A 72089-nucleotide genomic window follows, 5' to 3' on the forward strand; every position below is an offset into this window, starting at 1 on the left:
CTCGGATCTCAACCTTCTGCATAGCTAGGATTACAGGTGTAAGCCACCAGTGCTCGCTTCTCTCTCTCTTTTTGTTGGTCACGGGCCTAGGTGCTGTACCTGAGCTCTTTTGCTCAAAGCTCTACCTCTTTGAGCCACAGCTCCTCTTCCAGGGGCTTGAACACAGTGCCACTTCTGGCCTTTTCTGATTATGTGGTATGGAGGAATCTAACCCATGGCTTGGACATGCTAAGCAAGCACTCTACCACTTAGCCACCTTCCAAGCCCCCCAAGCATTTTTCTGTTTTCTTTTTTTTGGGGTCCGGTCGTGGGGCCTGAACTCTGGGCCTGGGCGCTGTCCCTCAGCTCTTCAGCTCAAGGCTAGCGCTCTACCTCTTGAGCCACAGCGCTACTTCCAGCTTTTTTTTTGCTTATGTGGTGCTGAGGAATCGAACCCAGGGCCTCAGGCATGCAAGACAAGCGCTCTACCACTGAGCCACCTTCCCAGCCCCCCAGGCATTTTTCTTAAGAGTTGTTTGTTCACAATTTACTGAAGGTAAAGGGATAAAGATAGGAGCTCTACTTAACTTGGGCTAGCCCTTTTCTCCCTCAAATTCCTTACATTCCTTTTTCTTCCTTGACCTTCAGAGAAATGTTGTTGTCAAAACAACTGGCCCAGTTTAGATTCCTCAAAGATGCTTTACTGTCTTTTCCTACAAAGCAACCATGTACTTGGCTTATTCACACTACCTTCTCTGTGCTTTCACAGACAGATGCTACTGCTTGGAATATTCTTTCTAGATCAGAGATTTGGCAGAAGTTTGGAAGCTTCAGTCTTCCCCTCCCTATATCCCACTTTATTCTCCATAAACAGAAGGGAACAGTGATCGATCTCCCAGCTAATATTAATTATGATATCAAAACCATCTCTATTTCTGAAATGATTTTGAACTCAGGTCCTCATGCTTGCAAGGCTGGCACTATATCATGGAGATCTGCATCTAGCCTGTTCCTTTTTCTTTTTTCAGTACTGGGGCTTGAACTCAGGGCCTGGGCACTGTCCCTGAGCTTCTTTTGCACTCTTCTAGCACTCTACCTCTTGAGCCACAGTGCCACGTCTGGATTTTTCTGTTTATGTGGTGCTGAGGAATAGAACCTAGGGCTTCATGCATGCTAGGCAAGCACTCTACCACTGAGCCACATTCCCAGCTCTAGCTCTGTTTTTTCTTTTATGGTTATTTTTAAAACAGGGTCGTGCTTTCCTGCTTTAGGCTTCCTGTCTTTGCTGAGATGACTACATCTAGCTTCCCTCTGCAGAGATGGAGTCTGGAGGACTTTTCTGCTCAGTCTGGCTTGGAATTGTGATCCTTTAGATCTCAGCCTTTCACATACATAGCTTGAGATAATGGGCACAGTTGCATCCAGCTGTTGGTTGAAAAGGAGGTCTGGTGAAATTTTCTTCCCAAGTTGGTCTCCATCTCAGGCTTTCAAATAGCTAGGATTATGGGCATGAGCCACCCAGAACCCAGCTCAGCTCATAGGTGTTTTCTAAGTAACATATGTTTACATTCTAAAATCTAGCAAATGCTTTCCTGAGTTTGCTAAGTCATATGAGTCTACCAGAAGAGGCAGCTCCTTCCTCTTTTCTTCCTCCTCCTCCCTATCACCCTCCTCCAACCCTCCCAGTCTCCCACCCTTCCTGATTTCTCAATGATGCAGAACAGCTTTACCGAGACCTCTCTTATAGGCTTGTTTTATGGACATTTATTTACAGATTTTATCTTTCTTATTGAAATGTAGGCCCAGCAAAGATGAGATCATTTCCTTCTCTGAAATTCCAGTCTAGCTCAGTGCCAGACACAAAATAGACTTTGAAAACATCCAATTTATAGCTGTGGACAAGGGAATGAATGTGAAGCAGCAGATGGCCCCTCCATGTTCTGGAGAGGCTGCTGGGAAGGAGCATAGAGCATCCCTTCCATATCTTGCTACCAATGATGAGCTCCTGCTAGAATCAGTAGGCAAATTTAACTTGGTGAAGCTTACTATGTGCAAGGCACAAGGAGAGTCCTTGGACTGAGCTCTTTTTTTTTTAATTCTTCTACCAGGGGCTGGGAAGGTGGCTCAGTGGTAGAGCACTTGCCTTGCATGCCTGAGGCCCTGGGTTCGATTCCTCAGCACCACATAAGCAAAAAGCCAGAAGTGGCGCTGTGGCTCAAGTGGTAGAGCACTAGTGTTGAGCTGAAGAGCTGAGGGACAGCGCCCAGGCCCAGAGTTCAGGCCCCACGAGTGGACCCCCCCCAAAGAAAATTCTTCTACCACTCTCTAGCTTCATGTCACCAAAAAAAAAATAGCTCCCAGACCAACCTCTGTGTATTTGCTTTTGTGAAAAAGCTGGAAATGAGAGGTAGGGAAGTGCAATCAGTGGGAATACTCAGGGCTGTCACATCTACATCTGGGGTTTTGCACTGCCAAGTCACATTTTCTGAATGAGTTATTTCTATGTACTTTCACAGCAGTCAGCACTGCAGTGCCTTGCATACATTATATGCTCAATGGGAACTTGTCAACTGATTTTATACAAGCATGTGACAGCACAAATACATTATGAAAAATGAGGAGGCTAGATGCAAAAAAGAAAACAACAACAAACACCAAAAAAACCCACAACTGTGGAGTTAGACTTAAAGTTCAAAAGCCCCAGTGCCCGGCCCTGCTAAATCTCTAATCAGGTCAGCCTGATAAGGTAGTTGAAAGATGATAAGACCTTTGCTCCTTCTCTGTAATCAAAAGCATTCTTAGCTTTTAAGCAGCCTCACTGGCTGATTTGCGGTGGAGTTTTCAAGAACAAAAGACTCATCCTTTTCACTAGCAAGAAAAAAAAAAGATGCTGTCTAATTTGAGGATCCTGTTGAACAATGCAGCTCCTAGACATGGTCACCATTTCATGGTTCGAAATTTTCGGTAAGTGGTAATGATTTGTTTCTGATTTAGGAAGCATGATGATAAATAAATTTACTTTCTGCAGAAGAGTGTAAGCCCTCAAGAACCTTGTTCTGCAGACTATAGTGTCACGATCACCTCTTACATGAGAAAACTGTCGGTAATTCCAGGTGAGCTTTCATTTCTCAGTCCTTCTGTAATCAGATTTTACCGTGTGCACTGTGGTGGGAGAAGGTAACTAACCATGGCAGGTACAACAGACTAAATGTTCTTGACATCTTCCATTTATGTACATTTGAAACAAGTAACTTGCTGTAGGAAATTAGAGGTAGTAATTTACACAGGGCCTTCAGATTGTATTTGAGCTTGCTAGAAAACAACCTAGGGTGTCAGAATGAATCAATTCCTTAAAAAAAGACTCCAACTAGCAAATAAATATTTACAAAGCTGCTAAAAAAAAGAGCTTTTAATGTGATGAGTGTAACAGTTCTTTTGATAAATATGAAATGCAAATTGGAAATTAATTTCTGAAATTGTTGATGGCCTATGCAAAGGAGTCTGTCTAAAATGGCTTCAATATAAAAGTTTAACTTCCTACTCTGAGGTTGAAATTGGCATGGAGTATGTCAGTGGGGAAGAGGACCAGAGGGGATGGGTGAACTGGATAAGTGAAGTATTTAGGTGCAGACATTATCACCTGAAAACTTCAAGAGTAGTTACATGTTAAAACTTAAACTAACTTCAGTCCCATTCCCCAACATCCTAAAGGAAGATTCTAGTCTGAAAATGTCTTCCACTATTAGAATATGGATATGTGACTGTAACCCTGGGCTTCTTTCCTCTGGATCATCTGAAGCCCTAGGTTCTCTTAAATCCACCATTAATACCACTTTGGTGAATGTAAGCTTCTCAGAAGCCAAATAACATTGTAAATGATATTTTAATTATGCTCATAGTATTAGCCTAGAGTGAGACTTCTGAGCCATGGAATAATACAGTAATAGGTTCTCTATTGTGTAGATAAGGGAACTCAAGCCCAGGGAGTTTATAGGGCTTACCAATTTGGACCCTATAATCTAAGAATCTAGAGAAAAAAAATCAGGTTTTGAAGTCTGAAGAAGTAGATTATAAGCCTGGTATTACTACTAACTGGCCATATGACTTTGAACAAGTCACTAAACTTTTCTGCAATGTTGCTTTACTTGTAAAGTGGGAAAACAGATAATATTTGCTCTACCTACATTACCAGCTGGTTCAAAATTCACCCAACATTTGTTGAGCACTTATTTTGTGCCAGCCCCTACACAAGATGTTGGAGATATAATAGTAAATAAGTTAAACGAATGCTTCATTCCAGCCACAGGAAGCTACAGTCTAGTGATAATGAATGAGATAATGTGATTAAAACCTGTAAAGTAACAGAATAAGGTTCATTGTTGATCTTATTTCATTCCACTGAGTTTCTACAGCTAAAAGGATGATTCCTTTGGGTGTGGGTGGCTCACGCCTATAATCCTAGCTACTCTGGAGGTGAGATCTGAGGATCATAGTTCAAAGCCAGCCTGGTCAGGAAAGTCTGAGTGATCTTATCTCTAATTAACCACCAGAAAACTGGAATTGGCATTGTGGCTCAAGTGTTAGAGCACTCACCTTGTCCTGAAGAGCTAGGGACAGTTCCCAGGCCCAGAGTTCAAGACCCACAACTGATAAAAAAAAAAAAAAGATGATACCATTTTATTTCATACTTTTTTTTTGGGGGGGGGGTCCTGTCATGGGGCCTGAACTCTGGGCTTGGGCGCTGTCCCTCAGCTCTTCAGCTCAAGGCTAGCGCTCTACCACTTGAGCCACAGCACCACTTCCGGCTCATTTCTTTTTGCTTATGTGATGCTGAAGAATTGAACCCAGGGCCTCATGCATGCAAGGCAAGCGCTCTACCACTGAGCCACCTTCCCAGCCCCTATTCCATACTTTTTTAGCAGAAAATTTGCTGAGTTGAAAAAGCTTGAACGAATACTAACTAATCAAAGCTTCAAATTTACAAAATTCTTAGAAAGTTATAGTGATGTGTGATTTTTTTTCAATTTTTGCATGTTAAAATTTGCAAGATGGGGCTGGGAAGGTGGCTCAGTGGTAGAGTGCTTGCTTTGCATGCATGAGGCCCTGGGTTTGATTCCTCAGCACCATATAAGCAGAAAAAGCCCGAATTGGTGTTGTGGCTCAAGCAGTAGATTACTACTAGCCTCAAGCTGAAGAGCTCAGGGACAGCGTCCAGGCCCAGAGTTTAGCTCCAAGACCGACAAAAAAAATTACAAGTAACACCTCTTCCAAACAGTTAGTGTATTAATATTTTCTGGTCTATATAGATAAAGAAATATAGCTAGATGATATCTAAAACTCCTGATTAGCTATTCCTCACAGTGAATGGAGATTGAAGCAAAATACAGTAAATTAGCGCAGACCTATGCTTACTATTTGAAAATATGAAAGCCTGTAGTCACTCCTATAATAAGAAAATTTAATAGTGTGTCTCTATAGAGGAATAAAGGAACATCTTCTTTGTGGACTTGATGGAATTGAAAAGGGCCTTGTTGATTAGTAAAACACACCTTTGACTGTATTTCTGAAGGTGTTTCCAGACTTTAACTAAGGGGGAAGACCCCTCTGAATATGAATTCGGAGCAGCACCATTGTATATGCTGGAGACAGAATAGAATCATTCGCCCCACCCCTCTCTCTCTTTCTAACCCCCTTTATTCCTACCCCTCCTGGTTCCCCTGGTGTACTTAAAACCTGGGAAATTGTGAGCCAAGACAAGCATTTCTTCCCTTAAGTTGTTTACGTCAGTGTTTTGTCAGTGACACAAAAGTAACTAACACACTGAAATACTTTTGTCATGATGTTCTCAGGTAGTATGTGTATTTTTCTTTCCTGCTGTGTTATTTAAACACATAACCTGCCAGGCAGGCAAACTCAAAATTGCTGATCTTTAATACTACTTCAAAGACAGGGAAAAAGTATCCTGTCAATTTGGTGTTGCATTTTTATTCTGATTTTTCAGCCTTCCCCTATGATTTCTCTTCCTTGTTTTCATCTTTTGAAGAACATGGAAGGTCCTCATACAACATACTATGTGAGTTTACCAATAGAAAATAAAATGAAATAAATAGGGCTTGGCAGTACCCCAAAACTGAGATTGCACAGTTTGCTAGGCATGCACTCTACCACTGAGCCACCTTCCCAGCCCGAGATTGCACAGTTTGGAACTGAGCAGTCATGCTGCAATGGACATGATGAAATAACAGCTAAAGTGAGACTGAAGTCATCCATTTAAGATTCCAGGATCAATCATTTTTAGTCAATTAATTTCTTTTTTTTCTTTTATTCTTTTTCTTTTTAACAAAATCAATAGGATCAGACACCACGACTGGTGCAAACACCCAATTTTTAGACATTCTATCTCACCAACAGGGCTCTGGAGCCCATCTGTTTGGATAACAGTGTCTTATGATTTGTTGTCTATTAGGGAAACCACTTAGAGCTTTTAAAGAAGCCACTAAAAAATCATTTTCTTTATCAGCGAAGACCAATTTGTAAGTGCAGTTCAATTTCATCTCACAAATAGGTATTTCTTCAGAGAGTATTGAGCTAAGCCACCCAATTCTATGGAGGTTATGGATTGGAGCCAGAGGTGACTGGTTTTCCGGTATTTCATTCCAGACTTCTATAAGGACTCATAGCTCATTATTTTTCCTTCCATCTTCGTTCCCCATAAGTCCATCCACACACATGGATACACAGATGAAGTGATTACAGGCCATCCATGCTTTTGCATAGAAGAAAGAAAACTGTGCTTTTTAAAACTTCTATTTTAATAATTTATTATTATTAAGGTGTTAACCAGAGGGGCTACTATTTCTTAAGCCAAGTAATGAGAGCATTTCTTTTTTTGGACAATGTTACCCCTTCCTTTACTTTCCCTCAGTTTTCCCCTCCCATTCCTGCCCACAAGTTATATAGGTCATTTTCCATGTAATGTATACATGAAATACACAGCTTGATTGCCTTTGTTCATCCTTTCTCCCTCCCTTTCTGCACCCTGCCCTAATGGTGCCTTTTGATTAGTCACATTTTATGTCAAAACTTAAAATGAATGCCTTTTAAAAGCATACATCTTTAACAATTTTAGAAAACCGTACTAGGCTTAGGACCAAGACTGGAATATGGACATGATGTTTCCTTGGGCTAACGAAATGTGTGTGTGTGTGTGTGTGTGTGTGTGTGTGTGTGCTTTAAAAGTAATTTAATGATTAACTAAAAAGAAACCACAGATTTTCAGTCTCAGGCTTTTAAGAATAGGTCTGTACAAATTTAGCTTTCATCTGAATTCTTTAGTTTTCAGAAGAGTAGTTTCATAATTTTAGAATATTGGCAATCTAAAATATCGTAGGAAAAAAATCACTCTTTCTCAGTACTAATTTATACTAAACATAGGCATGTGGCAATAGCAAGGAGGGTTACAAGAAAAAAATTGTGAGATGTTATTACAGCCTGGTGGTGGTGGCTCATGCCTGTCATACTAACTAGTGATGAGGCTAAGACCTAGAGGAACACAGTTTCAAGCCAACCGGGCAGAAAAGTCCATGACTCTATCTCTAAAATAACCAGCAATAACCTGGACTGGAAGTTTGGCTCAAGTGGTACAATACCAGCTGAGAGCTAGCAAAATACATGAGAGCCCAAGGCCCTAAGTTCAAGCCACAGTATTGTCCTGCTAATAAATAATAAAGCAAATGGAAAATACTTAAGAGTTTTTCAAATAAATGAAATCAGTTAAAAGTTTTTGTGAAAATAGAGCTCTCCCTTGCATGTTTTCTAATAATATACCTATCTGAGAAGGAAAGCCAAGGGATGGGATTAAAGTTGCCATTGAAAATTCAGAAATCTTGTGTTTCTGAACTTCCTGAGTGCTATGAAACACAAAAACCATGGTGAATCATGGATTTCATTTACTTTTTCAATTTTTCAGATGGGAAATTGAGGCCGGTAATGGCTAATGACTTTGGCAAAGTCACAGCTTTTTCCTGTAACTGGGCTAAACTAGAACAGTAGTTCAGCTACTTAAATCATCAGATCTTTTCATTGTGCTATTTTGATTGCTTTAATCCCTCCAAATTGATCAGGTTGTCCAATCTACCCTTGTCCAAAATCCATTTTAGGTATATTGAAAATGTCAATAAAGAAAGTAGGAAAATGTGCCCTCTCACATTAATACAAGGCTAAAAAACCCCCATCAAAGTCTAAGTCAAAAGGCCCATTGGGCCCTCCTGTGTACCTCCAGAAGCTAAAGTCTTAATATCAAATTCTCCACAGGAATCAGAATATCATTTAAAGCTGAATTTCTGATCACATTTTACTTGAATCAAGCCCTTTCTCACCCAACAAAATACAATTATACCAGAGAACACATCCAAATTTTCTCTGTCCCCCAATTTATCAGTTTTGGAAACAAAGACTGTAGCAATGGAAGACTTCATTCTGCAAATAGTTCATATACTTTTCTTTCTTTTTTTTTTGTCAGTCATAGGGCTTGAACTTGGCCTGGGCGCTGTCCCTGAGCTCTTCAGCTCAAGCTTTACCACCTGAGTCACAGCACCACTTCTGGTTTTCTGGTGGTTTATTGGAGATAAGAGTCTCATGAGGAACTGGCACTGTAGCTCAAGTAGTAGAGAGCTCCTCTGGAGCTGAAGAGCTCAGGGACAGTGCCCAGGCTCAGAGCTCAAGCCCCATTACTGACAAAAAAAAGTCTCATGGACTTTCCTGCCCAGGCTGGCTTTGAACCATGATCTTCAGATCTGAGCCTCCTGAGTAGCTAGGATTTCAGGTGTGAACCACCGGCATGCAGTACACTTTTATTTTCTAACTGCGAATATATTTGGGTAAGGCTAAGACAAGTATCTATTATTGCCTTGGCTTAGTTTCTTAGCATTTAGTTGATTTGGGGTTAAGAAACTTCTGTAGTTCTGTTTTGTTTTTAGGAATACAATTATTGTAAGGAACAAATTCTACCTTTTTCAAAGACTCTAATCAGACTGCAAATGACAGTTTTAATCTTTATTCTATTTTATTGATTGACACAATATTTGGATATATGAGGTAGGGCATGACGTTTTCATTCATGCATATATTGGTAGTGATCAACTCAGGGTAATTAGCATATCCATCACTTTGACATTCTTGATGGAAAATCTATAGGTGATTCCCATTGTGTCCCCAATATTATATCCTCTCTATTATGTGTGAACTCAAGAATGATAATGTGGTTTACAAGGTGAGTTGTTTACTTCTGGTTTATTTCTTGTATGCGAGAACACAAATACTTTGTGAAGGATAAAGTAGTGACTTAAGCTGGGGTCTAGTGTTTATAAGCCAGAGAGAGCCATCTGCCTCCTATTGATGCATGCTTTATAACTAGCTGCTATACCTGGCTGATTTGAGTATGGGTTTATCACCCAAAAGCAAAACAGTGCTTGTTGAAAATAGGAAAATACAAAGAAGCTTGTGTCAGAGGCATTTTAGCATGGTCCAGTTGTGGGTCTCTTTTACTTCTCTAATTTTTATGTAGCTTAGAAAAGAGATGTGGCAGCTTCATTTTGTAGCCAAGGGGAGGTCTAGGAGAAGCTAATAAACAGGATAGAAATTTAAACTAGGACCATTGTGTTTGCTTTCCTTCCAGTGATAAATTTCCTTAATTAGTTCTCGATATCTATGACAATCAACTCTCCCCCCACCCCCAGTTAACATTTCCTGCTCCACCTCCTGGACAGAAATCAGAAAGGTGGTGGCTGCTCTAATTATTTTTTTTGCGGTGTAAACAGCATGATCCCCATCATCAACAGAAGTCTATTTAAAAAATCTTTTCTAGTTAATTACTCCAGCCCTCGTATACTTGTATGTCATCATGTATGGTATCTCTCTCAACATGTTTTGTTTCCAAGAATCCTGGGGACTAATTTGTCCAAGAGACTAATGGATTATTATTCCTATAATTCAGAGTCATTCCTCATGGTTCTATAGTATCCCGATTTCTCAACGAGACACCCCAACACTCAGTCAATTAGGCTAGGAGATTTTATTGCTGCCCTTTACTATACCAAGACAGTGAAGAACAGCAATAAAGTCCAATAGAGCAGGGTATTTAAAGGCAAGATCTATGGGGGAGAGGGGTACCACTCTCAGGTAGCCAGTGGTAATTTCCAAAGAAGCAAGTTACAGAAGCACAACTAGCAGTTAGTGATTACAAAATGGCGATTATAATTCCAGTCATTCCAATAACCAAGGCCCATAAGTCACAAGGCAAAGTCCTTATCCCAAATCTTCCCATCAAAGAAGCAAGTTAGTGAAATAGCAATTACAGTCTCTAAATGCAAAGTAGTAATTACTCGAAGCAAAAACCACATTCCAAATTTCACAAAATCAAACCACTTTCCAGGTTTTTTTTGTGTGTGTGGAGGGGGGGGGGGCTCTTTCACTGTTATTTACTGATTTCCAGTAACCTGGGGTTTAACTCACCAATTTACTTCAAGCCTTTATCTTTGGAACTTTTCCTTTTAATGACTATCCTGGAGTTGTTCTCTGCAGAGAGATCCCGCCTTTCAAGTTTGGCCCTGTTCTTACTCACTTTGCAAATTTCAGTAAATGCCAGGCCTCAGTTTGTTCTATTCCTAAGGTCTGTACTTATGTTTCTCAGGTTACCTGGGACTTGTTTGTCCCAATTAAATTTCATTTTTCTTGGTCTAATTAATACTCTATTTAACTTGGTTCTAACAGTTCTGCAGTCACATACTGGTCTCACTTGATCGTTTTGCTGCTCTTCTAGGTTTTATTACTGAAGATATAATAGAGCTAGGGTCATTTTACTGTTATTTCCTGAATACATATAGAAGTAAGGAGGTCAGGTCTGGTAGGGGCCATATTGGCCGCATGGTTGATGATGATAGGGTGTGGCACCTTGTCTTCATTTTGGGGAAAGAAAACGCCCCCCCCAGGTGATGGGCGTGCCCAGAACCCTGGAGGTAGGGGTGGGCACTTGGCTGATAGGTTACTGAATCTATCAGTCCGGGAATTTCCTGCGGATCTGCCCCCTGCTCGGACCCTATTTAGGCCCAAACTAGACCAGCCGCCATTTCCCCAAGCCACGTGTGTGTCCGTGTTCATCTCTGGCCTCCTGTCTTCTGGCTCATCTCCGGACATCATGGAGTCCCAAGTCAGCTCTCCATCGGAGCTGAATTGGCTTTGTTGGTATTGTTTTTGTTCTTTCCTTCTCTCTAGCCTGTTTCCTAGCTGTAGTTATGTGTATTTGGGGGCCGCAAGCTTTTATAACAACTGGCTGCTTGCAGCCTGCTAACTGTATAATAAAGACTCCAATATTTCATATTCCAAAATACGGCTTCTGGGATGATTCACCTTACAACAACTCATTCTTTCCAGTAGAGCAAATGCTTTACCCGAGTGGTTGGGACCTACGAAGGTTTCAGATTTAGCAAAGTAAATCAATTTAGTTTATTATTATAATATGATGTACAGAGGAATTACAATCACATGAGTCGGGTAGTAAGTGCATTTCCTTCCATACAATGTCTTCTGTTCTCACTCTATCTGAGCTCCACTATCCTGTCTCCCCCCACAAATTCTATAGTTCACTTTTGCGGGGGAGATTTTAGATGCTGAGAGCTAGAGTTCTCTAGCTCTGGGCAAGCACTCTACCACTGAACCACCTTCCCAGTCCTTGTATAGTTCACTTTTATCAGCGTCCAGTGAGCTCCAGTGCTGCACGTTTTCACCCTTTTTCCCTTGAGTTCTGTACCCTTCCCCTAATCCTCCCAAGTCCATGATTCTTAAGCCTTGGGTTCAGTCTGGAGACTAAGCTTTTGTGGACCTCTCAACTCAAGTCTAAGCTTGAGTTCTAGACAAAAGATAGGTCTTAGGGCTGGGAAGTGGCTTAGTGGTAGAGTGCTTGCTTAGCATGCAGGAAGCCCTGGGTTTGATTCCTCAGCACCACATAAACAGAAAAAAAGCTGGAATTGGTCTTGTGGCTCAAGTGTTAGATGACTAGCCTTGAGCAAAAGAAGGTCAGGGACAGTGCCAGGCCCTGAGTTAAAGTCCCAGAGCTGGCAAAAAAAAGTCTTAAAATTAGTTCATGAATTCTTTTTCCTGTTGCAGATGGATAGATGTAAGCTCAGTGGCTGTAGTTGTGATTTCCAAATTCTTTGAAATGTAGTAAGTGGGTATTTGCAGCAAGTATTCGTCTTTTAAAGTAATTTTGTTGTGTTGTCAAAAGTTTATCTTCTACAATGATACATTGCTTAGATTTTATTCCAGAAGAAAAATTCTTTTCTAAATTATCCAAGATGTAAATTGATAGATTACTTGAACTCAGGGCCTGGGCACTGTCCCTGAGCTTCTTTTGCTCAAGGCTGGCACTCTACCACTTGAGCCACAGTGCCACTTTCTGCTTTCTTTGTTTATGTGGTACTGAAGAATTGAACTCAGGGCTTCATGCATGCTAGTCAAGCACTGTACCACTAAGCCACATTCTCAGTCTCAAGTGTTTACTTTTCAACCATACCATTACTTGTATATTCCAAGTGTTACACAATGTCATGAATTAATATTATCAGAAGCAAATACATCCCAAATTCTCATGTAAATTCAAATTTCCTACCTAAAATGTCATGTATACATTACCAAATGGGTGACTGCTATGAGTAAGATAGAGAAAATTTAAGTCTACGTAAAGAACTGCTGTAAGACATTCTCCATGATGATGGAATTTGTCAAAGGGCCCCAAGTGTTTGAATTTCAAACACTTACACTGATGTTAGATAGCTAGAAATGTTAGATAGCTAGAACAGAAGACTGTCTTGGCTCTTAACAACTCCATTTCCTCTGGCCTCATCTTAAGGAAACAGGAAATAGGTCATGGCTTCTTTATTTCCCATATAAGTAGCCAGCTTGAATTAAGTATGGGCTGGGAGAGTAAATGAGTCAACTTACAGTAAATATTCTTTTTCAAAAAAGAATCATTGTTTTTATTTCACATGATTTTACTGTGACTGTAAAATGAGCAAAGTCTTTTTTAAATTTTTCTGCAAGTTGGAGAAGCTATAGGGTTCATTGTATTTTTAACAAGGAACAACAAAAAGTTTGAAGGAGAGTAGAGGAAAAATGATTTTTTTCTGTTGTGCATTACGTGTTCTACTTGCATAGTCTAATGATTTCAATAATAGTTGCTACAGTTTATCAAAGTTATACTCCAGACACTGTCTACCTCATGTGTTTTAAATATTTCATCTTTACAATGATGCTATGATTATTCATTTTCTTGGTGAGAAATTTAGATGCAGAGAGAAAGAAGTAAAGTAACTTGTCTGAGGCTTTATGGCAACTAAGTGACATAGCCATTCATAGGGCTACTTCAAATGAATCAGAATTCAATTTAATTGCACAAATTGTATCTCAAACATTTCAAAATTCTGGCTATGTAAAAGGTAAATCATAGCCCAGTCTGTTTCAATGTATAAACAACATAGAGACATCTGAGGCTGCTAGTGATTTGCTATGTTTTCATTCAAGAATATTGCAAGAAACCAGCATACAGTATTTGTTTTCTTAAATTCCCATTTCTCTTTCACCTGTTTTGTAGGTGTGGGAAGGCACTACAAAATGAAGTCCAATTGAAGGGTCGTGACCTCCTCACTCTAAAGGACTTCACAGGAGAAGAAATTAAATATCTGCTATGGCTATCTGCCGATCTGAAATTTAGGATAAAACAGAAAGGAGAAGTATGTTACATTTTGTCTTTACCTTCTATTACTACCTGTCAGCCTTTTCCAGAGGCAGTATTTCCCAAGAAAAAGGAAATATATTAAAATTCCTACACAGTAGCTCTGTAATGAAACCTCACAGTCAAGATAATTGATTATCGTTGAATGGACAGGCATATAAAAAAGCATAAAAATCAGTCACTCTGTGACAAGTCATTGCACTTCCTTCATGTGGAATGTTAAAATTCATTATTAACGAGATCAAAACCGAAGGAATCATTTGTCTGGAAAGATTTTCTTTTTATATACCCCTTTGTATATTTTCTATCAAGCTAAAAAATAAGGATGATAAATTTTTTTCCCAGTAAATTTTAGTTCTGGGTGCATATCAGATATAGGATCATTAGAATAATACAACAATTCACAGTGATATGGTGCTTAAAAAAACATTCAGATTAGCAAAGGAACAATAAAATGGTTGCCAATGAGGGGAAGAAATGTGATATGGTGCTTAGCTGTAAGCATTATTCTACATTTTGAGCAATTTATGCTTGAAACAGGCTTAATTAATGCAGCAGCTTCATTTAGACCACTTAATTGTGAAAGCAGTTTTATCTTCCAAGTGTGATCAAATACTTTTCAAAGAGTGGATTCCAGTTTGAGAATATTTGACACAGCCTTGATTTCCTTATCTAGTTGGCTAGGTTCTCCAAGTTCCAAAGAACAGATGGACAGACACTGTAATCCTATTGAACAACTGAAATGAGAAAGAAGTCTCCCTAGATTACATTCTATAAGGTTAGCTGGCAGGAGAACAGAACACCTTCCATCAAGAAGTCCACCAAGGGGCTGGGAAGGTGGTCAGTGGTAGAGTACTTGCCTTGCATACATGAGGCCCTGGATTTGACTCCTCAGTACCTTGGAATTAGCGCTGTGGCTCAAGTGTGAGAGGACTAGCCTTGAGGAACAGACACTCAGGGAATTCAGGGAGAATGCCCAGGCCCAGAATTCAGGCCCCATGACCAACCAAAAAAAAATAAAGTCCACCAAGAGAAAGGAGGAAGAGCCTTACCCACTCAGACTCGCATGGTTTTTATATCATTTCCAGAAACCAAGCCTTTGTACTTTTCCCCATGAGAATGTACGAAGAATGTGAAGCTGTAATACTGAGACTTTATCACTGACTTAAGTAGGAATCTTGTCCCATGTCAACAAACTAGCTTGCTTCTAGCTGAGAAAACACCTCTGAGCCACACAACTTCAAACCATTGAAAATTGAATTAAGGACTTCAGTGCAGTTCAATGAGATAATGGTTCTAGTGTGAACTATTCTGCTTTAGAATAGAATAAGTGCCCAGATTGACCCTGGAATAATTAATATTACTTACTAATTACATGTCAATAAGCTGTGAGAATTACTGTTCCATTTCCGCATTTATATTGAGCATGAAAAAAAAACTTGGCAATTACTGGGGCTTGAACTCAGGAACTTGTGATTGCTAGGCAGTACTCTCCCATTTGAGCCATGCCCCTATCCCTTTTTGCTTCTAGTTGTTTTTCAAGTATTATCTTGTGTTTTTACTGGCCTGGACAAGATTTTCCTATTTATACCTTCTGCATAGCTGGTATGACAGATACACGTCATTGTGTGCACCATTTTTTGTTGAGCTGGAGGTCTCACTAATTTTTTGTCTGGCCTCAAACTGCAGTAGTCATGATATCCTCCTTACAAGATACCAGGATTAAATTTACTTTCTTTGGCAAAACTGGCATTTGAACTTAAGTCCTCATACTTGCTATGCAGATGCTGATCCTCCAGCCCTTTGTGTTCTGGTTATTTTTGAGATAGGGTCTCAGTTTCTTCCTGAATGAATGCCTGGACCATGATCCTTCTTTTTACTGTCAACTGAGATGACAGTGTCACACCTTACCCAGCTTCTTCCATTGAAATAGCATCTTGTAGACTTCCTGTGCTAGCCTTCAAGGGTGATCCTCTTGAGCCTCCCAAGTAGCTGGAATTATAGGCATGAGCCACCAGTACCCAGATTTAAATTAACTTTCAAAATAATATTGTAAGCCCTTAATTCAGAAACAGTGAAGCCAGTACCAGGGCTTTAACTCAGGGTCTGGGCACTATCTCTGAGTTTCTTTTGCTCAAAGCTAGCACTGTACCACTTGAGCTACATCACCACTTCTGGCTTTTTCTGTTAATTAGTACTGAGGAATCAAACCCAGGACTTCATGCATCTAAGGCATCAAGCACACTATCACTAAGCCATATTCCCAGCCCCAGAAGCAGTGATTTATTAGTGTACATTTTCTATAAAGAATGTTTTTTGAAACAGATGTTGCTATTGGATATATAGTATATTTTTCATTTTAACTTAGTTTTGTGCTTAATTTTCAGTATTTGCCTTTGTTGCAAGGGAAGTCCTTAGGCATGATTTTTGAGAAAAGAAGCACTCGAACAAGACTATCCACAGAAACAGGTGAGTAGTTTGAAGAAAGTAATAAGAAATAAAAGAGGGAGAATTGTGAGAAAAACTTTTCTGTTTTTTTTTTTTTTTTTTGGGTCCAGTCGTGGGGCCTGAACTCTGGGCCTGGGCGCTGTCCCTCAGCTCTTCAGCTCAAGGCTAGCGCTCTACCACTTGAGCCACAGAGCCACTTCCGGCTTTTTTTCTTTTTTGCTTATGTGGTGCTGAGGAATCGAACCCAGGGCCTCATGTATGCAAGGCAAGCGCTCTACCACTGAGCCTCCTTCCCAGCACCGAGAGAAACTTTTCTATTAAAGTATGTTTCTCAGAGTTCAGGCCCCACAACTGACAAAAACAACAAAAATCAAAACAAAGTATGTTGCGTAGCCGGGTGCCAGCTCATGCTTGTTTTCTTTTCTTTTTTTTTTTTTTTTTGGGTCGGTCGTGGGTCTTGAACTCTTGGCCTGGGTGCTGTCCCTGCACTCTTCAGCTCAAGGTGAGCTCTACTGCTTGAGCCACAGTGCTACTTCCGGTTTTCTGGTGGTTTATTGGAGATAGGAGTCTCACAGTCTCTCCTGCCCGGGCTGGCTTTGAACCGCGATCCTCAAATCTCAGCCTCCTGAGTAGCTAGGATTACAGGCGTGAGCCACCAATGCCCTGCTATTTATTTATTTTTTATTTTTATTTTTGGTCAGTTGTGGGACCTGAACTCTGGGCGTGGGCGCTGTCCCTCAGCTCTTTCAAGGCTAGCACTCTACCACTTAAGCCACAGCGCCATTTCCAGGTTTTTTCTGCTTATGTGGTGCTGAGGAATCGAAGCCAGGGCCTCATGCATGCAAGGCAAGCAGTCTACCACTGAGCCACCTTTCCAGCCCAACACACAACAGGTTTAGTGTCAAACAAAGCTCCTTCAGTTTTATTTCTTTGGTTTCTTCCCGCTCTCCTTGCTTCCCTTCTATCTAGATCATAGTATTAGAATGCAGGTGATAAAATAGGAGAAAAATGGACTCATGTTCTTCCAAACCTATTGTTTAGTCTAGAATCCTAGACAGCTGAAACTCAAATTTTCTTACTTTTCTCAAGCTATTATCACTGAAATGAGTTTCAAAAAGTCTATTTTGACACTTATAAGCCACAAATTGCCTTTCTTCTTTCTATGTTTCTGCTCTATCAGATCCCCCTTGAATCAATAATATAACTTCCCTAAAGGATAAATCATACAAACCTGTGAAGGAAGTACCACAAACAAAAATATATTGGATTATTCAAATTGTCCTGCCTTCCAACCCTCAATTTTCTAGGTCTTAGAAGCAAACTAGTACTGTATTGCAAGCAATTATTGCCCTGTAATAATCAATAGTGAAATTGATCAAGTAGATAACAAAAATGAAGTTACTGATTTCACTCAATTGACACAAATGGCACTGAGATTCAGATCTCAAGTTCACTATTCATATTAATGCATTCCCTTTACTCCTTGAAAGGAGGCAGGAATAGTGGAAATAGTGTTGCCTAATCATAAAAGTCTTAGGAAGACGACAAATAAGTACATTTGTTCTTTGAAGTGATCATTTTTGTCATCTGACCTACAGAAAAATAAAAAATAAATAAAGCATTCAGAAATCCTTAAATTTTGCTCCTTTGAAACACTGCATGTATATGAGCTGGGTTATATATATATATATATATATATATATATATATATATATATATATATATATATATATATATATATATATATATATATATATATATATATATATATATATACCTGTGCCAAATGCTCTTCATTAATTTTATGCATTTTCTCCCTTAAAGCTCATGGCCACTGAGAAAAAGAGATCTAAGTAGATTCAAGAAATGGCCCCCAAACACATAGTTAGTATATGGCAGTCTCAGGATTACAATCTATTATTAAGTGTATTCTTAATATCTAATTTAAAGCATGTAATGGTCACATTTTATTTGAGTGAAATTGCTTCTACTCATGGTATTAAGCATTTTGTCAAATGCTGATTTTTCTCTAAATAAGTGTTCTGAAACCTGCACAAAATTGCAAACCATAACAAGTCATGAAGAAAGGAATCTTTGGCTCTTAAATCTTACTGTTTGCAGAGTATTTGGTATTATCCTGTGTGAGTACCTGTGTATCTAATGGCATAAGGCATGCTAATAAAGTCAGTAGCTGGAGAATTAGAGCAAGAAGCTGCCTTAAATGCTTACATAAGGTCCACCCTCATCAGAATCATGGCAGAACATTTCTTTGTATATATGTGAATCTCAATAGTTGTTCTTCGGTATAATTTCACCAGAGGTATAATCTTCATTGTTTAGAATTAAAATAGTGTAATCAACTGTCTTTCTGTCCCAGAATAATATCAATCCCTGAGATAAGAGTGATCTCGTTTAAGATTCTTTCCACAGACTGAGATTCAGAGATTCAGCACTATTTCTCATGATCACAGGATATAATGCAAAATGCAAATTCTCCACCCATATACATTGTTTATGTAACATCTTTATTTAGATTTTCCGTGCTTACTAGCAATAGAACTTGAGGCCTCTCACCTGAGCTATATCCCATTCTTTTTGTTTTGTTTTGTTTCTAAGTTTGTTTTTGAGATAGAGTCCTATCTTGAGCTGACCTTGCACTGATTCTTCTTTCTAACCTCCTGAGTAGCTGTAAATACAGAAGACATCATGCCCAGCTATAACACATTTAGTCATGTGTAACACAGTTTCAGAAAACTGCACAAATCACTAAATGTATATTAGCTCAATGAATTCTCATATTAACCATTGCATTTTTAATTAACACCCAGGTAGTGAAAAGAATGTTAGCAGCACCTAGAAGCCCTCCTCTCCAACCTTGTTTTCTTTTTTATCTTTTTTTTTTTTGGTCGGTCATGGGATTTGAACTCAGGTTGGGTGCTGTCCCTGTGCTCTTCAGTTCAAGGTGAGCACTCTACCACTTGAGCCACAGTACCACAAATGGTTTTTCTAGTGGTTTATTGGAGATAAGAGTCTCATGGACTTTCGTGCCAGGGCTGGCTTTGAACTGTGATCCTTAGCTCTTCGCCTCCTGAGTAGCTAGGATTACAGGCATGAGCCATCAATGCCTGGCTTCCAACCTTGTTTTCTCCTTCCAGTTGCTACTTCTCTCATCCAAGGGTAACCATTATCTGGGCTTCTAATGAAAGATTGCTTTCCAAACTTCATATAAATAGAATCATTCAGCATGTGCTATTTTGTGGCTGGCATCTTTTGCTCAGCATTATATTTGTAAGAGGTATTCATGTCACTGTGCGTAGGTCATTAATTCCTCATCCATTCTTCGTATGTCTTCCTGGAAAACCATGCAATTTTTCTGTGTCTACTAGTGAATATATTCTTTTTTTGTGTGTGATCATATTCTTTTATTGCAAGTTAATTGAACTGATAGATGGGTACATTTGTTAATCTCAGTAAATGCAGTAGCCGATAGGAAATTACACAGGGCATTCCAAGAGAGGATTCTCTTCATTATTTAACAGTGGTATTTCAAGGTGAAATAGCAGTGAGTACTTTAGCAGGTGTTTCAAATTCATTATCTTTACAAAAATGTCAATATAAAAATTGTGATTGTATTTTGCAACTATGAAAGCCAAATACAGGGATGTTAATGACTATCTTACTTCTACCAGTAAGAGCCTTCAGATGTCTCACATTTAAAATGAATGAATCATTTGAACCCTTTCTTCCAAAGCCAGAAGGAATCTGTGAGAAAAGGAAAAACAAAATGGTATTTGCTTTTATTGCCTGAAACAGAAGTGGAGAAATTAACATAAATCTATCAGTCAAAAGTAAATGGTGTGGGATGGGAATGTGGCTTAGTGGTAGAGTGCTTGCCTAGCCTAAATGAAGCCCTGGGTTCAATTCCTAAAAACCACATAAACAGAATAAAAAGCCAGAAGTGGCGCTGTGGCTGATGTGATAGAGTGCTAGCCTTGAGCAAAAGAAGCTCAGAGACAGTGCCCAGGCCCTGAGTAGTTCAAGCCCCAGGATTGTCAAACAAACAGATTACTCCTGAGGAAGGATGGAAAGTGGAGACCTGTCCTTCTGTCTTCTCTTCAGCCATGGCAGCTCTTGATGGTTTTACAGAACCTCCAAACCCACACAAAGCATCTTGTTACTCAAGACTTGGGCTTGAACTTAGGGCCTGGGTGTTATCCCTGAACTTTTTCACTCAAGGCTTGTGCTCTACCACTTAAGCCACAGCTTTGCTTCTAGCTTTTTTTACTGTTTTGCCTACTTGGACTCACTTCAAAGCATGATCCTTGGATCTCAGCCCCCCGAGTAGCTAGGATTTACAGGAATGTACCACCAGTGCCCAGGTTGAACTATGCTTTTGAACTGGTGTGTGATGCTTCTTTTTGAGTAGCTATTTCTTCTCAGAAGCAATATCCTCCATTTGCTTTTTGTTGTTGTCGGTTGTGGGGTCTGAACTCTTTGGCCTGGGCATTGTCCCCCAGCTCTTCAGCTATAGACCAGTGCTCTACCATTTAAGCCACAGCACCACTTCTGGCTTTTTTCTGCTTATGTGGTGCTGAGGAATCGAACCCAGGTCCTCATGCATGCAAGGCAATCCCTCTACCACTGAGCCACCTTCCCAGCGCCCATTTACTTATTTTTGTGAGTTGCTGAAGTTTCTGACTCCTACATGTAAATGTTTTTTGACTCTTCCTACCTCCATTTCATCCTAGTTCAATGTCAATCTATAGCACATGGAGGGAATGAAAGTGATTGAAAAACTAGCAGATGAGCAAAATAAGGAGTCAAGTGATATCAACAGATCAGAACAGGCTTTAATCAGCACTGCAGAGGGACTCCAAGTACCACTGAGGAGCATGGGGGTTTTAGGGTTTAACTATAGTCTGAGTTTTGGATTTGTAGTGTCCTTGTAGTTGTAGCAAAAGGTCTTATTTTGGGTTTGTGATGTCCTTGCAGTTGAGGCAGAGGGTCCTATACCTTTAGGTAAAGCTAGGGCTGAGGTCTTGATGAATATAGCTCAAAGATAGGGATTCTGATAAGATTCCTGAGGAGTTTTCCAGGGAGGGTCCCTGGAAGAGGGTAGTAGTGGGCATTAGGAGCAATATCAAGTTATGAGAACAAAGCAGATTCACATGAGTAAGTGTAACGGACAAATCCTGAGTTAAGATAGCAAAAAGACTGGTCCTCAAAGTACCAATGTGATTTGGATCATACCTGCCTGGAAGTCCTAAATTCTGTTTGTGATCTTTCTCCATACACTCAACTCTGAAATGATACTCAATCCTTGTACTAGGCACATGGGAGGTCACAATAAATTCTATTATGGGCATATATCAGTTGTACGTATTGAAGGATTTTATTATGACACCTTTTTTTTTTTGTCCGTCGTGGGGCTTGAACTCTGGGCCTGGGCTCTGTCCCTCAGCTCTTCAGCTCAAAGCAAGCGCTCTACCACTTGAGCTACAGTGCCACTTCCGGTTTTCTGGTGGTTTATTGGAGATAGGAGTCTCACGGTCTCTCCTGCCCGGGCTGGCTTTGAACTGTGATCCTCAGATCTCAGCCTCCTGAGTAGCTAGGGTTACAGGCATGAGCCACCAGCGCCCGGCTTATTATGACACCTTTATACATGCTTAGAATATAATTTGATCACATAAAACTTACCCGTTTTTGTCCCTTGTCCCCCTTTTCCATCCCCCTTATTTTACTTCCACCCCTCTAGTATTACCCCTCTGCTTTTCAGGGAATATATGGCATTTGTGTTTGGAAGACTTGTCTTATTTTACTTGACTTGATGATGATCTCCAGTTCCTTTCATTTTCCAGCAAGTGACAATTTATTCTTATATTTTGGTGCTGATATTAGGGTTTGACTTTAGGTTTTGTACTTGCTATGTAGATGCTGTACCACATGTACCACATACCCCAGCACTTTTAGCTTTAGGTATTTTAGGTATTTCGATTTTATACACAGGCTGGCCTGGACCATGTTCCTCCTATATAGGAATAGCTGGGATGACAGGAATATATCACAGACACTTTGATGGGTTCTTTGAAAATTTTTACCCAGCTGGCCTTAAACCAGGATCCTCCTAGTTTCCTCTAAGTAACTAAGACCACCAGGGTACATCATCATACCCTGCCTACTTTCATTCTCCGTAAAGACTTAGTAAAATTCTATTGTGTATACATGGGACATTTCCTTTTTCTATTTGTCACTTGATTATCTGGAGACATTAGAAGTGAAAGAGCACTTGGCTTAGTAGGCAAGATAGACAATTTGTAGTCTTCCCATTTTCTTTGCTTTCTTTCTTTCTTTCTTTTTTCTTTTGGTCTTAGGACTTGAATTTAGGGCCTGGGCGCTGTCCCTGAGCAATTTTTTTCAAGGCTAACACTCTACCACTTTGAGCCACAGTTCCACTTCAATTGGAGATGAGTTGCTTGGGCTTTCCTAACCAGGCTGGCTTCAAACATCAATCAGATCTCAGCCTGTTGAGTAGCTACAATTAAGGTCGTGAGTCACTGGCCCCCAGCAATACTCCCATTTTCATCCTCTTCAAGTAGCTAGGATTACAGGTATGAGCCACTAGCATCCAGTTTATAAAATTTTTGTAATATCTCCTTTATCATTTGTCATAATGAGAGATTCAGTGAAAGAAGTGACAGCACACGATTTAGCTTTGTGAATAGTCATTGCAAGATTTAGGACTTTATGGCTAAAGTCTAGAAAGCTTTTGCTTTGGGTAAATTTAGGTAACCCTTTTAAGTATGAAACAGGTAGAATATAATACATTGTTTAAGTAGATTATCAAAAGAACTATACCAACTTCTCTTGTTAGTCTAATAATTGGTACTATATTGCCTTCTTTAATTGTCTTTTTGTTGATGATTTTTTTTGTCGTTTGTGGGGCTTGAACACTGGACTTGGTGCTGTCTGTCCCTCAGCTCCTCAGCTAAAAGGCTACCACTATACCATTTGAGCCACAGCTCCACTTCCGGTTTTCGGAGTGTTTTATTGGAGTCTCATGGACTTTCCTGCCTGAGCTGGCTTTGAACCACGATCCTCAGATCTCAGCCTCCTGTGTGTAGCTAGGATTGCAGGCATGAGCCACCAGCGCCCGAGTTGCTGAAGTAGTTTTAAGCAAATTAAAACTGACATTTACAGCTTAAAAATGAAGATTATATGGCTGGGAAGGTGGCTTAGTGGTAGAGCACTTGCCTTGCATGCATGAGGCCCTGGGTTCAATTTCTCAGCACCACATAAGCAGAAAAAGCCGGAAGTGGCGCTCTGGCTCAGGTGGTATAGTACTAGCCTTGAGCTGAAGAGCTGAGGGACAGTGCCCAGGCCCAGAATTCAGGCACCATGACCAGCAAAAAAAAAAAAAAAAAGCTAAGCTCAGGTGACTCACGCCTGTAATCCTATCCACTCAGGAGGTAAGATCTGAGGATCATGGTTCAGAGACAGCCAGGGCAGGAACATCTGTGAGACTCTTATCTCCAATAAACCACTAGAAAACAGGAAGTGGCTCTATGGCTAAGCAGTTGAGCTGAAGAGCATGGGGACATTACCCAAGCCCCACGACCGACAAAAAAAAGATTGTTTCAATATAGTTCTGTTTTCACATTAACCAAAATTAATATCATTTAATACCAACACATTGAAATTACCTTATTCAAATGGTTTAAGGCATCACTCAAGAATTTGAGGCCTTGAGTCAAATTCCCACTTGTGGGTCTAAAATTCCTCACTATCCAATTCACCCTGCAATTAATGATTTCCTTCTTACAGAGGAAATCCCTTAAACAGATGGGATTAGCTAATTGTGACAGTTACATGTTTCCCCAAAGATAAATTAAGCACATTACAATATGGAGGGAAAAGTAATCTTTGCAAAATACCCCACACATGTCTCTATCTTGTAATTATGCTTATTTGCTTTTAATTACATCCTGGAGAAAGTCTGCCCATTGCATCTGTGCCATATGAGATACTATAGTTGTGTCTGGAGGTCACAGTCTCCCACAATTTTGCACTAGCCCATTATGACGCAACTGCTTTCTGTGTGGACAGAGTTTTTAACTCTGGCTCTGAGTAATGAGGTTTTGTCTAAATCTCACAATACAACAATAATAGTTTTAAAGTATTAAGGGTAATATGCTAGTGTAGTTAGCTTTGTGCTTGTTGGAAGATCAAGAAAACAGTTGACAGTAATGGAGTAATCCTTTATCTTTAGTGACTCAAAGTTACCATCAGTGCTTATTTTAAGTTTTTAAAAATTAAGGTATAGGGCTGGGAAGGTGGCTCAGTGGTAGAGCGCTTGTCTTGCATGCATGAGGCCCTGGGTTCGATTCCTCAGCTCCACATAAGCAGAAAAAGCCAGAAGTGGTGCTGTGACTCAAGTGGTAGAGTGCTAGCTTTGAGCGGAAGAGCTGAGGGATAGCACCCAGGCCTAGAGTTCTGGCCCTATGACAAAAAAAGTATAATTTATATGTAGTAGAGTGGACAGCTGTTAAGTTTATGGTACTATCAGTGTTGACAAGCATATACCTGTGGAACCCAGAAGCTCAATGAAGATACAAGACATTTCTGTTGTGTCAGAAAATTCTCCATTGTTCTTTGCTAGTCAATCACCCTCTCTAGAAGCAATCACTATTTTAATTTCTGACACTCTAAGTTAGTTTAGCCTAGACTAGAACTTAATATAAATGGAGTTATGTAGTATTTACTCTTTTGGCTCTAGCTTCTTTCATTCAGTACAATATTCGTTACAACTCATTCCTTTTTATTATTGAATTCTATTCCTTTACAATCCATAATATCTCATATAGCTACAATTTATTTTCTTCAAGCTCTTCTATAGACATTTTTCTATATCTTGGAGAATCAAAATGAGGCTCCAGGGGTTGGGAAGGTGGCTCAGTGGTAGAGTGCTTGCCTTGCATGCATGAGGCCCTGGGTTTGATTCCTCAGCACCACATAAGCAAAAAAAAAGCTGGAAGTGGCGCTGTGGCTCAAGTGGTAGAGTGCTAGCCTTGAGCTGAAGAGCTGAGGATAAGCACCCAGGCCCAGAGTTCAGGCCCCACAACCGGACCGAAAAAAATTATCCGAATAATAATAGTAATTATCTTTTTCTAATTTTCATTATCAACCTCTGTGGTATTCTCTAAATGTTTTATTTGTGTTTTTTTTTTTTTTGGTCCTGCACCTTGAACTAAGGCTCTGTCCCTGAGCCTCTTAGTACTCAAGGCTAGCTACCTACCACTTGAGAGCCACAGTACCACTTCTGTCCTTTTCTGTTTATGTGATATTGAGGAATTGAACCCAAGGTTTCATGTATGCTAGGCATACATGAGCCCCATTTCCAGCCCTCTCCCCATTTTTGAGATGAGGAGATGATATTTCAGAGAAGTAATGAAGCTTAGAAATTAAACAGGATTTATGTCATGCTGTTTTGTTTAAGGCCATGAGGTTTTGATCACTCACTGGTACTTCTATTCAGTCCATAAGAGAGAATATGAAATAAATCATGGAAAGTATTGGGTTGTGTAATCAGAGGTTCTCAAGACCATCCTGAGGCTTGATGATTCACTAACTAGTAGGCCTCCCACACAGTCATACTCATGGTTATGAATCATTGCAGCAAAAAGTTACCAAGTGCAATCAACAAAGGAAAAGATACACATTATATAGTGTGGTTCTGGTGGTTCACACCTATAATCCTATCTACTCAGGAGGCTGAGACCTGAGGATCACCATATTAAGCCAGAACAGGCAGAAAAGTCACTGTGAGACTCTTATCTTCATTAACTACCAGAAAACCAGAAGTGGCACTGTGGCTCAAATGGTGTAAAGTACTAGCCTTGAGCACAAAGAGGCTCAGGGACAGTGCCCAGGCCCTGAGTTCAAGCTCCACAACTGACAAGATACACATGATAAACTCCAGGTTAAACTAGGTAGGATCTCAATCTTATAGTGAAGCGGTACAAGAGATACTTTATTCCCTTAATAATAATGATTTGTGACCACATATGTGGTCACAAATGTTGCCAATAGAGGAAGCTCTTTAGAGACTTAGCACCCAGGGTTTTTACTGGAGGGAGACCGCTCACTTTGGTTTCCTTCCAACCTTAGCTTGGAAGTTAGGTTAGGAACTCAGTAAAATGCATAAGTCTGGGTCTCACACTCAGAAATTGAGTTTCAGGTCTGGGAATATGGCTTGGTAATGCTTGCCTAGCATGCATGAAGCCCCAGATTTAATTCCTCAGTACCACATACACAGAAAAACCCAGAAGTGGGCGTGGCTCAAGCAGTAGAGCACTATCCTTGAGCTCAAAGAGTCTCAAGAACAGTGCCTAGGGCCTGAGTGAGTTTAAGCCCCAGAACTGGCAAAAAAAAATTGAATTTCAGACTCTGTGGAAATATATATAAACAAATACGCTAGGTGTTTCTGACATGGTAATTGTTATGTACCCAGATTCCAGACCCCCAAAGGAAAACAAGTGTTTGTCTATATGCTATATTGTTTGTTAAAATCATTTTAGGTGTGGAGAACCATTCTTAACAGGGCTTGGATTAGTGGAAAGTCATACAAGACCAGACTTTCAAGCAGATTTTTTTAAAGGATAGCAGTCAGGCAGGCCTGCTGTGATAATGCTTTACAGAAAAGCTTAGAAATTAGGATACTTGACATCCAATCCTATATCTGCCATATCCCTACTCTGTGACCTTCCTTGGTAAATATATCTCTGTATCTTTGTCTCCTTTAGAATAAAGCAGTTCTAATTTATAACCCCAAATGCAAGGTAATGCTTTAGATGAAAAGTAATAGTCTTTCAACAGAGGTGCGTCCCAAATGTCAAATATGTGCATATAGATTTAGAGTAATTTGGATCAGGGTAGAGATGGAAAAATAGTTATTCCAGGGATTCAAACACTTAGCTTGGGAATTATGTTAGGGAATTGTTAAAATGTGTAACTCTGGACCTTATACTTAGAGAAATTGAGTTTCAGACAATTTGTGGGAATCTACATTTTAAAAAGTGTGTTAGATGTTTTCAGACACGAGTATGACTAGCTTTGTCATACTTCAAGAGATCTGGATTTGGGATGTAATGTAAGAAACCTGGGCTATGAACCTTGGCTAGTGAAGTTGTCGTAGATCACTGGGAATGAGAGGTGGTTTCATGATAATTGATTGTGAAGCGGGAATAGGTAATGAAGTAAAAATGATTCCAAATTTATTATTCCAAAAGTGTGTGTGTCTGTGTGTGTGTGTGTGTGTGTGTGTAAGCAAGAAAGTAAAAGAATTTTTTCTGCTTTGGGGAGAAAGAATAGACTAGAAAGAATATTGTACTGAAGGCTAACCCTCTGTGCATATATATACAAGCTTTTGGAGAGAAGGACCATGGGTGACATTCATAGCTGGAGAAGTGTGTGTAAGCTTAGTACTAAAATATGAGTTTCAATTTCATCATGGGAGAATTGCTGAAATTTGTACCTTGAGGGCAGAGGCAATTAGAGTAAAAAGAGAATAAAGATAATATAATATTAGGAGAATCTGGGATAGGGAAGTGAGTGTGTCAGAAAAGGGGTAGAGTTGCTACTGTAGAAATTTAACTTTGTTCTGTGTACCCCACTGCTACTTAATCTGCCAAAATATCTGATGAATGAGATATGGTGAAACTCAGAAATTCAATAAACCTTAATTGAGGAAGACAAGAGAAATCCACTGCCTTTCACAGAAGCAATTGAATGGGAGAAGTAAAGAAGTGAATCTTAATGACATCTACCTTGCAATATACAGAGAACAAACCTTAGCAATTGCCTCCTTAAGTTTTTTGTAGAAGCTTAACTTCTTTTAAAAAAAAAGATGCAAAAGGATTGTGTGAGGTTTAAATGACAGTGCTTGCCCTTTCAAATCAAGAAGATAGTGCACACCTGACACTGATTGATGGCATTGATTCTCCAGTCTCCCTGTCTGGCTGCTTTGGGGACCTGGTAGAATAAAGTGCCTGCATGTGGGTGAAAGAATTCAGCAGTGAATGCAGCAAGAAAAAAAAGGGGGAAGAGAAAAACCTAGCCTGTGACAGTCTCTTGAAAACTGTTAGACGCAATTTCCAAAATGTCACTTATTTTTCAAATGATTTAATTATTCATCTACTTAAAATAGCTGGTGAATATCTAGTTTTCCTTCAGGATACTTTTTTTAGCAGTGAGCATAAAATGCTGACCAAGTAAAAGAAGATCCTTGTTAGAATGGAAAGGCATTCTAGACTGAGTAAAATTTTACCCAACAAATAAAGCAAATAGAGGGGCAGTTTGAAATAAGTATGAGGATGAAGCTGATGCAGGATGTTCTGTCAGTGGAGTGGATGCTACCTTACTTAGCTTGCGTGGACAAGGAAGGACTGTCTGAGAAGGTGAAAGTTTAGTTGAGAACTCAGTGAAAAGACAGCCACACATGCAATGCACTTTTGATTCCCTTCTGAACCACTAGTGCAGAGATCAGATCATGTTTCAAAGCCAGTATAGGCAGAAAAGTCAGAGACACTCCATCTCCAAAATCACCAGCAAAAGAGGCTGGTGGTGTGGCTCAAGCTGTTGAAAACCTGCTAGTAGCAAGACATCTAAGCAATCTTGGGGCCTTAATTTGAAGCCTGGTACTAGCAAAATAGCTTCCCCCGCTGTGTCTGTCTCTCTGCATCTCTTTCTCTGTCTCTGTGTCTTTCTGTGTCTCTGTGTCTCTGTCTCTCTCCCTCTCCCTGGGGCCTGGACACTATTTCATAGTTTTTCACTCTGGGCTAGAGCTCTAACAATTGACTTATGGCTCTACTTTTGGCTTTTTTCGTGGTTAAGTAGAGGTAAGAGTCGCATGTACTTTCCTGCTGGCTTTGAATTACAGTCCTCAGATCTCAGCCTCCTGAGTAGCTAAGATTACAGGCATGAGCCACTGGCACCTGGCCTATGCAATGATTTATTATAACTAAATGTTCCAAATCAAAATCACAAAGGAAACCTGCAGCTCAGAATTAAGAGTGCTTCGCTAGCATGTACAAAGCTTCATTCTCCATTCTCAGTACTACAAAAGTATCATAAAGGGATATAGAATAAAGTCTCAGAACCCAGGCACAAGTTTCCAAGTATATTTACAAGAGTCATAAAGGATGCACTAACTTTCTTAGGAAATCAGTCCTCAAGGTTTTTTTGTTTTTGTTTTTATAATTTTTTTTTGGTCGGTTGCGGGGCTTGAACTCAGGGCCTAGGCGCTGCCCCTCAGCTCTTCAGCTCAAGGCAAGCGCTCTACCACTTGAGCTACAGCGCCACTTCCTCAAGGTTTTTATTTGAGATAGATCACACAAACATCCTCAGACTAACACAAACCCAAATTTCAGACTCCCAGAAAGATGAGGTTTGACAGAAATCAGTTCTGAGAATGGTGGAAACCCTACTAAAGTCTTAAGTTCCAGAGATGTCAGGCAACAGCCACCCTTGTAAACAGATTTTCCAAGGATAGCATATAGGACTGCTATATTAACTGTTTGGCATAACCAAGCTTTCATCTCACTACTGGATTTTTGCTAATTTTCTTGTATCTAGCTGTATTCTAACTGGTAAGGGACTATATCCCATACTCGTGGGATACTTGTTTCCTCAATTCCATGTAGATTCCTGAAGGCCCACGTTCCTATCAAATAGAATCAACTCCACTGTTCACTTCTGCCTCTTGAGGAGTCTCTCCTAGAAGCTGTTTCCACTCTTAACAGAACACACACACACACACACACACACACACACACACACACACACTCAAATACATTTACTTCAAATTTGAGAGATTTGCAGATTTTTGTCATTTCTCCAGTGCTCTACTGGGGTTAAAAGTTGGATATTCTATTTTTTTCCTTGCTCTGGGCTCATACTTTTAAATGTCACACCAGAAGTGACACCTTAGTGTGACTCAGATCACTGATTCTTTGGAAGTGTAAAATCAGACAGAACTCAGCAACAGCAGTGAGACATTATCTCTCCAGTTTCAAGGCTTTGTGTTTGTTCCATAATGATAGCTGTTCATGCCTAATGCTCTGAGTGCACTATTGAAAGGTGAATAATAGCTTCACAGTCATTTTCAATTTAGTACAGTACTTAGTCATATGGTTTCAGGAACCATGTATAAAGGTTCTATTTAAAACCAAACAGTGGAATATTATTCTACTCCAATTACTTTTCCTTATACATGTAATTTACTTATGGTCATAATGGATAAAGTTTTTCTCCTAATATAAAACTAAGGAAGAAAAATCAGCATGAACCACTGTATTAGTTTCCTAGAGCTGCCATTATAAGTTATCCCAACTTCATGCTTAAAACAATAGAAATTTATTCTCTTAAAATTCTGGAAGATAGGAACCCCAGATCCATGTGTTAGCTACATCACGATTCACTTCTTGGATTATAGCTGCATCATTCCAAAATCTGCCTTCATCACCTAGGATTTTTTTTTTTTCTGTATCTAGGTATTTTCTATTTGTTTAGTTATGTCGCTGCTCTGAGATGCTTTTTCTTTCTTTCTTTTTTTTTGCCAGTCCTGAGGCTTGAACTCAGCACCTGGGCACTCTTCCTGAGCTTTTTGCTCAAGGCTAGTGTTCTACCACTTGAGCCACAGTGCCACTTCTGGCATATGCTGTTAATGTGGTACTGAGAAATCGAACCCCAGGGCTTCATGCATGCTAAGTAAGCACTCTACCACTAAGCCACATTCCCAGCCACTGAGTTTGTGGGGTTTTTTTTGGTCGTGGGGCTTGAACTCTGGGCATTACAGGCTAGAGCCATCAACTTCTAGCTTCTCTCTTGTTTTTTTTTTTAAATTTTATTTTATTTGTGAACATGCTGTACAGAGGAGTTACAATTACATGGGCAGGATAATGCGTACATTTCTTACCAAGCATTGCAGCCTCCTCCTTTGTTTACCCTTCACATCCCTTCCCAGCCTCCCCCCTCCCCCCAAATCCCAATCCATCTCTTCTCTCTTGTTTATAAGAACATCCGTCACTGGATTTGGCACCTACTCTTTTCCAGTATGATTTCATCTTACCAAATAACATATTTTAAGACCCTACTTTTAGATAAGGTCAATTCTGAGTTTTTATTTATACATGAGCATTTTGAGGGGATATCATTCAATGCACTACAATTAAATATATGTCTGACTTTGCAGCAACATGGAAGAGTTTGCAAACTTTATCATTATGATTTCTTTTTTCTTTTAGTCAGTCATGGTGCCTGATTTCTTAAATGAAAGAAGTTATGGAGGGATCCATACATTAGAAATAGTCAAGATATGGTGTGAATCATTGTTATACTGAAAGGAATACTTTAAAAAGGATGGAATAATGTTGAGTACCAGAAGCTTACACCTGTAATCCTAGCTACTCAAGAGGCTAAGAGATCACAATTCAAAGGCAGACCATCCAGGAAAGTCTGAGAATTTCTCATTTCCAATTAACCTCGAAAAAGCTGGAAATGGTGCTGTGGCTTAAAGTGGTAGAACACTAGCCTTGAATACAAAAGCTCTGGAACAGTGCCTAATTCATGAGTTCAAGCCCCAGGACCAGTAAAAATAAGATAAGATATTGTTGTTTGTAGAGATATCAGAGGGCTTGAATATTTTTCCTCCTGGAGGGAGATTTAATCAGAAACTCTTGAGTTAGAAAGGATTTACTTAGATCCACCATACTTTTCATGCCTCTTCTATACTGTTCATTCAAAGTGGTCATTGAGCCACAGGTGAAAACATCCAGAATTAGAGCCCTCTTTACAAAATGTCTTTATTCATTATTTGAGTTTGTTTGACTGTTCTTATGAGTTCCCACAATTTGAAAGTGCACTTTCAAATTATGTTGAAATTGGTTTTGTTATGACTTTTCTCAATGTTCTTGTATGTTTTTTTGTTTTGTGTCCAGTCGTGGGGCCTGAACTCTGGGTCTGGGCGCTGTCCCTCAGCTCTTCAGCTCAAGGCTAGCGCTCTACCACTTGAGCCACAGCGCCACTTCCGGCTTTTTTCCTTTTTTTGCTTATGTGGTGCTGGGGAATCAAACCCAGGGCCTCAGGCATGCAAGGCAAGCGCTCTACCACTGAGCCACTTTCCCAGCCCCTCTTGTATGTTTTTTGCAACTCTGCGAGCTTGTGGATTTAATATATTTTAAGGTTTCAATTTGTCACAGCTTTTATACTTGTTGATGCATAAATTGTCCTACATTTTTAGGCAATGTGATCTGTGTTCAAGTTGGGTCATTTTGACCAGAATCCCATTCATCTTTGGTAACTCCTTCACTTTTTCATGCTATGAGATATTCCAGGCTCATCTTGTATATTTCTTTACCCAGTCTAAGAATTAGCCATTGCTCCAAGAAGCCCTATTTTACTTTCAGCCACTTTCAAAGTCCTTTCTGAGGAAATTTTCCTGTTTTAACTGGTATACGTTTTTTTTTACATATTAACAAAAGTACTCCATTTAATAGAAAATACTAAATGAGAATATATTAATATAGATAGAGTATATATATATATATTAATATTAATATTGCTATCATCCAGAAAGAGTCATGTTAACATTTTACCACATTTTATCTCTTTGGAATTGTCTTTCCACTTAAAGTCCCATGCCAGACTTCCTATTTTACTAAGCAGTTAGAAAAGAGATGATGGGGAAAACTGCTATATAGTATTTAGGTAAATAAATTGAATAAGAATTTCTAGTTGTTAATCATCTTTGAAAAGTACTAATATTGGCTATGAAGCATATAAGGAAAGAGGGTTTGTGGGGAAAACACAATTTCAGTAATGGACTTTATAAACACCATGTTTGTTAAAATTGTTGGCAGATGCTTAAGATTAAGTTGCAGGAATCTACTGGAAGGCAAGCGTATCTCCGTATATTCAATTGAAATAAGGCCCCAAAGTAAAGTCTTTTTGTTTGTTTGTTTGTTTGTTTTTGGGTCCAGTCATGGGGCTTGAACTCTGGGCCTGGGCGCTGTCCCTCAGCTCTTCAGCTCAAGGCTAGCGCTCTACCACTTGAGCCACAGTGCCACTTCTGGCTTTTTTCTTTTTGCTTATGTGGTGCTGGGGAATCGAACCCAGGGCCTTATGTATGCAAGGCAAGTGCTCTACCATTGAACCACCTTCCCCAAAAGTCTTTATAGAGCCAGACTATTTTAAACTTGTCAACCTTTCATTTGTAGCATGTAGAATAAAAATGTTTAAGAGTGGGGTCTTGAATTTCTGGAAAGCTTTATAAGCCTATATTGTTAATTTTCATATAGCTTGGTCCCAGTTACAGGGTTGTCATTCTTTCCTGTAAAAACGTTTGTTTTCATTTTTAAAAGATCTTTCTTTAGTAGGTAGGAAAAATAAAGAATCAGGGTTTTCCATCTTCATGGAAACTTTAAACATTAAAAACACATGTAATTGACAAAATAATGTGAATTATCTGAAGTGTCCTTAATATCTCCCCACCACACACACACACTCATAACAGCCCTTATCTCATTGAATTTCACTTTACCAGTAGATTCTGTGACTGAAAGCTCACCAAGCTTCATTTACTACCACTTTCTGTCATTCTCCCTTTTCCTTTCTAGCTGTTGGAATATCAAAGTGATTTCTTTGTGTGCCTAGTAGTAATAGTCTTTAATCTCTTTCCTTTATTTCCAGCCCAGTTATAAAACTTAGGAATTTATCAGTCATTTAGCATAAAACATAAAGAGGTGAACATATCTCTAAAATGGCTGATTCTCAAAGTGTGGTCAGCCAAGCAGCAACATAACAGCCCTTGGGAGCTTGTTAGGAATGCAAACCTCAGACCTACTGGATTAGAAACAGCAGACAGTGTGTTAGCATGCATTCCCAATGATTCTGGTTCATGTTCAAGCTTTCAGGCCTTATCTAAATTTACATAGGAGGGCTGGGGTTGTAACTAGTTTGTAGAGCACTTGTCTGTTATGCATAAGGTTGTGTCTTTGATCCCTAGCACCATTAAAGGAAAACAATTACAAGCTACTCATGCAACCAATAAATCAAATACATAGTAAGTGCACTAAACAAGTCAACTTAACCATTTAAACATTGATTACAAGTTTAATCAAGTGCTTTTAGACATTTAATCAGAAGCCCAGCCTTTCAGATTATCCTGAAAGCTCTAAACATTTATTTACCAAGGAAACAATATCACATTGATTACAGAGTTGATTAATATTTTGATAATAAATGGTACATGCTATCAATATCATAGATGCTATTTTTTACCTGTCACTGGGTTCTAACTCTGGTCTTAGGTAGGCACTGTCCTTGAGATCCTTTTTGTTCAAGGCTAGCACTCTACCACTTAAGGCACAGCACCATTTCCGTGATTAATTGGAGATAAAAAACCTCATGGATTTACATGTCTGTTTTAGCTTTGAACTGTGATCCTCAGATCTCAGTCTCTGAGTAGCTAAGATTACAGGCATGAGCCACCAGCATCTGGCTTTTTGATATGTAGTTTTCACTTTTTTAATAGGAGCCATATTGGTTTCCTATATTGTTCTTACCAATTACTACAAATGTCATGATTTAGAACAGTTCAAACTTACTAGTTTACTGTTTTGTAAGTCAATATTCAATACCAGTGCATAGTGCTGTGTACCTTCTGGACGCTCCAGAGATTTGATTTCTTGAGCATTCCAGCTTCCAGAGGTTATCTACATCCTTTGGCTTCTGACCCTTTCATTCATCTTCAAACTCAACATCATAGTATCTCTCCTTTCTGACCTGCTTCTCTGTTGTAAACTCTTGAGATTATATTGGGCTAGAATATAATCACTCCAGCAGAATCTTTTCATCTCAAAAATCCATTTTAATTAAAATTCATTTTTACCAAGTAAACATGAACACTAGTTCTGGATATTGGGACATGGAAATCTTTGAGGATCATTATTCTACCACAGGATCCTATCTTTTTTTTTTTTTGGTAGATTCTGACAGTATCCCTTTCTTTTTTAAAATATATAATGTTCTTAAAACTGGTTTGGTTTCTAAATTTAATTCTTTTTTTTTTTTTTTTGTCGGTCGTGGGACTTGAACTCTGGGTCTGGGCGCTGTCCCTCAGCTCTTCAGCTCAAGGCGAGCACTCTACCACTTGAGCCACAGCGCCACTTCCGGTTTTCTGGCGGTTTATTGGAGATAGGAGTCTCACGGTCTTTCCTACCCAGGCTGGCTTTGAACTGTGATCCTCAGATCTCAGCCTCCTGAGTAGCTAGGATTACAGGCGTGAGCCACCAGCGCCCGGCTGGTTCTAAATTTAAAAACATGCTTTTCTTAGGCTGGGAAGGTGGCTCAGTGGTAGAGTGCTTGCCTTGTATGCATGAGACCCTGAGTTCGATTCCTCAGCACCACATAAGCAGAAAAAGCCTGAAGTGGTGCTGTGGCTCAAGTGGTAGAGTGCTAGCTTTAAGCTGAAGAGCTGAGGGACAGTGCCCAGGCCCAGAGTTCAGGCCCACGACCGACCAAAAAAAAAAATCATTTTCTTATTATAGTTAAGGGATATTAGATTTCCTTCTCAGTGGAACAGGAACTAAATCAGAAATATTAGATGTCTTTTTCAGGACAGTTAACTAAGTTATTGCTTTGGAATAAATAGTTGTATCATCTTTCTCATTGGAATTTGTATAACTGGTGCTAGTTAACTGCTGGGGTCTGACTTTTTACTTTTTCAAAAAGTCACAAATGCTGATGGTGCTTGCCTTTTTCTTTTGCCAGTCCTAGAGCTTGAGCTCAGGGCCTGAGCACTGTCCCTGAGCTTCTTTTGCTCAAGGCTAGCACTCTATACCACTTGAGCCACAACACCACTTATGGCTTTTTCTGTGTATGTGTACACTGAGGAATTGAACCCAGGGCTTCATGCATGCTAGGCAAGCACTCTACCACTAAGCCACATTCCCAGCCTGGTGTTTGGTATTTACAATACAGTTTCAACTGTTTGTTTCAGACTATTTGGCCTGCAGATAATAGTAATTTTTGTGCTTTATGCAGACTGAAAGTAATACAAATATATACCTTAAGAATGAAGACATACTTAACAAAAAGCTTACAAAATATCTTTCTATGCTTCTTTTATATAAATGCAATCTTAGTTAAATAAATAAATTTAACTATCATGGTAATATTCACTATTCTTCATTAAGCCAGTATTTTACATTGTCTTTATATATTAACTTCTTTCTTATAAGCATCACAGTCTTTCACAAAGAGAACTCATTTTATGTACTGATTTTTATTATAAGTGATAATTTGTAAAATGAGAGCTGTTTAAGTTTGCTCTTTTTCTCTTAAGGAGAGCCTTTTCCATTATAAAAATCATTCCAGCTTCCTGGCAACAACGTGATGTTACAGATATTTATTTATTTTTTTGTTTTTATTCTGCCGAAGGGCTTATAATTAACTGTCCTTTGATAGTTTCTACTTCTTGTTCATTTTTGATATAGGTCAGTATTAGTAACTAAAATTTATGTGCTGCAATGCTTTCTGGTGCTGGATGAAGGAAGAGGGACGGGTAAGGAATGTTCTAGGAGTTTATATGTGTCATCCAGGAATGGCCCAACTCTTGTCCACTCCTTCTGCACTGGAAATGGGCATATTCTAAGGATAGCATAGTCTCATCAGATCCCTACAGGGGCTACAGTGAGAGGCTGACAGTCCACAGTTCTTTTCATAGCAGGCTGTCTATGTCCTTGGCTGCTACACTGGGCTTTCAGTTTTGCAGAAAAGTATGTATTTTTCTTTAGTAGGTTGATATAAGAGAAAATTGGCTGGATACAGATCATTAGTAATATTTTTTCTTATCTCACTTTTGGTCTTAATCCTTAAAACCTAACTGGCATTCATTAATTAGAATTCATCATGTCTGCCCACAATTGTGTATGTGCATGTGAGTGCACTTGAGTGTGCACGTGCACACCTGAGTGTGTGTGTGTGTGTGTGTGTGTGTGTGTGTGTGTGTTGGGGATAAGACTTAAAGGCTTTTGCATGGGAGACAAGCATTCTACTGCTGATGAACGGAGCTACATAATTTGCCTAAATTGGTTGACTTCTTTTTTCTTCCTTCATGCATTTTTATTGTGATTATGAAGATGACATACAGATAGGATTACAGTTATATATGTCAGATGAAATGTAGAAGTGTACATTTCTTGTTGGACTATGTTATCCTTCCCTTCGCTCTCTCTGTTTTTCCTTCCCTTTCCCACCCACAAGTTGTCTAGTGCTTTTAAAAAATTTTCTTTATTGACATTAAGTGTTTACATAAAATTCACCCTATTGTGGGATAGTGATACTTAGCTAAAGTCACACATTTTAACCTTCACAAGATGAATTGTCATTATCATGGTCTATAAAGCTTGTGAACGCTATAAACATTGACAATACATCTATTTCTTCCAGATAGGATGATATGTACATTTCTTTTCCTTTTGCTTAGTGTAAGCTGTTCCCTCTTTTTCTCATTTCCTCCCTCCCATCGCTGCCCTTGAGTTGTTCAGTTCACTTTCATCAATGTCCTGTGCAACTGATAGACCCCTCAGGTTTATTTTTTTACCTGTTTCCCTCTGATTCTGTGCCCTCCACAGCTTCCCTCCTATGTGCACATGTATATACCATGTGGGGTCAAGAACATAGTCATCTAAAAACAATATGACAGATTAAGAAACTAGGAAGAATTCCTTTGTTCTTGTTTACTTTGTCATATCTCATTGTGTTTTGTGCATTTTTAAGTGTTTAGTATCACTGCTGCATTTGTTCACCCTTTGTCCCATCATTTCTGTGCGCCTTCTCTTATTGCTCCCACAGACAGTCAAGACAAAAGGAAAAGAAAACAAAGCCAGCAGCAAAGATAAAAATCTCTCGTTTCTATGTCCTGGAGTTCATTTTGATAAATATTATTTTATATAATCAGAAGCATATAGATATTGCACCTATGTGTTTCTCTCTTAAGAATATCCTCCTTTGGTCTCACTGAGTGAGTGCCTAAAGTCCTGTATAAATTATTTTGTCTTAGTGTATTTTTTTTTGCATCCAGTGTACCATTTGTAAGAAAATGAAAAGACTTGTCAAAAATTACATTAAGCTAAGTAAGCCAGACCTAGAAAAGGTTGAGTAGGTTCATTTCTTTTTTCTTTCTTTTTTTTTTTTTGGCCAGTTTGGGGCCTGGGTGCTGTCCTTGAACTTTTCAGCTCAAGGCTAGTGCTCTGCACTTGAGGCACAGCTCTGCCTGCTTCAGATTTTTCTGCTTATCTAGTGCAAAGGAATCGAACCCAGGGCCTCATGCATATAATCCAAGCACTCTACCACTTAGCCACCTTCCCAGCCCCTGTTGATTTCTATCTCCATAAAAAATATAAAGTCAAGCCAGACACTGGTGGCTCAAGCATGTAATACAGTCTACTCTGGAGGCTGAGATTTAAGGATTTCAGTTTGAAGCCAGCCAGCAGGCAATAAAGTTCCATGAGACTCTTATCTCCTATTAATCAGCAAAAAGCTAGAAGTGGAGATGAGGCTCAAGTGGTAGAGTGCCTTGAGCAAGAAATCTCAGGGACTGTGACCTGAGGCCCTGAGTTCAAGCCCCAGGACCATTGCCATTATGAATATATCATTCGTAGATAGATAGATCGTCATAAGATAGTCATTATAAGTATATCATTCATAGATAGTTAGATGGATTGGTAGATATAAAAATCACACTGATCCATACTAGCCACCGGGTCAGGTGTGGGTGGAACATCTGTGTTCATGTAACAGTTATGTTTAATAACCAGCTTGAATATCTATTATGTTGATAGGTATTTGTAACAGTGCAAATTCTAATTCATTAGAATTTTTATTGTTCAAAATCTTGTATTAAGGAAGGAATTATTAGCCAGGTGCCAGTGGCTCATGCCTGTAATCCTAGCAACTCAGGAGGCTGAGATCTGACAATCATGTTTCAAAGCCAGCCCGGCAGGAAGATATAGGAAAGTCTGTGATACTCACTTCCAATAAACCACTCAGAAAACCAGAAGTGGCACTGTGGCTCAAGTAGTAGAGCACTTGCCTTTAGCTGAAGAGCTGAGGGAGAGTGTTCACGCCCAGAGTTCAAGTCCCATGACTGTCAAAAAAAAAAAGATTTATTAAACATGCTTTTCCTTGTTTTTCTGTAGTGTGTTGTCTGGCATGACAGATGCAGTATTGGCTCGAGTGTATAAACAATCAGATCTGGACACTCTGGCTAAAGAAGCATCCATTCCAATTGTCAATGGACTGTCAGACCTGTATCATCCTATCCAGATCTTGGCTGATTACCTTACACTCCAGGTTAGTATATTTCTTGCTTTACAAAAGAACAAAACTCATAATTCCTAACATTTAATCAGGAGCAAGTTAGTGAAACCATTTACTTAAATAATGGTATTTAATCATCATTTCAATTTGTCTCCATCTGCCTTAAAAATTATAGGGGCTGGGAAGTTGGCTCAGTGGTAGAGCACTTGCCTTGCATGCATGAGGCCCTGGGTTCGATTCCTCAGCACCACATAAGCAAAAAGAAAAAACCAGAAGTGGCGCTGTGGCTCAAGTGGTAGAGTGCTAGCCTTGAGCTGAAGATCTGGGGGACAGCACCCAGGCCCAGAGTTCAGGCCCCACGACTGGACCCAAAAAAATAAAAAAAAATAAAAAAATTATAATATATAAGTGCATACTATGTATGTGCATCTAAGGGAAACAAGGCACTTTAAAAAAACTAACTTTAGGGCTGGGAAGGTGGTTCAGTTGTAGAGTACTAGCCTCCAATGCATAAGTCCTTGGGTTCTATTCCTCAGCACCACTTAAGCAGAAAAAGTGATAGAGTGCTAGCCTTGAGCTGAAGAACTGAGGGACAGCACCCACTTAACCACCAGAAAACCGGAAGTGGTGCTGTGGCTCAAGTGATAGAGTACTCGCCTTGAGCTGAAGAGCTGAGGGACAGCGCCCAGGCCCAGAGTTCAAGCCCCAAAGCCAACCAAAAAAAAAAAAAAGCGGATAAAGGAATAAATTAAAAAAAGAGAAAAAGCTAACTTTAAGATGCTTCTGTTCTCATCCCTGTTTCCAAACCACTTGGCACCTCTTACATCTTCTGTTCTTTCAATCCCTGCTTTTTTTTTTGTTTGTTTTTGTCAGTCGTGGGGCTTGGACTCTGGGCCTGGGCACTGTCCCTGAACTCTTCTGCTCAAGGTTAGCGCTCTACCACTTGAGCCACGGAGCCACTTCTCAATTACTGCTTTTTTTTGGTGCCTTTTTTTTGGGGTGGGGGGAGGTCCTGTCCCTCAGCTCTTCAGCTCAAGGCTAACACTCTACCACTTGAGCCACATCGCCACTTCCAGATTTTTTTTTCTGCTTATGTGGTGCTGAGGAATCGAACCCAGGGCCTCAAGCATGCACGGCTAGAGCTCTACCACTGAGCCACCTTCCCAGCCCTTTTGGTGCCATTTTTAACACAACATATCAACAGGGAATGCTAGAGCATATAGCATAGAAAGAGATGTGTGATCCTACATACATCAAAAGTCTATAGTTGGGAGTGAAAACCAGTAGATTTTGTTTTGAATATTCAAAATGACAAATTATTATTTAAAAATTGAAAGAGGAATCACTTTCTATCATTTCATAAACTGGACTTTTTTCAGTTGTATGATTTTATTTTCTCCCTTCAACCATAATAATATGGCATCCAAATTTTGTCTTAACTGGTGGGTCCGTATATATAGGCTTATCCATCCCACTCAGAGCCACTTTTTCCTTTAGGCAGCATCTTCTAAACTTGCTGTTGAACTCCCCCATAAAATGGATTTTTAAAAAATAGTGTTAAGCCTGTGTGCTAGTATCTCAGAATATTAAGATTTGAGAATCAAGTTTTGAAAACAGCTGGCAGGAATAGCTGAGATTCTTATCTTCAATTAGCCAGAAAAAGAAGTAGAGGTGTGTCTAAAGTGGTAGAGTGACAGCTTTAAGCAAAAAATCTAATGGAGAGCACCCTGGCCCTGAATTCAAGCTCTACTATTAACATACATATAAAAAAATAGTGCTGGGGATGGGAAGGTGAATTAGTGGAAAGTTCTTGCTTCACATGCATGAGGTCCTTAGTTCAATTCCTCACCACCACATAAACAGAAAAATCTATGTCACTAGTTCAAGTGGTACAGCACTAACCTTGAGCTAAAGAGTTGAGGGACAGTTCCCAGGCCCAGGGTTCAAGTCCTATGACTGACCAAAAAAATAGTGTTAAGGCATGCTGAATATACAGAGTTGAGAGTCTCATTTATCCGTGTCTTCCCAACTGATGAACTTGGTAGCTTTGAAAGAATTATTTGGCTTGGTGTACCACAGCTAATCTACATGGTTTGGGCACTTGACATGATAACCATGATTTGTGTGCCAGTAGATGATTCTGAGAAGACAGGGCTGAGGAGGCCCATTTTCTTCCCCATTGGAATATGCTACACACATTTAAATGTGAACTGAACTCAAAATGAAGCTGTTCAGAGATAAGGACAGGATCTATGCAGAAAAGATGAAACAACAGTGTGAGATACGAAGTTCCTCTCTGTGTCTCTACATAGACACCAAACATTTTATTCTTTCTGTCTGGTGCAATGAACTGTTCATAGAGTTCCCTGCAGGATCTTATGAAATGCCTTTATAAAAGAGATACAAATAATAAGATTTCAGTGAATAAATAGCAGCTAATTAAAGGCATATGATATGCTGAACACCTGTGGCTCACACCTATAATACTATGTTATTAGGTGGCTGAGATCTTTGTTCAAAACCATTCTGGGGAGTCTATGACTCTTATTTCCAATTAACTACCAAAAAAGTTAGATGTGGAGCTGTGGTTCAATTTGTAGAGCCCTAGCCTTGAACAAAAAAACTGAGGGACAGTGCCCTGGCTCTGAGTTCAAGCCCCACGGCTAGCATGCACAAAAGCATATGATGTAAACCAGAAGGACCCAGATTTAAATCCTAGCTTAGTCATCTAGTAATTCTGTGATCTGCAAATTGCATAGCATTGCTTTTTTAAATTTTGCCATAAGAAATAAGTAAATAGATATAGAAATAAATATGGGTATCCATGTGCCTAATACATAGTTTTATCAAATCCATTTTGGGATTGTGTAACGTCAGGATTGGAACCCAAGACCTCAAGAGTGCTAAGTGAGCTCTCGTGCCACATGAAATCCTAATAACCATGGTTTGAATTACACCTTGGCTAATTTTGTCACATTTTAACATGATTGATAATTACTTCAGAATTATTTATTGCTTGAAAATAAGATGTTACTGATAGAAGTGAAATTCACTGGCTAATGTCACCTGATCCCATTTACTTCCAACACTACAAAGAAGTTTTTCTGATGTTTGCTACTGTAATTCTGAGGCAGGTGCTTATCCTTTATATACAGTATTATTGGGCATATTTCTCAGCCTTTGATAAATGAGAGGATGCTCAGAGGCAATCCACTGTTCCAGGTGCATTATATTTCCCATATTTTTTTGTTTTTCTTAGGTGGGGATGACATTAAAGAATGACCTTATTTTTATTTATTTTTGTCGGTCATTGGGCTTGAACTCTGGGCCTGGGTGCTGTCCCTGAGCTCTTTAGCTGAGGGCGAGCACTCTACCACGTGAGCCACAGTGCTACTCCTTTGTTCTTTGTTATCTAAGGTTAATGACCATGTGTGAACACTGAAGGTTTTTGTTTGAGTAAATAGAACAGAGATTCAGATTTGAAATGAGTGAAAATCTGAGTCTGCACGTAATTATATAATGTATTTGTTTAATTCATTAGGACTTTTTACTATTATAATTGTACAAGACAATATTAAGTTGTTATTAAATTTAGTAACATGTTATTGAATTGTTCTGAACAATGCAAAAAATAGTACTTTATTGATTCCAACCACTTTTATTTTTTGCCGGTCATGGGGCTTGAACTTGGGACATAGGCATTGTCTCTGAGATTCTATTGCTCAACGAGAGCACTCTACTGGAATCAGAGTACCACTTCCAGCCTTTTCTGTTTATGTGTTACTGGGGAATCAAATCCAGGGCTTCATACATGCTAGGCAAGCACTCTACCACCAAGCCACTTTTCCAGCCCCAGAGAAGACCGTTTTCAAAAAAAAAAAAGGATTTCATCTTCAATTTAATCTTCTTCATCTCTTACCTTTTAGGAACACTACGGCTTTCTCAAAGGTCTTACCCTCAGCTGGATAGGGGATGGAAACAACATCCTTCACTCCATCATGATGAGTGCAGCAAAATTTGGGATGCACCTTCAAGCAGCTACTCCAAAGGTAGGGGAACTTTCTGCCTTGAAAAAAGCCCCACTTAAGTCACATGCAATTACCCAGTGAAAATAAAGCTCAATTTCAGTCAATGGCAATATAGGTGAGGCCCCAAAACTGAGATTATATTACTAGCCCTACAATTCAATAGCTATGTGGCCTCTTAAGAGCCCAATTTCCTTATTCTACAATAAGAACTAGTCTTGGCTGAAGCCTTTCATTCTGTGAGTCTAGGTTAAAAAAGCCTGTCTGAATCATCCCTTTTAATGTCCTGTTACGAGCCATTATGATGACTGGCATCCTTGTGCATTACCAGTACACAGGCTGAAGAAAGCAGTGAAATCTAGACTACATGAAACTCATCAATGCATGAGAATGATGGTATCATTTTTTTCCTAACACTGTAATTTGATAGAATGTCAATCCAATAAGAAGTTCATAGTGATAGCATCTATACCAGCTCAGGGTTTCAAACCTCATCTCTGGAAGCCCCTTGCTTTTAAAAGGAAAAATGTATTTTTAAAAGAGATTTGAGCTGGGTGCCAGTGGCTTAGGCCTGTAACCCTAGTTACTCAGGAGGCTGAGTCAGCCCAGGCAGGAAAGTCTTCGAGACTTATCACCAATAAACCACTAGAAAACCAGAAGTGGTACTGTGCCTCAATTAGTAGAGTGCTAGCCTTGAGCTGAAGAGTGCAGGGACAGCTTCCAAGGCCAGAGTTCAAGCCCCATGACCCACAAAAGAGAGGGGGGGGGAAGAGACCTGATATTTAGCTCTTAAAACCTATTGTTAGTTAAATTTTCAATGATGATTAAAAATCTTCTGTAAATTAGAATTATCAGTGCTTAAATGATTTCTTAGAAAAATGCGGTTTTAGACATTAACTTTTGCAGTTTTGAGCACTTATCTGGAAAGTATTTTAAACAACCAATGGATTACTGAACATTCTAATAGTAACTCAAGTACATCTTGTGTTTATTTTATTTTAATTTTGTCAGTCATGGGGCTTGAACTCCAGGCCTGGGCACTGTCCCTGTGCTCTTTAGCTCAAGGCTAGCACTCTAACACTTGAGCCACAGCGCCACTTCAAGTACATCTTTTGATTCAGAAAATAAATCCTATTCTTCAAAGTAAGAAAAAAAGTAAAAATTAACCCCACAACAGACTTAAACACAAACCAGCCCGAAAGATCCCCATAAAATAAGTACCCTATTACTACTGAATTCTGTTCTCCATTATTTCTCACTTGGCTAAGGTTCAGAAGTCTTTTGAAAGGAAAAACAAACACACAGTAAAAACCAATTCAATCTAGCATAGTAGTTCATGCCTGTAATCCTAGCTACTCAGGAGGCTGAGTTCTGAGGATCATAGTTTCAAGCAACCTGAGTAGGAAAGTCCCTGTGAGACTCTTACCTCCAATAAGCTATTCAAAAAAAGTGCCAGAAGTAGCTCAAGTGGTAGAGTGCTAGCCTTGAGCACAGAGAGGCTCAGGGATAGTGCCCAGGCCCTGAGTTCACGCCCCAGGACAGGCAAAAAAAATTTAAAAAAGTAAAAAATTAAAGTCATTTCAGAAACAAAGTCTTGGTTTATGACAAAAATAGTTTTGGTCTTTGTATTGTATTAAGAGAAAGCTTTTCAAAATGAGACATTGTACACCAATGTCTCTGACTGAGCATGTTTACCATTATCTTGATAGATAGCTGTCCCAGTTCGGGCTCTGAGAAGTTAATGCATCCTAAACTGAATATGAAGGATCTACAAGTCTTTCCCTGCTTCTGCTCCTTGAGCTTTAACTACCAAGAGCTTAGATGGCACAATGTGGGTTAATATCTGAATTTCTCCAGTAGGAACACTCAAATCCTTGAATTTTTCAACCCTTTTCAACCTTCACTAGTATCTCAGACCAGCTTCCCCACAAGCAGACCCCCTAATGGGAATTTGTGTACAGGTGAATTTTCTTCTGAAGTGACCAATGGGGGACTAGTGAGGAATAGTGAGGTTCCATGCTCCATTTACAGTGACTTTTCCCTAGAACTGGGAGATTTCTGGGGACAAGAATTCTTTATTCAGCGCGAAAATTATGTGTCCTGAGAGATTTGGTGAGATTTAGTCACCCTTGTTTAAGTAGCTTTGGCTACTCACCCCTGAATGAGCTATTGAGTGTAAGTTAGGTCTCAAAGGTGTTCTAACCTAGGAGAATGGTGAACTTTTATCTTTATGAACCAGTCTCTAGGGAAGGGCAGCAGAAGAGTGGGTTGTGAAGTTCCCTGTGTCTTTCCACTAGAAAATCAGTCTTGTAGCCAGAAGCTCCTTCTGAGAAAAAGCTGAAAGTGTTAAGCATCAAAAACACACTGGCCAGGCGCTGGTGACATGCATCTGTAATCTTAGCTCCTCAGAAGGCTGAGATCTGAGGATCAAAGTTGAAAGCCAGTCTGGGCAGGAATGTCCATGAGGCTCTTATCTCCAATTATTAACCACAAAAAAGCTAGAAGTAGAGCTGTGGTTCAAAAGGTAGAGCACTAGCCTTGAGCACAGAGAGGCTCCAGGACAGTGCCCAGGCCCTGAATTCAAGCCCCAGGCTTGGCAAAACAAACTAAAAACCCCACAAATTAGGGAAAGGCAAAGAAGCCATTGAAAGTATCCTCTGAAGGAATCCTGATAGCAATCTGTATCATTGCTTTCTTTTGCCAGGACAAAATGTCCAATCTCTACCTTCATTATCTTCCTTCTTTGGCCATGTGTGTCTCTTCATGTCTTCATGTACAAACATTCCTCTATTTATTTATTTTTATTTTTTGGGTCCAGTCATGGGGCCTGAACTCTGGGCCTGGGCGCTGTCCCTCAGCTCTTCAGCTCAAGGCTAGCGCTCTACCACTTGAGCCACAGTGCCACTTCCGGCTTTTTTTTCTCTTTTGCTTATGTGGTGCTGAGGAATTGAACCCAGGGCCTCAGGCATGCAAGGCAAGTTCTCTACCACTGAGCCACCTTCCCAGCCCCTCCTCTCTTTATTTATAAAGACTAACATTACATTTAGTCCCACCCTAATTCATTATCATCTTGTTTTAGCTAACTATATCTGCAGAGTAAGGTCACATTCAGAGGTTGTGCGTTGGCATGCATTTTTTGTTTTGCTTTGTAGTAGCCACACCCTAGCTCTAGGTTGTGAATTTTTTTAGCACAGTGCTCAACCCAGAGTACCTGCCATAGAACTGGCAGGCATATGCAGAACCACACTGGAAACCCTCCTATTACATTTAATTTTGGTGACATGACTCTTTCAACAGAGAATTCTTTAGCATGTACTGAAATGAAGGGTCAGATGTGACATCTGCTGATGGTAGCTTTTAGTCACTTAATGAGAAGGATGAACACACTTGCTACAAATGTAATCTGAGGAAAGGCTTGTTTTAAGGCAAACTATGATTGCATTTTGGATTGTACAGATAAAGCATACATTAACAATAATTGTTCTCTGCTATAAGGTGCTTTTGGAAAAGCTTTATTCTGTTGAAGAAATACATGCTTTAAACATTTTATTGCATGTCAAAGATGTTTTATTAACACCAAAGGGAAAATTTCCAATATTACAGAGTAATTTCAGTATTGTTCTTATGCAGAGACTCATTTAAATGATAAAGAATATAAAACCCAGTTAAGGATAGGAGTAGGAGTTTTTGAAACCTGTTGGAAAGTGTGATAGTTCAGATGTCAGTCCATCAATTTGTAAGTCTTCAGTTGTAATGGAACTATTTCCTTTCAAGATAAAGGTAGGAGATTTATTGTAAGTTTATGAAATGCTGAAAGGTTCCAAATCTATAGCCAATCCATTTTCCCATTCTTCAATCAAAAATAACATACGTGTTTAAAAACTGATTACTTTGCCTATGATAGTAAAATTGTTCATAAACTATCGATTATAATGATTTTAGCATTGTTTAAATTGAATATTTAGACGGAGTTCAGTTTGTTAGTGACCTCCTTCATCCCGTCTTTAAATTTATGTAAAGACCAGTGAATGAATTAGTATTGAAAGATGAGATATGAGTAAAGAATTCCTCTCTGTAATCTAAGTCATGGCGCAGTGTGTGCAAGGTTGGGTGATTTTTCTAATTTCCAAACATCTCTCTTGGTTCTCTAAGTACTTATTGATTCCTTCTCTAAGAATGATTATACTGAGAGAGTAAAGAACCTGCTCTCTTAAAGGGAAGTCTGAAGTTCTAGGGCCGTAGGCTCCTGATGTTCACAACATGAGTTACCAAGTTAGCTAGCCTTTCTTAATTACTTTCCGTTGTGAATGTGCTTAAAATGTCTGTAGCCATCATCACCACTATCTTAGTAGTTTGTCTTAAGAAATTTGCAGTGGGAACAAACTTCATGTGCATGTATACATAAGCTTAAGTTCAAATGAAGAAACCTGGATATTCTTGTTGGGAAACAGAATCTTCAGGCTTAGTGTGCACAAGGTGCAAGAACTCTTTCAAAGAGAGTGTGGCCTTGAAATCAGCATGGAAAGAAACAGAAGGAAGCAATAGTGAGCAGAGGGAGAAAGGGAACTATTACAGCAATCTATTGAAGCAGTCCCAATACCAGTCTTGGTCAACTTATGGTGTACTCTGGATCTTCTATCACCATTTGGAGCTGTCTGGGTCAAATGAATCAAGTTTTTATACCCCCATCCTCATGAATCACTCACTAAATATGGGACCCTGGAAAAGGTATGTGACCTTGGGAGAGGTGGCTCTCTGTAGTTGAAGCTGTACCCCCAAGGAGGCTGACAGTTGAAGGCCATCATCTAGCACTCCAGCAACTGGGAGGAAATATATCCTTTATTCATGATTATTCATGAAGTAGAGCTGGTATGCAAATCACAACACTCCCTATGATTCCCCACTGAAAAGTCTTAAAAAATCAATTCATACTAAATGCTAAGAATTCCAGAAAAGGAGAAAGATTGAGGAAGATGAGCATGAAAAGGGTATTTGACCTGACAAGACTTTCATATGAAGGGTTTGAAAGTGAGACTGGCTGAAAAATGATGAAAATACCCAGGAGAGGGGCTGGGAAGGTGGCTCAGTGGTAGAGCGCTTGCCTTGAGCTGAAGAGCTGAGGGACAGTGCTCAGGCCCAGAGTTCAGGCCCCACGACCGGACCCCCCAAAAAAGAAAATACCCAGGAGAGGACAAAGGTAGTGGTAGGTGTTCAGGAGTAGAAAACTGTGATGGCAGAAAAGAGCAAGATGTGTACAGGGACAACAGAATTGCCTTCAGCAAGCTATTGAGAATTAGAAGAAACAGATGCCAGGAATGTGGGCAGAGAATCTCGATGCTCTTAATCAGCTTTGACTGAAGAAACAAGTTGCAAACATGGAAGGCTTAGAAGAAAACAATTCTTGCTGTTGTGTACAGATTAGCTTGGGGGAGGGGCTAAAGAGATGATATCTGTGGGGTTTGGACTGTGGTGCCCTCCAGAATGTCCCTTCACCTAGAGCTGGGACATGGGAGACACTTAGGAAAGAAAATAATCCTAACAATGAATGTCTCCTGTGTGCTTTATGTTACCTCACTTTGCCTCACCAGTCTTACAAATATATACTTTTTAGGAAAATACAATGTACTTGTGTAAAAACTTGGAGCAAGCCCGCTAGAAAAGAATAAAGAAGTGTGTGTATGTGGGGGTCTGCTAGTATTTAGCTCAAGTGATCACAGAGGGCTTTTCTGAGGAGGGCATGTTTAAATAGACCTGAAAAATGTTATCCATGTGGAATGGATGAGGAAAAGCATTTCAGATTTTAAAAGAACAGCATGTGGAAAGTCTCAGGCAAAAAACACATTACCCTTTACAATTATGTATATAATCCTCTTAAGCTATTAGGGGAATAAAAAGGGGGCCTGCCAAGAGCTAGAAAGCACCATATTCTATGTTTGTCTTTATGACTGAAGAGGCCAGGCATAATCAAGGAAAGACGGGAGCAATTAGCTGCCTCTTCAAATTCTGAAAGGCACTGTGACAATCTGAAATTCTAGTTATTAAAAAAAGACTCCATTCAACTGAACATGGTTGGGCTACATCTTTAAAAAAGGGAAGAAGAGATAAACTATTCTTGAATACAGAATAATGCAGTATAAGAAAACATATGGAATTCAGTTTCCTCAATAACAGTTAAATTCTTCCTGCAGGGTTATGAGCCGGATCCTAATATAACCAAGCTCGCAGAGCAGTACGCCAAGGAGGTATGTATGTTCCCTGTGTGGTAAGCTAGGCTTGTCTTTCTCTGTCTCATGAAACTGTTTAACCAGCATGCTTCTATATGCTAGAATGGTACCAAACTGTTGATGACAAATGATCCATTGGAAGCAGCGAATGGAGCCAATGTACTAATTACAGACACTTGGATAAGCATGGGACAAGAAGAAGAGAAGAAAAAGCGGCTTGAGGCTTTCCAAGGTTACCAGGTTACAATGAAGGTACAAATTGATACCTCTCTGAAGGTTCATTAATTCCATTTATAATGGCTAGAGCCATCTAATCACTTATTCACTTTTAGGAAGGGCAGGCTGTCCTTTCATACTTTCAAAAGGACTCACTGTGTCTATCCTCCAGGGATTTCTCTCCTCTCAAAGATTTAGCCGTGTCCTTTTGGAAAGACACTTCTTGTGCTAGACAAAGGAATCTGAAACCTAGGCTGCAGAATTTTCCCACTCTTTCCACTGTAGAGGTATCAGAATGCTTTATTCTATGTATGCTTTAAGACATCAGCTTAGTTTTGTTGTTGTTGTTGTTTTATCAAAAAATGCAGTTTCTTTTACTTCACTGGGAAAAATCCTATCAGACTAGTTCTTGCTTCTTCTGTTTCTTAAAGATTCCTCAGTGCAGGTGGTTTTGTCAACTACCTCCAGGACTTTTTTCCAGGGCACTCTCCAGCCCAGGCAGGAAACTCCGCGAGACTCTTTATGTCCAATAAACCAATAGAAAACTGGAAGTGCCACTGTGCTCAAGTAATAAAGCACTTGCCTTGAGCTGAAGAGTGCACAGACAGTGTCCAAGTCCAGAGTTCAAGCCCCATGACAGACAAAAAAAAGTGCGACATGAAGTACTTAAGAAAAAATATTACAAAATAAACAAGAAAAATTCCAAGTTTAAAAATTTCTGGCTTAAAATAATAAAATTTACATTTCCTTCATTACTGATGAAGTTAAGCATCTTTTCATGCTTTCTGGTTATTTCTATTTCTTTTGCTTTGAACTAGATATCATATGTTTTCCCATTTTCTGTTTTTTACCCTTTTTTATTATTGGCTTGAAGTGCTCCTTATACATTATGGATAATTCTTTGTTATATACATTGCAAGTAGTTTCATAGAGATTTTAAATTGCTTATGGTTTATTTCATGCATTCTTTGGGTGATTTTCTAGTGCTGAGCGTGTAGGCTTGAGAAAGTTATTTTACTGATGCATGACAGGTACCAATGTTACTCCTTTTTCATGTCATTTTGCTGGTATTTTAGAAACTCTATTGTTCTGAACGTGGAACAAGGGTAGAAGTAAAACAAAATTTAAGTACAAAGGCAGTAATTTTGAGGTAGGCAAGTATAAAGAATTTAGCTTTGAATCTGTAAGTATATAGTGGAAATGGACAGGATAATGTAACTTACAGGAATTACACTTGCATTAAGAATGAAATATCCAGGGCATTGTGCTCATAATTCTATTTAATGTATTTCTTTCATTCCTCTGTGCTTTTTTCAAAATTGTTTCTATTTGTGACACAGTATGCTTCAAGTGTCAAAAATGATCACTTGGAGAGAAGTTTAGATAATACTATTGTATTACAGCAATTTTCAAATGTGTTTTGAGGTATGATTGGTTACTTGCTATCAACCACATGTTACAGGATTGTAGTGTACTATCTAACTAGGCAGAATATCAGAAAACTGAGCTAGTAGTTTAATTTGAAATGATGGTTTCCTTGTGTTAAAAAGTAACTGGTTAGTGACTCATGCCTATAATCCTAGCTACTCAAGGAGCCTGATATCTGACAATCATCCTTTAAATCCTGCCTGGACAGAAAAATCTAGGAGATTCATCTCAAATTAACCAGACAAAAAAAGCCATAACTACAGGTGTGGTGTGGTTCAAGCACTAGTGAGAACTAGCTCGCTTTCTGCAAACCAGTATAGGTTGTATAAAATTATATTCTAATCTTTTTGAAAATATAAAAGCTCCTAATTCAGTGCCCAGTATAAAATAAGCATTTAGAAAACCATCTTATTCTTTTTCTCCTCTCTTTCCTCCTTTCATTCCTTTCTTAATGACTTGTCAAGCTAAAAGGGAAATGGCTGAGCACTAGTCCAAGACTATGAGTTCAAGTTCCAGTACTGCCACAATAGCTTTTTTAAAGTGACTTTGGAATTCCCCAAGTTGAAAGAACTGTATACATTTACCTTAGGTATCTTGAACTTTACTCTGCCTCTTTATTCTTTGTTTGTATTGATCTGTGAATTATGGACATGTGTGTTTTGAAATACTGGCTGAAGAAGATACATGAATGATTGTTGCAGACAATTATCAAAAACATGATTTTACCCTCTTTAGACTGCTAAAGTTGCTGCCCCTGACTGGACATTTTTACACTGCTTGCCCAGAAAGCCAGAAGAAGTAGATGACGAGGTGTTTTATTCTCCACGATCATTAGTGTTCCCAGAAGCAGAAAACAGAAAATGGACAATCATGGTAAGCAAGAAATGAGGGATAGAAAGATAAAGAATTTTCTATGTGGTTCTAACTTGGCCATGAGTGCTTCTTGTTAAATAATAAGCAACCAAGATTATCTAGCTATATTACTTATTTACGTGACATCTATTTTTGTCCAGAAAGTTTATAATAGATCATTATTTCTCATTAGCATTTATAGTGTATTTTAATGGAATAAAATTGATCCCCTTCCAAATGCACAAACTTTAATCAAAATTCTTAATGCCCTTGATTGGCCTAAGAACTTGCTGCTATTTTCTGCTAGCCATTATAGGTTATATGACTCTTATTTTCTAATCTGTTTGAAATTATAGAAGCTCCTACTTAAGTATCCACAAAAATAGGCATTCAAAAGTCCTAGTTCTTTCTTTTTTTCCCCTCCTTTCATTCTCTTTTTATGATTTGACCAGATAATTGTTTTAGCTCTGTATTCAAATTTGGCAAGAAAAATCCATTTGGTTTTAGGTATAAAATATTTTGAAAATTCATGAAATGTTTTATATTCTGGGAAGGTGGCTCAGTGGTAGAGTGCTTGCCTTGCATGCATGAGGCCCTGGGTTTGATTCCTCAGCACCACATAAGCAGAAAAAGCCAGAAGCGGTGCTGTGGCTCAAGTGGTAGAGCACTCGCCTTGAGCTGAAGAGCTAAGGGACAGCACCCAGGCCCAGAGTTCAGTTCCATGACTGGCAAAAAAAAAAGAAAAAGTTAATTAGTCCCTTTCGGATAAATCTACTAGTCATCCTTATCACTGCCATTCTGATTTTAAAGTAATTTTTTAAGATTAAGTGATTACATAAATTTCACAGTATTGTGTGATAGTGATACTCTAAATCACAAACACATTTTAACCTTCACAAGGCAAAGTTTCATTATCATGGTCTATTATGTTTGTGACTTTTACAGGTTTTGACAATGGAACTATTTCTTTCACACTAGGAGATATGTACATATCTAGGAAATACTTTTCTTAATTCTGTTTTATAATATTCCTCTGGAAGACTGAAAAATCACGTCATAAATTAGTTCCATTATTTTTCAGATTTAAGTGATTTAACGGATCTCAGTTGACATACTAGCAAGCATCCTACTTGCAAACAACAGCATCCATTCTACGTGGATTAATGGATAGAAATTTATTAAAATACATTTATGAGTTCCCAGAGCTTTCAAGAAAAGGGGGTGGGTTTGTGAATCATTCTTAGACACTACACAGCCCTGCACAATATAGGCAGGAAGACGGCTCCAAACTATGATATGTTGTTTATAGCCAGAAAACCACTGACATTTGCCACTCCCAGCTTGGTTTCTAAGGCCTTTGAAACCAGATGCTTAATTATAACTACCGTGTTTGTAACAGGATACTTCTACCTGCATATAGAGGAAGATATCTAGGGTCCCAGAGAATGGTTTCCACTGCATGCTCTCGTCATATATATCCATGTCTCATATGTATCACAGCTGAAATGTTTTCTTGGAAATACAGTTTTAGATTTTTTTTTTTTTTTGCTGGTCCAGGGGCTTGAACTCAAGGGCTCTACCACTTGATCCACAGTGCCACTTCTGGTTTTTGTGAGTAGCTTATTGTAGAGTTTCATGGACTTCACTACCTGGGCTGTCTTTGAATCATGATCTCCAGATCTCAGCCTACTCAGTAGCTAGAATTATTTAGCTTTTAACCTCTGGAAAGGACTGCTAGCTAATTACTATTCAATCTATAAGTAAAGATGTTATTGTGTGGAGCTGGGAAGGTGACAGTGGTAGAGTGTGTGTCTTGCACGCATGAGGCCCTCGGTTCGATTCCTCAGCGCCACATAAGCAGAAAAATCTAGAAGTGGGGCTGAGGCTCAAGTGGTAGAGCGCTGGTCTACAGCTAAAGAGCTGGGGGACAGCGCCCAGGCCCAGAGTTCAGGCTGCACAACCTACAAAAAATAGTTATTGTGGACATTAAGTAATAAATGTAAATACTTTCGTACAGTGCCTAATACATTATAAATGGTATCATAATTATCATAAGCAGTTTCTTCATTTTGATCTGATACTATGAACTACAAATGTTCAAACACCATTGTAGCTCCTGGAAAGCAAGTCACTACTGTCTTTTGTAGTATCATGCCTCAGTTTGTCAAAGCAAGGATTTTTTTTTGATGGTCTTAGGGCTTAAACTCAAGGCCTGGCACTGCCCTTGAGCCTCTCTACTCAAGGGTAGTGCTCTACCACATGAGCCACCGCACCACTTCCGGCCTTTCCTGTTTATGTGGTACTGAGAACTCCAACCCAAGGCTTTACACATGCTAAGCAAGCACTCTAACACCAAGCCACATTTCCAGCTCAAGGATTTTTATTTTGGGATGTGAGGGCGATCTGGCTGGCTAGGCGGGTGTCCCCTGCCTCTCTCACCGCTCCATGTGCGTCCCTCCTGAAGCTGCGCGCTCGGTCGAAGAGGACGACCATCCCCGATAGAGGAGGACCGGTCCTCGGTCAAGGGTATACGAGTAGCTGCGCTCCCCTGCTAGAACCTCCAAACAAACTCTCAAGGATTTTTATTTTGGTTGGTCATGGGGATTGAGCTTTGGGCATGGGCGCTCTCCCTGAACTCTTCAGCTCAAGGCTAGTGCTCTACCACTTGAGCCACACTACCACTTCTGGTTTTCTGGTTATTAATTGGAGATAACAGTTTCTTGGACTTCCCTGCCCAGGCTGGCTTTGAACTGTGATCTCAGCCTCCTTCATAGTTAGGATTACAAGCGTGAGCCACCACCAGCCCAGTGATTTTTTTTTTTAAGCTGCATCTTTGGCCACCTCTATACACTAACTGACTAAAATAGCAATTGTCCTGTCACTTAGACCATGCTTCTGAAGCCTCAGAGTGCATTTAAATCTCATAGGTAAGTATGTACGTGCAGATTCAGATTTAATAGACATCAGATGAGGTGCAAGATTTACTATTTCTAATAAGCACTCAAGTAATTCAGTGTCCTGTGGACCACATTTTGAATAACAAAAGCTTAGATGACAAAAATGAATATAGTATTTTCTTCCACTTCGAGAAGCTCCACTTGTCATCAGAAGGCAATATATGGTGCAAAGATAAATCAACCTAACCTGTTAAAATAGATTGTAGAAATTCAGGGGAAATTTTTTCCTTACAATCTCAGTTATGGAGATGCTTTACACTGCTAAATTTTTAGAGCTTGTTACACATCTTTACTTAAAAATTTAGACACCTAATACATTAACATGATTGAAATGTTTAACAGGACATACCCATTTTCATCCACTTCTCTATTCCCTGTTCTTCTGAGATGCCCACCATTATTCCAAAAAATTTTTTTAGAAAAGCCAGGCACCGGCTCTTGCCTGTAATCCTAGAAACCCAGGAAGCTAAGATCTGAGAATCTCAGTTTGAAGCCATCCTTGGCTGGAAAATCTGTGAGACTCTTTATCTCCAATGAACCATCCAGAAACTGGAATTGGCTCTGTGGCTCAAAGTGGTAAGAGTGCTAGCCTTGAGCCAAAGAAGCTCAGAGATAGTGCCCAAGCCCTGAGTTCTAGCCCCAGAACACACAAAAAAATTAGAGATATCAAGAAGCAGAACCATGTTAAAATATTAAAGTAGAAAGTATGCTTAAAGTGAGATTGAAGAGAACTTCTATATTGGCTTAATACTAGTGTTGTCATGGATAAACATTATCTCTGTAAATCCGTTTCCTCTACCATAAAGTAAGTAGATCTGTTCCAAGACTTTTAATCTTAGGTCCATAATCTTATCAGCAGGCTACTTGGAAAAAGATGTGTTTCTACATGTGTTAGGAGATGAAGTGCTGTAATTATTAGTTGGCATGACATGCTGCTGCAAAGATGACAATACATATGTTATACTCTTGTCCAGCGGCTGGGTAGTTTGGTAATTTGCAGCAGCCATACTGTACTAGCATCTACTCTGTTCAAGGTCTTTTATGCATTATACATCTTTAAAAAGCAGAAATAATAATTTTTAAATAAGTTTTTTTATTGTGAAAATACTGTACAGAGGGGTTACAGTTACATGAGCAAGGTAATGAGTACATCTCTTATCAAGCATTGTTGCCTCTTCCTTTTGATTTTCCGCTACCATCCCTTCCCTCCAATCTACACAACTGCACTCCTCCCCACTGAAATAATAATTTTATGCAATCTCGTCATACTATGCAATCCAGAATTGCATAAAATTTTCAAGCAGGATGAAATCTTAAGATTATCTAGACTGAATTTTTCTTCTGTAGGCAAAGCTTATTTAGTTAGGCTCAATTCTGCTGTGGCAGATTTTTCTGTTCAGGGATAATTCTTATTTACCTTTATGACTACTCTATCAAACACAAAGCTGCTAGGCATATATGGATATTTAAATTTAAATTCAATACAACCCAGTCAGTTCCTAAGTCATATAACCACACAATCCATATTAATTGCTCAATACTAGTGGCTACCATAATAGAGAACAGAGAGAGAACATTTTCTTCACTGTATATAGTTCAGTTAGAAACACTACAATCAGATAATGACTTTTTCCCCCCACACTCATCATTGAAAATTGGGATGGAAGAAGAAAGGAAAAATACAATCTGGCCTCCATTTCTGAGATACCTACAAAAACTGATGTAAGGTATTTAACTGGAAGAACATATTCCCAAAGTATAGAACAACTTGAAAGCCAAAGTTTATAATTTCAGTAACCAGAGTAATTTTGTTAAGGTCTCCATGCCGACTAATTTCCCAATGCTCTGTTAGAGCACTCTATTGATCACATCATTCTGTCAGCAACACGGGCCTTTGGATTCCTTTGTGTAAAAGTAAAAACAAAACACTCTTTGCTCTCCACAAAGCTTGAAATTTTTGTTTTTCACTAGCAGGTTTCTTCTACAGCCTGCTCAGTGTTATTGTGAAATGAATGTGTCCCAAGGTCATTCAGGAACTATAACACCTCAAAATACTGCTATCTGGGTGACCACTGAGTGCATATCACAGCTGTGAATGCAACTCATAGTTGCATAATATTTTACTTTTCTCTAAGCTAAGGTTTCCAGATGAAATACAGGATATCCAATTAAATTCAGTAAATAAGGAATACATTTTAGTATAAGCATGTCAGATACAGTACTTAAAACACATTTGCAGTTAAAAAATGTGTTTATCTGGAATCCCTGCCAATGTGTATTTATTTTTTAATTTAGTCTGACAATTCTGCCTACTTCTATTTTTTTTTTGACTTGAAAACTGAACAACAAACCAAAACCTAAGATGTGCTCCCAAGAATCCATGAAAAAGCATAAAAATTTTTGCCTAAACTGGACACCGGTGACTTAAGCCTATAATCCTAGCTGCTCAGGAGGCTGAGATCTAAGGATCGCAGTTCAAAGCCAGCCTGAGCAGGAATATCTGTGAGACTCTTATCTCCAATTAAGCAGGAGAAATGGGGAAGTTCTACTGAGATCTGAGGTTCGTGGTTCAAAGCCAGCCCAGGTAGGAAAGTTTGTGAGACTCTTATCTCTAATAAACCACCAGAAAACCAGAAGTGGCACTGTGGCTGAAGTGGTAGAGCAATAGCCATGAGCTCAGGGACATTGCTCAGGCCCAGAGTTCAAGCCTCATGGCCGACAAAAAAGCCTGGAGGTTGGAGGGAGCAAAAGTAAAAGTTGTTATTGGTGGGTGGCCTAGAGGAACTATGGTTTTAGCTATAGAGTTAATTAATACCCTTTTGAAGAGGACATATACTCAGCAAAAATTCTGATTAGTACCACTAGTCTCTTCTTATTACTTTGTATAGGATTTATCCTGAGCATTTTTAGGTTACAAAGTGACTAAACCACAGTATAAACATGAGGAACTGGAAGAGGAAGCATTATATTTCTCTTAAGAACAGCCAATACTTGGGTCCCAAATTATAACTATAGAAACTCTAAGCACAGCAATTACTATAATATCACACGGTATCAACTCCCTGACCTGGAATGAGGCTTAAGTAAGCATGATGTTTGCCTGTATATTTAGATCAGCATATTCCCTCAGGCTCTTTTTTTGTCCGTCATGAGGCTTGAACTCTGGGCCTGGGCAATGTCCCTTATCTCTCCAGCTAACGGCTATTGCTCTACCACTTTAAAAGAAAAGGAAAGAGCCTGAGCCAGGCACAGGCCTGTAATCCTAGCTACTCAGGAGGCTGAGATTTGTAAAGCATTTTAGAGCAGACATGGCTAAGGAGTGACATTTATGGCAAGGTCTGAATGACAAGAAGGGTCTCAGAAGGCCAAACTTTTTTTTTTTTTTTTTTGGTCGTGGGGCCTGAACTCTGGGCCTGGGCGCTGTCCCTCAGCTCTTCAGCTCAAGGCTAGCGCTCTACCACTTGAGCCACAGTGCCACTTCCGGCTTTTTTTCTCTTTTGCTTATGTGGTGCTGAGGAATTGAACCCAGGGCCTCAGGCATGCAAGGCAAGCACTCTACCACTGAGCCACCTTCCCAACCCCCTTAGAAAGCCAAACTCTTAAGATTAAAAACATTTACCAGGCAAAGTTTTTGTTGTTGTTGTTGTTCTGTTTTGTTTGTCAGTCATGGGGCTTGAACTCTGGGCCTGAGTGCTGTCCCTCAGCTCTTCAGCTCAAGCCAAGTGCTTTACCACTTGATTTTCAGTCTCCTGAGTAGCTAGGATTACAGGCATGTGCCTGGCTCAGGCTCTTTCCTTTTCTTTATCCATATAAAAATAAAAGTCAATTAGGACTCCCCCTCATCTTTTCCTTGAGAAAACACATTTTAACTAAAGCCTACCCTTCTCCTTCCTTAAATCCCAATGATGATTAAATGCTAATACTTCTTTGTTTCTTTCTCTTTCTTTGGTGTGTCATCTCAGGCTGTCATGGTATCTCTGCTGACAGATTACTCACCTACGATCCAGAAGCCAAAGTTTTGATGCCATGATGTTCATCGAGAGAAAACAATGTTCTTCAGTATCACAATGAATCAAGTTTATAGGAAAAAGAGAATTTCCTCTATGAATAAATCTCTAATATATTCTATGGGTTGCTGTGTGCTATTGATTTGTCATTATCAGACCTTGACACTTACTGAAGAGCCCAAGGGCTATAAGAGACTGACTAGTTTTTTTTTTTTTAATTTGTTTTTTGGGTCCGGTCGTGGGGCCTGAACTCTGGGCCTGGGCGCTGTCCCTCAGCTCTTCAGCTCAAGGCTAGCGCTCTACCACCTGAGCCACAGCACCACTTCCGGCTTTTTTCTTTTTGCTTATGTGGTGCTGAGGAATCGAACCCAGGGCCTCGAGCATGCAAGGCAAGTGCTCTACCACTGAGCCACCTTCCCAGCCCAAGACTGACTAGTTTTAAACACTCTAATTCACAATTTCAAAGTGACATTTGTTTATCATATGCATTTGCTTCAGCTATACATACATATAATACTGTCTGCATAATGTAGAGGTCATTAAATTAAGCTATACTTTTTGCTTAAAATTGATCACCCATGGTGATTTATATGTAAACATTTACCAAGTAGTCAACTGTTGGTAAATCTGTGTGTGGTCTCTGTTCATATCCCCCTGGGACCAACAAGGAAACCAAATTTTAATCCTGAAGATGTGCTGCAGTTTTCAGGTCAATGAAGGAAGATGGTTACTAATAGAGACTTCTCATGAAATTCTTAGAAGAAAATAGCTCTCACTGTGCCCAATTATTTCTGGAAAACCACGGAGTTGTTCATGAGCATGCATCTCTTCTCTGTAGTGAATACTTAATTCTTTTAAGCAAAAAGAAGTCTGCTAGCAAGGGGTAAAGCTCCTCCTACCAGGATAAGACTCATAGGAGTGACACCTTAGCTTTGGATCTTTCCAGCTGCAACTATTTATTTACATCTGTGGTTTAGCATACCATGCATTGAATATTTCCATAAAGCTACTACTCCAAATATGAACAAAAACCCTAGCAATAGGTGGGATATTTTATATTTCCGTATTTTATAATAATGGATAGTTTACTAATGATTTGACTATTAAGTCCCTGGGTGAAAAGATCTGCAAGGAACATGAGAAAGGCAATGCCACATTTAACTTTCAACCCACCTCTTGAACCTTACTTAAAATGGCAGAGCTCTCTTATTCCAATGCCAAACTTCTAGAGGAAGTCTTCTCATGTAGTACAAATGAGTGACAAATAAAGTGGTAAATAAATGCATGTGGAGAGGGTATTCAGAAGGTATTCAGAATAAACTCCTTTGAGGTCTTTTTATCTTGGAAGCTCTCATTGATGAATTAAATGAAGATGGTTTAGCCACATCTTAACCATCTGAGCCATGATGCCACTGAACAGACTCAGGACTGGTGTTTTGTTTTTTTTTTTTTTGACAAATATAAAGGATCAGACTGAGTAATAGAAGACTGGTTAAGTCATTATGATCAACCTCCTACAACAAGGAATACCATCTATTGCCAGATAAGTTGAGCCCTATGCAAAGGGAACAGGTGAGAGAGGTGAGTAAAGGTGAAACCTGGTTTGAACTTTGGTTACCAGCCCTTGTGACTCCTTCCAGCCAGGAGAAAAGAGTACAGTTTTGTAAGTTGACTACTCAGAGGAACACCTTCACTATTTTATAAGCGTGGATAAATGCTTTGTTTTAAATCACACAAAAGGTAGTATCGGGTAGATAGCCTTGAGTTCAATTTATATGAGATTTTTTTGTACTTGAGGCCAATGAAATAATGCTGTCACAGTTTTGTTTGCTCCGTTGTTTAAGCCCAAATAGAAGTGATCATGGCTATCCATCTTTGTGTGCTTGGTATATGACACAGATCATTGAAACAAATTGGAGAATCAACTCTGCAATTATGTAATATTTTAAAGAAATTCATATGTATATGTAATATATACACTTACCTATTGTCTGTTGTGGGGCTTGAACTCTGGGTCTGGGCACTGTCCCTCAGCTCTTCAGCTCAAGGCTAGTGCTCACCACTTGAGCCACAGCGCCGCTTCTGGTTTTCTGTGTTTTATTGGAGATAAGAGCCTCATGGACTTTCCTGTCTGGGTTGGCTTTAAACTGATTCTCAGATCTCAGCCTCTTGAGTAGCTAGGATTACAGGCATGTGCCACCAGTGCCCAGCTTTTAAAAGTATTTTACAAATAATATCATGTTCACATTATATAGAAGTGAATTCTCTGACATGGGCTAAAACAGTCTTATTGATTACTTATGTTTCTAATCAATGCTTTTGTGAAGCTCATCTTAGAGAAAGTTAAGCACAATTGTCTTCTGGAATAAAATCATTAGGCAAATGGATTTTTAAAACTGGAATGAGGTTTAAAATTAATCCATTCTATTCCTTCATTGTACAAAAGTAATAACTAGGAAATAACAGTGTTCCAAAGATAGAAATATATCCAATAGAGAGAACTCATGAATTTAACATCCCATTGAAAACTATTTGGGATATTACAAATATAGACACTTAATTTGACTTGCCTATAGTTGCAGAAGAGAATTGGAAGCTAGCTGATGCAGGACTATGGTTCTGTGATGGCAGGAGATAGAGGTTTTACATCTGAGCCAGAAGTATGAACACAGACCAAAGTAATTCATGTCGATATTTAGAGGTGTTGCATCCAGATCCCTTTTACTTGGATTCATCCGATGGCTCACAGCAGCCTTTCTCTGAAGTGTTTCTTTCAGCTACCAGAAACCAGTTTTACCCTGGGAGATCAGACACCTATCCCACCCTGCTACCGACAGCCTGCAATCAATAGATGACCAATATAGGGATACCACATCTTAGCTTTCTTAATTCTGTGGTGATATTTATGCTCCAAAGTTCTTTGTGGGTGGTACCAAGCTGAACCTAGTACCCTTGCTTAGCTCTGACCTGCTTCTCTGACCTGCTTTACTTCTGAGATCAGTTCTTCCATTAATCACTTGCACATGAATCCTCATTTCGGGCTCTGCTTCTACAGAATCTGATCTGAAATAACCCATAAATGAGATTTGGGAGGGTGGAGGTGTCTATTATCTTTTTCTTATGCCATTAGTGGAGCTTGAACTTGGGGTCTGGGTGCTGTCCCTGAACTCTTTAGCTCAAGGCTAGTGTTCTATTACTTGGAGCCACAGTACCACTTCTGGTTTTCTTGGGCTGGCTTTGAACTGCGATCTTCAGATCTCAGCCTCCTGAGTAGCTAGGATTAGAAATGTGAGCTACCTGCACCCAGCTACTATCTTTTAGACACCAAAGAAAGAGAAAAGTGGGTGGCTGGGAAGGTGGCTCAGTGGTAGAGCACTTGCCTTGCATGCCTGAGGCCCTGGGTTCGATTCCTCAGCACCAAATAAGCAAAAAGAAAAAAGCCAGAAGTGGCACTGTGGCTCAAGTGGTAGAGCGCTAGCCTTGAGCTGAAGAGCTGAGGGACAGCGCCCAGGCCCAGAGTTCAGGCCCCATGACTGGAACCCCCCCCCCAAAAAAAAAGAAAAAGAAAAGTAAAAGAGGTCATTAGACAGATATTGAAGAGCTTTTGCTTAGTAATAAACATTTTTCTGGTTACCAGGACCAGACTTTTTTATTCCAATTTTTAGAAATAACAAAGTTACAAATTCCTTCCTCTTACATGTTCAGATTCATAGCAAAAAAAAAATATTAACAACAGGATTGACAATACTGCTGATTTGTTTTATTTTATTTTATTTTTCTGGTACTGGGCCATGAATTTAGAGTCTCATGCCCTTGCTTGGCTACTTCACTTGGCTGGCACTCTATCACTTGAGCCATATCTCCACTTCAGGCTTTTATTGGAGATGAGTCTCTCAGAGTTGTCTGCTCTTGCTGGCTTTGAAACACAATGATCAGATCTCAGCCTTCTGAGAAGCTAGGATTATAGATGTGAGCCTTGAGTGTCTGGATTTGACTTGTTTCTGATAGGCTAGTGTCCTTATATATTGGCAGCCCCTGCAGTAATTTAGTTGGTCTTTACACTAGCTTCCTAAAGTAATGCTGGCTTATGATGCTGGTTCTGTGCCCTGATGGTACAGGAGAATCCACCAGAGAGGCTAACACACACATTGCTGAGTCCTATCTCTCCACTTATGATAATGTCAGGTCTGGAGGGAGGCCTAAGATTCCCTATTTCTAACAAGCTCCCAGGGATGCTAAGACTGCTGGTCCAGGAACCACACTTTCAGAATCATTTGTCTATAGCATCAGTCTTCACCAGTCTGAAGACTGATATAAGGTGTTTTCATCTCCACATCTATAAACTATCAATATTAAGTATTCAACAAAACTCACATTGTTTGTTGTTCTGTCTTTGGAGTTGCAGAAACCTGGGTTTTGTCTTTGCTTTGCTATTTAACAGCTATCTAACACTGTAAAATGGAAATAATGTCCATCCCAAGGGGTTGTTGGGAGGTTTAAATGAAGTAGACAAATCATAGGCAGTAAGCAATTGCTGGCCTTGCAAGTTGAGCTGATAAAAAGAGGAAAGGGGGCTGGGAAGGTGGCTCAGTGGTAGAGTGCTTGCCTCCCATGCATGAGGCCCTGAGTTTGATTCTTCAGCACCACATAAGCAGAAAAAGCTAGAAATGGCACTGTGGCTCAAGTGGTGGAGCGCTAGCCTTGAGCTGAATAGCTGAGGGACAGCACCCAGGCCCAGAGTTCAGGCCCCACGACTAACAACAACAGCAACCAAAAAAAAAACTTCCCCAAAAAACCATTAAATGAAAAGAAGAAAATTTTTTAAAAAAGAGGAAAGGCCCAGTGTCTGTGGTTCATACCTATAATCCTAGCTACTCTGAAGGGTAAGTCCTGGAGGACTGAGTTTTAAAGTCAACAGAGATAGAAAAGTTTGAGAATTCATCTTCAATTAACCATCAAAAAGCCTGGCTAGGTGCATGGTCAAGTGGTAGAGCACCAGCCCTGAATAAGTAAGCTGAGAGCAAACTTGAGGCCTTGAATTCAATCCCTCATATCACCATATAAATACAATAAAAGGTAGAGGGAAACTATTAGGAAGAGTTGATCATTTGGGTCATCTCTGAAGAAAAAAACCATTTAAGGGAAGAAGTTTTCAAATTATTCTTTTTTTTCCTCTGTCGATTGTGGGGCTTGAACTCTGGGCCTGGGGTTGTCCCTGAGTTCTTCAGCTCAAGGCTAGTACTCTACCAGTTGAGCCACAGCGCCACTTCTGGTTTTCTGGTGGTTTATTGAAGATAAGGGTCTTATGGACTTCCCTGCCTGGGCTGGCTTTGAACCGCAATCCTCAGATATCAGCCTCCTGAGTAGCTAGGATTACAGGCGTGTGCTACCGGCACCTGGCTCAAATTGTTCTTAGGTAGCTGTTCTTAAATGTGTGCTCTTAGGAACTCTTTACACTTATAAATTATGAAGCTCTTAAAATGCTTTTTGTTTATGTAAAATATATCTGTTGGTATATATCACAATTGAAAGCAAAGCAACAGGTCAGAAATATTGATTAACTCATTCAAAATAACAATAATGGGCCTATTAAAGGTTAACAAAATATCTTTTTATGAACATATCTTTATCAAAATAAAATGAAGGTAATAGAATGGTGATCATGCTTTATATGTTTTCACATCTTCAATATCTATCCTCTTATAGGATATGAATTTTCATACCAACAATATTTCATATTGTTCATATTTCAATTGTCATATTGTCCATCTGTAATCCCTGTGTTGATATGAAGTATGGGAAGGCTATCTGGTTTAACACAGATAAATGAAAGTGGAAGAATATTTTATTACCCTTTTCATTTCTGAACCTTAAATAAATAGGCTGGACCATAGCTAAAGTGGTAGAGTGCTTGCCTAGTAAGCAAGAGGCCCTGAGTTCAATTCTCAGTACCACTAAAAAAAAATCATGACTATATTCCATCTGAACGAATTTGTGTGTATGTGTGTGTGTGTGTGTGTGTGTGTCTATGCTCATGTATACACACAAATGTGCATGTGTGCATGTATTGGAGTTTTAACTCTTGCATGACTTTTCCTGCTGAAAGCTGGCGCTCTACCACTAGAACCATAACTTCACTTCCAGCTATTTGGTGGTTAACTGCAAATAAGAATCACAAAGACTTTTCTGTTTAGGTTAGTTTTAAGCTGTGATCCTCAGATCTCAGCCTCATGAGTAGCTAGGATTACAGCAGGCATGAGCCACTGAATGGACTGGCTCTGAATGGACTGTTTTTTTTTTTTCCTGATTACATGTTCGTTATTTGAAAAAAAATAGTTTCAGTGAGTTATACAGATCTTCCACTTTATTTTATTTTATTCTGTTGTCGGTCATGGGGCTTGAACTCTGGGCCTGGACACTGTCCTTGTGCTCTTCAGCGAGTGTTCAAGGTGAGAGCTCTACAGTTTGAGGCACTGAGTCACTTCTGGTTTTCTGGTGGTCAATTGGAGATAAAAGTCTCATGGACTTACCTGCCCGGGCTGGCTTTGAACCGTGATCCTCAGATCTCAGCCTCCTGAGTAGTGATTACAGGCGTGAGCCTGTAAAAATAACATTTGTTAACATCACCACTGATCTTATTTAAAAAGTCTTTAAGTATTTAGGAGCTAATACATATTTTATACAACTCGTTTTATCTTTGGCAATAACATCACTCGGTTTTCTTGAAATGTCAGCTTTACCTCATTCATTTTTAAGATGTGTAGGAGATGTTTAAGTCTGAGTCATCACAGTTCAACAATCATTTTTTCCAAGTAAAACTGGTGTCCTATGAAAATAGTGTTTTATTCAGTATACAACTCAAAGAATTGCCTAAGTGCATTTCTTCAATATAGCCATCACACTTCATTTTCCAGCAAAAAAGATTTACTGCTCACTTCCTATTTCAACACAGAGAATATTAAAAAGATGTGTGCTCCAAAACAGAAGTTTCAGCTGAGCACTGGTGGCTCATGTCTGTAATTCTAGATATTCAGGAGGCTGAGATCTGAGGAGCATGGTTCAAAACCAGCCTGGGCAGGAAAGTCTATGAAACTCATATCTCCAATTAACCATCAAAATGCCTAAAGTAGAGCTGTGGCTCAAATGGTAGAGTGCCAGCCTTGATCAGATAAAGCTCAAGGACAGCATCAAGGCCCTGAGTTCAAGCCCTGACAAGCACACACACACACAAAATGAAGCTTTAAACTAATACTTTACAACTTCATCAAAGATACTAAATTTTCATTTTTATATTTTTATTATCTCATTTATTTATTTTTGTTGGTAATGGGGCTTGAACTCATGGCCTGGGTTCTGTCCCTGAGCTTTTTTTGCTCAGGCTAGTGTTCTACCACTTTGATCCACAGCTCCACTTCCAGCTTTTATGGTAGTTATTTGGAGATAGAGTCACACACAGACTTTCCTTCGTGGCCTGGCTTTGAACTGCAGTACTCAGATCTCAGCCTCCTGAGTTGTTAGGATTATAGGCATGAACCACCAGTGCCTGGTATTTCTCTCTCTCTCTCTCTCTCTCTCTCTCTCTCTCTTTGCTGGTCACGGGGCCTTGAACTCTGGGCTTGGGCACTGTCCCTCAGCTCTTCAGTTCAAGGCTAGCACTCTACCACTTGAGCCATAGCGCCACTTCCAGTTTTTTTTTTTTTCTGCTTATGTGGTGTTGAGGAATCAAACCCAGGGCCTCATGCATGCAAGGCAAGCACTCTACCACTGAGCCACCCTCCCAGCCCTTATTTTTATATCTTTAAGTAGCTTGAAGTAGTTGTAGAAAGGAGTAACTACTCGACACAAAAAGGGATTCTTAACTGAATTTTAAAAAATGCTTCTGGGGTAGGCATGGTGGCTCATGTCTGTAATCCCAGGTACCTAGAAAGCAAGATAAGAGAATGAAACTCTGATTCTGGTTAGAGGGGAAAAAAAATCTACCTCCTCAAAAGAGAAAAAAAGTCTAAAGTGTATGCTGAAATATTAGAACACTTGCCTACCAAGCATGAGGCCCTCAGTTCAATCCACAGTACTGCAAATTCCTCTACACGCTAGTGAGGAATATAGTAATGTGTGGTTCTACAGCTCTAATTTGTGGACTATAACCTCCTTATAGCAAGATAGCTGTATGATATACACTCAGGGCAGTCTCACAGAATTCCATATTTAGGGAGTGAATAAAAAGTTGGAGTTTAATGTTTTTATTTGCTCTATTTTTTTGGGGGGGTTCAGTCGTGGGGCCTGAACTCAGGGCCTGGGTGCTGTCCCTCAGCTCTTCAGCTCAAGGCTAGTGCTCTACCACTTGAGCCACAGCGCCACTTCTGGCTTTTTTCTTTTTGCTTATGTGGTGCTGAGGAATCGAACCCAGGGCCTCAGGCATGCAAGGTAAGCACTCTACCACTGAGCCACCTTCCCAGCCCCTTTATTTGCTCTATTAAAAATTATTTATTTGTTTTTGTCAGTCATGGGGCTTGAACTCAGGACAGGGCACTCTCCTTGAGCTTTTTTTACCCAAGGCTAGCAGTCTACCACTGAGCCACAGTGCCACTTCCAGTTGTCTAGTGGCTAATTGGAGATTAGTCTCACAGACTTGTTTGCTCCGGTTGGCTTTGAACCACAATCTTCAGATCTCAGCCTCCTGAGTAGCTAGGATTACAGGTGTGAGTCACTGCTACCTGGCTATATTAAGGTTATTAATAAATATATCTTCAAATGTATGTTCTATAAATACAGTCCAATGAGAGAATGGAGCACAAATGGTGGGCTTGATATCCTTGTTGTGAGGTCTTCTCTGATACCTCCTAATGCTATGACCATAGATTCTGATGGAAATTAAAATTTATGATTCACTGTTAGAAGGAAAGCCTTACTAACCCATCTATTTTTGGAGTTCCAGCTATGAGTTGAGCCCTGTGACAGGCTCTAAAAAGACACAATTCCTGTCCTCAAGGTACTTATCAATCTAGTAAGAGAAGACTGACGACTATGTAGGTTGTGATAAGAGCTGGGTGGAAACAAAATAGGATGTTATCACTAAAAATTAAGGGACAAAGGGAAGGGTACATATTTGGATTAGTAGTTCACAAATTTCAATGGGTATCAATATCACCTGGAGGGACAAAGAAGAATACAGAAGCCCTGACTTGTGGATGTAGAGCCTGGGCCTTTTTGTTTTTATTAAATAGTTTCCAATATTTGAGCTGTGTTACTTGAAATACAGTGCCCAGAGCAAGCCTCTGGAAAGTGATCTTAAAACTGAGTTTTGGGGCTGGGAAGGTGGCTCAGTGGTAGAGTGCTTGCCTTGCATGCATGAGGTCCTGGGTTCAATAAACAGAAAAAGTAGGAAGTGGTACTGTGGCTCAAGTGGTAGAGCGCTAGCCTTGAGCTGAAGAGCTGAGGGACAGTGTCCAGGCCCAGAGTGCAAGCCCCACGACTAACAAAACAAGCAAACAAACAAAAAACAAAAAAACTAAGTTTTAAGGAATATGGTTTAGTGGTAGAGTACTTGCTTAGCATGTATGAAGCCCTGGATTCGATTCCTCTACCACATACACAGAAAAAGCCAAAAGTGGTGCTGTGGCTCAAGTGGTACAGAGCTAGCCCTGAGCACAGAGAGGCTCAGGGACAGGGCCCAGTCACCGAGTTGAAACCCCAGGACTGGCCAAAAAAACAAAACAAAACAAGATAGAACAAAAAGAATAGCAACAACAAAACCCCTGAGTTCCAACTACTAAGAATAATGGGGGAAACAGGATTTCCTTTGGTTGAGGTGATGTCAAGGTTCTTCAGCTACAATTTCACTTGAAATGTCAGAAAATTCATTGACTGTTTTAGTGAGCACATTACATTTCTTATTATAAAAGGTTTTACCACTTAAGTCATTTATGAGTACTAGAAGTTCCTTTAACAATTTTCTCTTTCTTTTGGTTAGTTATGGGGCTTGAATTCTGGGCCTTGGCACTGTTCCTCAGCTCTTCAGCTTAGTGCGAGCTCTCTACAGCTTGAGCCATAGACCACTTTCGGTTTTCAAGTGGTTTATTGGAGATAAGGGACTTCCCTGCCCAGGCTGGCTTTGAACCATGATCCTCAGATCTCAGCCTCCTGAGTAGGTAGGATTACAGGTGTGAGCCACCGGTACTTGGCTAACAAATATGTTTTATGAGCGGAAGTGATCCTACCAGAAATTTTTTTTTGGGGGGTCCAGTCGTGGGGCCTGAACTCTGGGTCTGGGCGCTGTCCCTCAGCTCTTCAGCTCAAGACTAGGGCTTTACCACTTGAGCCACAGCGCCACTTACGGCTTTTTTTCTTTTTGCTTATGTGGTGCTGAGGAATCGAACCCAGGGCCTCATGCATGCAAGGCAAGTGCTCTACCACTGAGCCACCTTCCCAGCCCCCCACCAGAAATTTTGTATTTACAAATTTGTCATTGAACATCACTTGGCAAGTTTATCCCCAAAGCAAGCACCTGATCATATACCTTTCAAAATATTCCTACTCACTGGTTGTTTTGCTTTTATTTTACATGACCACTAGAATATAAATAGTTTCTGAAATTCACTTTATTGTCTTGCTAAGAAGATAACAACCAGCATGACACTTTGAATTACTTTTCAAAGTACTTACACTAATTATATTGCTTCCCCTTAAGGCTTTTCATTAAATATAATTGCAAAAGTTACATTTCTTTAAGGTCAGTAACAAGAAATTGAGGTATTTAATTTTTGATTCTCATATAATTAAATGAAGAATCGAAGAAAGAGAATTTCAGCTGGAGAAGTGTGTATATGTTCGTGCCTGTCTTCTTCAAGTAGCTGTAAAGACAATGTAGCTGGAGTATAGTTAGAGAGAGAAAAAGAGAGAGGAGGGGAGGGAGGAAGAAGGAGAGAGAGAGAACCAGTCACAGCAGTGATTAGTTCTTTCAGGTCAAGATAAAACTTGGTTTCCATTCTGTGTTCAATGAGAAGGCAAAGATTGTGCCTATCAGTGCTCTGTGAAGACAATTTTAGTCTAGGGTATAGTAAATTCAGTCATTACCCATTACTATCCCATATCATGACTTAAGCATTGATTTCTTACATATTCAGTTGGTATGAATTAGTCTTGGAAGTATACTCTTAAAGAGCCACCAGACACTGCCAGCTCGGGCAGGAAAGTCCATGAGACTCTTATCTCCAATTAACCATCAGAGAACCGGAAGTGACACTGTAGCTCAAGTGGTAGAGAGCTTACCCTGAGCTGAAGAGCTGAAGGACAGTGCCCAGTTCTAGAGTTCAAGCCCCACAACCAACAACATCAACAAAATGTACTCTGGAGGACAGTTAATGATGACAAAACTAGCTGTGAATTCCTGAGCTTTAGTTCACTCCCTTGTATTTTCCCTCTTTTTTTCCTTTTCCTTTATCTCTTCCTGTCCTCTTCATCCTCCTCCTCATCTTTCTCTTTCTCCTCCTCCTCCTGCTCTTCCCACTGCTACTTTTTCTTCTCTTCCTCCTCCTCTTCTTTTTGGTGCCTGTAGTAGGCTTGAACTCAGAGACTCATGCTCTTATTTGATGTTTTTGCTTATTGATGGTGCTCTACCACTTGAGCTATACGCCAAGTTCTTCATTGCTTTACTTATTTTCCAGGTAGGATTTATACTCAGGAACGTGCCTCATTTATGTTCCTCTTACCTCTGCCTTCCACGTAGCTGGAATGACAGGTGGTGGTATCACCACACCCAACTAATTGATGGATTCAGAGCCTCATTTACTTTTCATATGGGCTAGCTTCAAACCACAGTCCTTCTGATCTCCACCTCCTCAGTACCCGGGATTATAGGTGTGACTCACTGTTCCAAGCCCTTAGTCTGCCTTAGTTCTCAAAAGTTAATTCTCATCTGTCTCTATTTCTCTAGATTCACTTGCCCATTAGTTTCTCTGTATCCTTCCAATCTTTCTAATATCTTCCTAAGGTATTTGGAACTTGATATCCAGTCTTAAGTACAGGGCAGCCTAAAAGATAAAAGCAGGCTATTCAAATCCTACCTCTCCTCTTATTAGCTGGATCATCATGGCTAAGTCTTATAAGCTCATACTCCTCATCTGTAAATAGTGGATAGTAATAGTGCCTACTCAGAAAAAAATGTGCAAGTTTAGAGGAAATACTTAGTGCATGTCTTGCTATATAGAATATGCTAAAATTTTAGTATTGTACCGTTAATTTTCTATTTAAAATGTTCATTTTAACTTAATTTTTAATTTGTATTTTAAGCTCATTCAACTCAAGAACTATATTGTCTACTGTGTCATTTTCCATTCTATGCCACTATAAATATTTGCTATCTGCATGGTTTAACTTAAAAATATCATTGACTTGGGGCTGGGAAGGTGGCTCGGTGGTAGAGTGCTTGCCATGCATGCATGAGGCCCTGGGTTCGATTCCTCAGCACCACATAAACAGAAAAAGCCGGAAGTGGCACTGTGGCTCAAGTGGTAGAGTGCTAGCCTTGAACTGAAGAGCTGAAGGACAGCACCCAGGCCCAGAGTTCAGGCCCCATGACTGACAAAAAAAATATCATTGACTTAAGAGAAGGAAAACTAAGACTGATAGGACTGAGAAGAAAACCTTTCAAGTCAGTAAATGAGTGTAGCTCAGTCACTAGAAAACTGGCAGTCCTTGGTTAGGTAAAGAAATGACCATTCAAGTTGGCAGGAATGTGAACAAGTATGTAAAATGAGGATACATGGATTGTGTAATAATCAGCATGTATTCTA

The 72089-nt window shown here is 39.6% G+C and overlaps 1 protein-coding gene across 1 annotated transcript; it reads left to right on the forward strand.

Annotated features, from left to right (window-relative positions):
• Window positions 1–2866: 2866 nt before the first annotated feature.
• Window positions 2867–59313, forward strand: Otc (ornithine carbamoyltransferase). Its single transcript, XM_013026736.1, has 10 exons — window positions 2867–2943; window positions 13625–13763; window positions 16153–16234; window positions 34043–34133; window positions 39469–39622; window positions 43516–43638; window positions 49803–49856; window positions 49941–50090; window positions 52218–52355; window positions 59254–59313. Exons 1-10 carry the CDS (start codon window positions 2867–2869, stop codon window positions 59311–59313), a joined length of 1068 nt encoding a protein of 355 aa, XP_012882190.1.
• The last annotated feature ends 12776 nt before the right edge of the window (window positions 59314–72089 follow it).

The sequence above is a fragment of the Dipodomys ordii genome, unplaced genomic scaffold (genome assembly GCF_000151885.1).
Source record: "Dipodomys ordii isolate 6190 unplaced genomic scaffold, Dord_2.0 Scaffold96, whole genome shotgun sequence".
NCBI lineage: Eukaryota > Metazoa > Chordata > Mammalia > Rodentia > Heteromyidae > Dipodomys > Dipodomys ordii.

What these genes read in the sequence shown, in the direction of transcription:
- Otc (XM_013026736.1), top strand. Translation starts at nt 2,867, where the DNA reads ATGCTGTCTAATTTGAGGATCCTGTTGAACAATGCAGCTCCTAGACAT. An exon ending in GGATAAAACAGAAAGGAGAA is followed by an intron (nt 13,764 to 16,152) that starts GTATGTTACATT and finishes CTTAATTTTCAG; the next exon opens with TATTTGCCTTTGTTGCAAGG. An exon ending in CAGAGCAGTACGCCAAGGAG is followed by an intron (nt 49,857 to 49,940) that starts GTATGTATGTTC and finishes TCTATATGCTAG; the next exon opens with AATGGTACCAAACTGTTGAT.